The 70,005-nt window shown below is 33.6% G+C and overlaps 5 protein-coding genes across 7 annotated transcripts; 1 reads left to right on the forward strand and 4 right to left on the reverse strand.

The window, feature by feature from the left end:
• Window positions 1-7,999: 7,999 nt before the first annotated feature.
• Window positions 8,000-13,468, reverse strand: LOC122594113 (probable linoleate 9S-lipoxygenase 5). 2 transcript variants are annotated; one of them, XM_043766589.1, is made up of 9 exons: window positions 13,258-13,468; window positions 11,255-11,526; window positions 10,914-11,151; window positions 10,266-10,607; window positions 10,080-10,165; window positions 9,819-9,926; window positions 9,426-9,730; window positions 9,070-9,333; window positions 8,000-8,753 (listed from the first exon to the last, which is right to left on the reverse strand). In XM_043766589.1, the coding sequence occupies exons 1-9, from the start codon at window positions 13,466-13,468 to the stop codon at window positions 8,000-8,002; spliced, it is 2,580 nt and encodes an 859-aa protein (XP_043622524.1). The 2 variants fall into 2 exon arrangements, with proteins under 2 accessions (XP_043622524.1, XP_043622523.1); XM_043766588.1 differs by having other exon boundaries at window positions 11,255-11,541.
• A 2,067-nt stretch (window positions 13,469-15,535) lies between these two features.
• LOC122594112 (DNA (cytosine-5)-methyltransferase 1B-like) lies at window positions 15,536-26,252 on the reverse strand. Of its 2 annotated transcripts, none has more exons than XM_043766587.1 (12): window positions 26,030-26,252; window positions 21,411-22,905; window positions 19,478-20,972; window positions 19,193-19,357; window positions 18,662-18,866; window positions 18,472-18,583; window positions 18,251-18,398; window positions 17,765-17,962; window positions 17,384-17,662; window positions 16,810-16,971; window positions 16,503-16,721; window positions 15,536-15,898 (listed from the first exon to the last, which is right to left on the reverse strand). In XM_043766587.1, the coding sequence occupies exons 2-12, from the start codon at window positions 22,901-22,903 to the stop codon at window positions 15,752-15,754; spliced, it is 4,623 nt and encodes a 1,540-aa protein (XP_043622522.1). In that variant the 5' UTR covers window positions 22,904-22,905; window positions 26,030-26,252; the 3' UTR covers window positions 15,536-15,751. The 2 variants fall into 2 exon arrangements, with proteins under 2 accessions (XP_043622522.1, XP_043622521.1); XM_043766586.1 differs by lacking the exon at window positions 26,030-26,252 and adding an exon at window positions 25,609-25,735.
• A 5,014-nt stretch (window positions 26,253-31,266) lies between these two features.
• On the forward strand, window positions 31,267-37,178 carry LOC122594181. The gene is made up of 12 exons (XM_043766651.1): window positions 31,267-31,438; window positions 31,622-31,768; window positions 31,844-32,029; window positions 33,566-33,648; window positions 33,730-33,928; window positions 34,164-34,285; window positions 34,623-34,689; window positions 34,797-34,847; window positions 35,269-35,321; window positions 35,625-35,835; window positions 35,944-36,114; window positions 36,826-37,178. The coding sequence occupies exons 1-12, from the start codon at window positions 31,358-31,360 to the stop codon at window positions 36,883-36,885; spliced, it is 1,431 nt and encodes a 476-aa protein (XP_043622586.1). The 5' UTR covers window positions 31,267-31,357; the 3' UTR covers window positions 36,886-37,178.
• Window positions 37,179-42,341: 5,163 nt separating this feature from the next.
• On the reverse strand, window positions 42,342-54,697 carry LOC122591004 (dynamin-2A-like). Its single transcript, XM_043763182.1, has 22 exons — window positions 54,443-54,697; window positions 52,766-52,816; window positions 52,414-52,534; window positions 52,195-52,284; window positions 52,052-52,113; window positions 51,829-51,943; window positions 50,948-51,290; window positions 49,822-49,969; window positions 49,065-49,166; window positions 48,864-48,983; window positions 48,014-48,097; window positions 47,769-47,896; window positions 47,483-47,567; window positions 47,246-47,363; window positions 46,689-46,765; window positions 46,011-46,067; window positions 45,000-45,138; window positions 44,743-44,894; window positions 43,959-44,072; window positions 43,798-43,865; window positions 43,223-43,395; window positions 42,342-42,801 (listed from the first exon to the last, which is right to left on the reverse strand). The coding sequence occupies exons 1-22, from the start codon at window positions 54,584-54,586 to the stop codon at window positions 42,563-42,565; spliced, it is 2,730 nt and encodes a 909-aa protein (XP_043619117.1). The 5' UTR covers window positions 54,587-54,697; the 3' UTR covers window positions 42,342-42,562.
• A 4,599-nt stretch (window positions 54,698-59,296) lies between these two features.
• On the reverse strand, window positions 59,297-65,558 carry LOC122594304 (chloride channel protein CLC-c-like). Its single transcript, XM_043766780.1, has 8 exons — window positions 65,433-65,558; window positions 64,997-65,220; window positions 63,970-64,170; window positions 63,719-63,896; window positions 62,764-63,026; window positions 62,014-62,283; window positions 60,385-61,513; window positions 59,297-59,711 (listed from the first exon to the last, which is right to left on the reverse strand). Exons 2-8 carry the CDS (start codon window positions 65,170-65,172, stop codon window positions 59,622-59,624), a joined length of 2,307 nt encoding a protein of 768 aa, XP_043622715.1. The 5' UTR covers window positions 65,173-65,220; window positions 65,433-65,558; the 3' UTR covers window positions 59,297-59,621.
• Between the last annotated feature and the right edge of the window lie 4,447 nt (window positions 65,559-70,005).

The following is a 70,005-nucleotide window of genomic DNA, read 5'->3' on the forward strand; positions in this document are numbered from 1 at the left end:
GTTCTCTTAAGTAGTACCTTTAGGGTGTAAATCAACTTTGACATCTTGTGAAAGAAAACAAGGGATAAGAGGATCATCATTAGTAAATTTAATAGCAAGTGTACTGAAAACTAACCAAACCCATCTAAGCTAAAGAGAATATATTTCTTCCAAGGTCCAAGTAGATAAGAACAAATTTCATTTCTTTTGGACCACCAATATAGAAGTGATAGTAATTAAACTCGGCCCACCAAATGCTAGCTGGTTTGTCAAACAGTATGCCAGTATGGTATTGCAAATTATATCATATATCCGAATGTGAATCTTGCGTCTAGTACTTCGACCATAACAAAAACTGTTTTCTAAGTTATTGATTGTTGCATTATTTTTAAAAGTTAATAGCAAGATTGTTTCATGTGGTTTGTACATTTTAACAATGAGATCTCTTTTTAAATATTGTTGCAATGGAAGTCTCTATTTTGAGAATGTTTTACAAGATTAGTCACTTTTTAACCGAACCGTTAGCAAGTATCGTCAAGTATTCACGTGGTCATCACGTACAGGGGCAATAACAGACGGTATTGCCCCTGTACATAATGACCACGTGCAGACTTGGCGACCCCCACTAATGGTTTTATTAAAAATGGATCAATCTTGCAAAAAATCACAAAATAGGGACCCTTATTGTAACGATATTTGAAAAGAGACCCTCATTTCTAAAGAGTTTAAACCAAAGGGATCGATTTTGCAATTAACTTTTCTTTTTAAAAAAGAAAATTACTCGTAATTCATATAAAAAGAAAACATGTTATGGTTTTGGGCCTAAGCATAATCTTGGGAATACAATGTAGTGTTAGATTAGATTTGGGTCACCATGTTAGCTAAAAGAGAAGCAATTCATGGACCCTCTATGTAGAAAGATGGTTTTCATTATACACCCAGATCGATGCTAGACGAATGACCTTTTCCGCACTGTGTTGAGTTATTAAGCTCTTAAGACTTTGAAGAAAACATGTAAAGCAAATAATATATTTAAAGGGAAGTTGATTAACATATATGGATATTGGATAATGTACCTAATCAATGCGAGTTTCAAAGCTCTGTTGAACAGAGAAGTATGGGTCACCTGATAGGTTATCTATAGACTTATCAGACATATGAAAAGTCTGATAGGCATCTCCTTAATTATACTACCATTTTTTTTCCTATTCTTTTACTATTCATCAGTTTTTTTCTTTCCTATAACTAGGGATGAGAAAAAAAACGTAGAACCCGGAACCGGCCCGAACCAACCCGCCCGAAGAGCTAACGGGTCGGGTCACGGATCAAGCTTTTGTTGCATTTTTGGGTCACGGGTTGCGCGGGTCAAGCCAAAAACCGAAAAAGAGGTGAAGGAAACCCGTGACCCGCCAGCGACCCGCCCGAACTCGAACCGATCCGAACTGAACCATCACGGGTCGGGTCACGGTCTCTATTTTCATGCACTTGCGGGTCGCGGGTCGACCCGGGTTTTCGCGGGTCGGGTCGGGCCATTTGCACATCCCTACCTATAACACTCCAAGAACAACCCCTTCGTAGGTCTCTCTTTATTAACACCCTACTTCTAACTCACTTCTTCCATTATTCATCAGTTTCTCTCTCTTCAAGACATCACAAGAACATCCCCTCCTTATAACTCCCACTTATTTCTCAATTCTTCCACTATTCATCTATATTTTATTATATGATTTTTTATTTTCACAAAATTAAAAAACAAATTAATTTAGAAAACTTTTATTAATAATAATAACAAACATTATACAATTTTAAACTATATATATATATGTATATATATATATATATATAAATTAAGGTTTAAAGTAAAATTTAAAACTGTAAACTTTATTTCGTAAAATGAACAAAAGTTGGGGGGGGGGGGGTAAAACAAAATTTGACATAAAGTCATCTTGATATATATATATATATATATATATATAAACACCACCGCACGCACACAGTTAAATTTTTTTACCGATTCTACGAAAAAGGGATGCACAAAAGCCAATACACGCTCGTTTAGCTGTGGAACAAACAACCCGGACGCAGCCCTGGACGCCACCCCTGCTAAATGCGTTTTCGAAGTTGGATGCGTTAGACGCCCTCTTCAAACTTCTATAAGGAGCGGCCTTATAACCCTTATTATTTCACTATTCATCCATCATTTTATTATTTCATTTTTCTTTTTCACAAAATTAAACAAACACATTTTATTATAATTAAAACACATTACATTACTTAAAAATAAAACATTACATCCTAGTCTTGTTCAATCGAGTGTGCGATGGTAGTGATGATTGTTGATTTTGGTTTTCATTTTGGTTTGAAAGGCTTTTGTCAATTCTCTTAGGCATTTTGGTGGATGAATTGTGGAGAGAAAGTATAGGTTTTGAGTAAGTAATTTGAAAATGGTGATGGTTTAAAAAGGAAAAAAAGAAAGAAAAAAACAAAGAGGAGAAGGAGCGGGGGTATCTTTTCAAACCCAACGGCTATATAAAAAAATGTTTTTTTTTAGTTTGCACCGTTCAAACGTGAGATGGGCCCCACACATACACGAAAACGTAGCGTCTAAAGTTAGGATAAACCCTTCGGATGCTCGCCTCGACACCGGCTGTGCTAAAAGTGTCCTCCGCCGGCTCGGCGTCGGACGCCACACATTTTCCCCTATAAGGACCATCTTAGAAATGTTATTTTACTCTAATCTATGAAATCACATGTAAATATGTATTATAATTTCCACTATCTTAATCATAAAAATAATGTATACAAGAGGTACATAAACTCTGATGCTATTTCAACTAAAACTTTTGATATGATATGTCAACTTTATATATATATATAGCTTTTGCTTTAAACTAGTCTTTCAAATTTGCACATATTATAGGTGTTACAAAGTTTCAAAAGGAACTTTAGAAGTAAATCCACTATAAGATTCATAGAATTCTACAATTATACATTCTGTTGTCACATCGATCCTTTAATTGTGGAAAGGGCATGTGGTAGGATCTCAAAGGGAACACAATGTAAGTGGTCGGCTTAGTGCCTTTGCTTTTACATACTTGAATGACGCAATGAAAATTTTTCTCTAGTAAAATCTAATATCTATCCAGTAAGATGCTAAAGATGCATGTTACTAAAAAATACAATTTTGTTGAAAGTCTCTTTTCGATCTGTAAAGCAAAAGAAGATATACGTGTCCCATTTTGGAATTTTTTTTAAGAATAGTAAGAAATAGTTCTAACTAGGTATTTCATACCGTCCGATGGACGGTTTTGGTCTTTGAAAGTTTATACGTTGAAGGGTCGGTGTTAAAAAAAACCATAAACTTTTTCAAAATAGAACAAATATTAAAAAATCAAGTTGCTAAGTGTGTTCGTTTTTCCTTTTAAGGACAATATTACAACGACATAATCATGTTTGTTTTTACTCTTAAAAATGACCAAAAGAACAAATGTTTTAAAAATTCCAAAAAACAAACGATAAACAAAAGTTACAACAAAACGTTGAAGGGAAAACTTTTCATGAAAAATAATCTAGTATTACAAAAGGAATTGCTGAAAAAACTGAAAAGTATAATGAAAACAAAAAAGTTTAAAGAAAAGATTATTAAACAAAGAGTTACAAAACGAATTTTTAAAAAAAAATGTTAAAAAAAATCCTCTAAAATAAAATCAAAATAGACTAAAATGTTTTAAAAAACCCCTCAAAATTCAAAATGAAACAAAAAAGTGCAACTAAGTGTGAAAAGAAAGTTACATAAAAGTAAGAACTTTATATATGTAAAAGAAAAAACAAAACCAAAAAAAAAATAATTCAAATGTTATTTTCAAATCCCAAAAAAAATAAATATGAGGAGGTAAAATGTAATATACTTAACCTCCAAAAAAAAAAAAAAAGGAAGAAGCAAGCTTCAAACCAGCAACCCATCCTATTAAAACCAACATCCCAACCATTTGAACCAGAGCAACTTTTGTGTTAAAATTGCTAAACCAAAAGTTATGTAAAAGTTTCATGTAAAAACAAAAGGTTACTGATAAAAAAAACAAAAGAGAAACATAAAAGAGAGCGATTTTCGAACCAGCAACCCCTCCAATTGAACATCCCAACCACTTTAATTAAAGGAGCTTTTGTTTTATAATTGCTAAACCAAATATTTATGTAAAAGTTTGATGTAGAGACAAAAAGTTACTATTCACATCTAATTGTTTTATTATAGTAAGTAATTTCCGTATTAGATTATATGTACATTCATCTGAATGTAAAATGTCATATGAGAAAAAAAAATTGTTAAAACCATGTAAAACTGAATATAACTTAGACATATTAATATGTGAATAGTACATGTAATTAAATTGATTCACATTTGAACGTATAATTTTTTATGTCATGAGAAAAGATCATTTGCGGACATCTTTATTAAAACGATAAAGAGAAAAATCTCAGTCACTCATTTCTCTTCTCTTCTATTTCATCTTTTTCTTCTTCTTTTTCTATTTTTCTTCAAAATTTTAAAGGACGGAGCCCGTCACCGATCACCCTTTTGACCTATAACTTTCTATTACCAATCTACTAGCTACCTCTCATTAAAACTTGTAAGGACAAATACAATATCGTATCAAATCGGGAAAAAAAAAAAATTCGAATGAGTTTTTATTTTAAAATTTTTTAAAAATTAAAATGAAAAAAAAATATAAAATCATTCCAAAAATAGAGAGATGAAGAAGAAATAAGTGGTTAAAATTTATCTTTTTTAAATGAAAAATGATATTCTTATTACGATAAATTTACCATACATTTATTTTATTAACTTATACAGTGTGTTCAGAGAGTTGTACTGTATGATAAATTTATCAAAATATATGATGCGGATGCCATTTTGAAATGGGTGTTTTCAAATTAAGTCATCCCATTAATTATTAGTGAGTTACACATTTGTATGTATGAATAAAACATGTCCCAAACATGTTTTGAATTTTGGACTCCGGCACAATTATGATATCATTGGGAGGCCCTTTCCACTAATAAACTCACACTCACTCACTATCGATGACGATAGATGTTGAATTATAGAGTATCAACAGTACCTTCATATATGGACCCTCAATCAGCTCCATGCAAAAAGATGAATTTTTTGTAACATGTGACACCCAAAGCTCTATCTATATATATGTTCATAAACATGTAACCAAGTTTGTTAAAGATATTGATTTTAAGATCTTAATATTTTACGATCTCAATAACTAAAACACGTGGATCCTGTACTGTATAGCATCTTTGGAATCATAGAATATGTATAAGATTTCAATTCACTCCGGCCGGATCATGCTTAATTAATTTGAAGTAATGAATTAAGAAACCAATGAGCATTTTGTTAATAAAATGGTACTAGTATTCTAGTAATTAAGCTGACATATTAATCGGTGAATAAGAGTAGAATTTGTTGGTTATTTTACATTTAAATCTACATGTTTGGTATTGTAGTAGTGTGTTGTGATAAGATATATGTAAACTTGTCACACAATTGAGTATATTATAATTAGTTGATTTAAATCTTGAAATATTCTTCACGCTTTTTAGTCTCAGCACCACTATTTATACAAACTAATTACGAGCTTGAAGTATAAATTGAAAATGTTTTCACACACTTAGAAATGTAATAACGTATTGCAGCTCACTCATTGCCACTTAACCTCGTTACTAGAGTGGAAAAGAGATTTAATTTTCAGAATATTCTTAGATATATGGTACGTAGGAAATTTTGAGGTTAAAAAAAATAAAGCTGGTTATATCCTTCAGCTTTGATGGTGCAATATTGCAATACTCTTTTTTAAGTGGCGTAATTTTATTAAAACTAGCAAGATAGAAAATTACAACGATATTAGGACTTTAGAACTAGAGGTGCACAAAAAAACCGATTAACCGAACTGATTCAAAAGTTAACCTATAACCGAAACCGGTTAGTAACCGATACCGTACAAATCGATTATAGGTTAGGAAAAACTGCCGGTTAATAATCGATTTGAACTTTCAAAAACAAAAACCGATTCTTAATCGGTTAATCGAAAATTGGTTAATTTTTTTGTAGATTAATTTATTATTTTTGAATATTTATACAACTACGGTATTACACCTCTATCTCCCAGTCTCCAATCCAAAACCGATCAAAAACAAAACCAAATTCAATCCCCAAAATCAACCCCCAAAATCATTCAGTGGGTTAAATGGTTAATCGATCGATCAGTAGCTTTACAATACATTAAATCGATCAATTCCCATTTTCCCAATTCAAATATTCAATCCCCAAATCCAGAAAAACCCTAATCCCCAAATCGATCGATCAGTAGCTTTACCCCCAAAATTAAATCGATCAATTCTCATTTTCCCAATTCAAATATTCAATCCCCAAATCCAAAAAAACCCTTATCCCCAAATCGATCGATCAGCAGGTTATCAATTGGACAGCAGTTTTGGACTTCTGGCTACTGTTAAACAATAAACACTCTGTTCTGTTCCTGGTACCTGTTTTTGGTTCTGTTCTGTTCTGTTTAGTTTTCTGTTCTGTTTCGTTTTTGGCTAATGTTTCTGGTTCTGTTCTGTTTGAATTCTGTTTGAATTCTGCTAATGTTTCTGGTAATTGTTTCTGCTTCGTTTTTGGCTAATGTTCTGTTTTGTTTGAATCCTGTTTGAATTCTGGTTAATTCTGGTTCTGTTTGGCTAATGTTTCGTTTGAATTCTGGTAATGTGGAATTTCGGTTAACTGGTCAGTTAATCAGAAGCAGTTAACCGGTTATTTAAAACCGAAATCGGTTCCACCAGTTAGAACATCCATACACAGTAACCGGTTATTAACCGGAACCGGTTAATTTTTAAAAAAAAAAAAAAACGAATACTGTTAATAAAATAATTAACCGAAACCGGTTAACTAGTTTTTACACCTCTATTTAGAACTTAGGAGTATTCCAAGCCCAATTAAACTGTCAAAGCCCATTAGAAGAGAAAATTCGGTCCGCCACTATGCAAGCCTTATTAGTGTCCACGAGAAACATTAGGAGACCTGGCCGACGAGAAATTTATTCAATTTAAGCTTAATGGATATAGCCCATTGCAGTGGGCTGGATAGGTTTAATCTAAATTAAATGTGAGCCCATTATAGTGGTCAAGATGATCCAAGTGGAACTGTGGAAGTCGCGGTGCCCAAAACATGGCAATAAACAAGTGTTCAGTAGATAAAATAACTGAATTTATAAATAATGTATGCTTTGATTTAGCCAATGCAGTATTTTTTTATTTTTTTTTTGTTAAGTTAGAAACAAACATTTTCAATTGACTTCATGGATTAGATACCTTTTATTTGGTATACAAACAGGCTCTAATGTTGCTACGAGCCTACGATATGTTGGTAGGTATGTCGTATGTGAGACTACATAGAAAATATAGGTATGGACAGAAAAATGAAGAAGAAAAGAAAAGAAACATTAACACATACATCCACAAATTTGGCATAAACACCCACTATAAGCGAGCATGCTCTTATACGGCAAGTATACTCGCTTTGACCAGAAAAGTCAAAGTATCATACGCGAAGTATTAATGTATACTTCCCGTATGGGGGGTGTTTGGGTGTTTATGTTGAATTGGGGTGTTCCTATAGCTGGATACAAAAAAAATGCAAAGTTAAGAAAACCAAGTCGTAGCAACATGCCTGTCCGAGTGACCTAGTTTGAACTTTGAAGGTTAAGAAACACAAAATCACATGGGCTGAGGGCTGACTCGTAAGAGCAAGAATCCAGAAAATATCAGCAAGGAACAACATATAGAAATGCTCATAAAATAGATCTTGAATAATTTCTTACATTACATTTATTGATTACAACACAGACTAAAAGAAAAAAAAACTTGTTACTTATTGATTCACACTAATGTGAAAATATACATAATACGGAGTAGTTACTTAACAGAAGTACAGAACTAGATAAATACCATTTTATATAGACACACTATTTGGTATACCTCTTCCAGTAAGTCCCTCTTCACTACTAGGGTAAAGTAAGGTGTATGGTATCTTTACAAGTCCAAGTCTATTTTTCAGCTTCTCATCATTGTTCAATTTCACAATTTTTTGCTCAATTTCCTTTAGCTTATTGCCAAATTTTTCAAATGCCAATAAAGGCTCTGCATCCATGGTCCACTTCGGGCACTCTCGTTGCCCGAGGTAGATCTCATCTGATGTATGCCTCGACAATATTTCTATTAAAGAAACACTAAGAAGTGACTGCAATTGTGGAGTAACAGTTTTCAAAAAAGCCTTTTGCTGATCCTCTTTTAGTTCATCATACTCTGGAGTATTTGGTTCGGGCATAAGCCTACGACTTAGTGTTGGACGATTTGGGGGGTAACCTGCATAAGGGTATTGACCAAAGTTGACTGCTGCATGAAGAGCAGAAGACACCCATATTATTATGGTGCAATTATCAATCACATCTTGAACAGAACTCATATCGGGCCACCATGGTTTGTTTTTCAAGTCACCGTGTCCTTTCTCTCGCACTTCCTTCCACCATGATTGGAGTTCATTGTCATTTTGGACCATCTCATCGTTTTTGTAGTAAAACTTACAGTAATCGTCAACCCATGACTTAATAGCTGACCAAATCTCAAGTCCATCTACACCGTATGGGTAATCTTCAATCGTTAAACGAAGGCCGTGAGGAGATTTAGAATCCTCAATAGCCATTCCCCTGTATAATAAGAGAAACTTTAGCAAATTATCATAATAAAAATATATTTTATGCAAAGGCCGGAGGTCCTTTTCTAATATTTAGATAGAACCTAGAAGCAACCTCTCTACCTAGAGTAAAGAAGGCTGTCTACATCTCAACTTCCCCATACACTGTCGAGATTATTGTGACCCAAAATCCGTGCTAGACAGCATTGGGTGTTACTTTTTTATGGTAATACTAATTTGACCACTATTCTTCTTGGAAGATAGGGTATATAATAACAATGTAATTAACTTCTTATTAAAACTTTAAAAGCCAAAAGATGCATATATACCTCAATATCAGGTCAGTCGGTAGAGCATGGTTGGGGAACACCCAATCCTTGTATATCTTGGAAGACATCTCAATTGAATATTTTCCGGGAAAAAAGGTCCTTTCTAAAATCCCTTTACTATTGATCAAGATATTTCTAGAAGTTGCGTTGATATTCATTGTATCACGAAAATGAGGGTGCAAAAGCTTGTTAATGGGATGCATCACACTTAGTTGCCTATTTGTTGCTATAATAAATGGCTCGATGACCGCATGTGTATTCAACCTACAAAAAAGTATGGATTGAATCTCATGGATTATGTCAAAGATGTAGAAAGAGCGGTTATTGTACAAAACATATGATTAATGAAAATATACCAGTGACTGATGAGTTGATGAACTCCAGAATCGTTCACGGCTACATATGTTTTAGCCAAATTCCAAAGTGTGGCTTCCACTCCATCTTTAGCTGGTATGAAGACTTTGCTAATGGCGCCATATTTTTCATCGTCTGGATGAGGCAAGCTCAACTCAATGGCTATTGGCTTTAAGGTTCCATCTTTTTGCAGAAAGAGCAATGTCCTTGTGGCATAGACTTTGGTTGAAGTTGCATTTATCCTCTTGACATATGGCATAATTGGATCATGATGATCCAATATAAACAACCTTTTTGATTTTATTGCCTGTATGACAATTTTGAACTATAATTAACGTCCCAGATTTACTTGCAAGTTATCTAAATGAGCAACTTGAGCGGAATTAGGAAGTTACCTCGTCGACTTTTAAACCATCTAGATGTTCCTTTATGTGATTTGATCTGATTGAGCTGTTTTGGTTACCATAAAGTTTTTCATCCAGCTTGCTAGTTGGAGGGAACTCCTAAAATAAATACAGTAAATATATAAAATCTCAATTAAAAACAAACATGGCTATTCTCTAATTGTTATTGGTAAGAAATCAAGTTACATAAGTTTACTTAAATGGTTAGGTAATTAGGTTTCCTTTTGGTAAACAAAAGAAGGTAATGCTTACTCTCAACAGTTGAATCGAAACAGGATTGACTCCAGCCAACATTTCTCTTGCAAATTCTTCGTCGGTGCTCCAAGCAGATAAATTAGCTGATTGAAACATTGTAAGATATGTGTTGGAACCAAGATAACAAAATATTGATTTTTATTATATATTGTGATATGTTACTTATATAGATATAGATGGTACCTTTGATGACTTCTGGAGTCGAGTATTTGAAAAGGCCCTCGCCGTCTGAGCGTAGAAGTTCTTTAAGTATTTGTATAGGAATGTTTTCTCGAATTTTGTCAAGCGACGGGCCTTCTGGAAGCTTAATTCCTCCGTGGTAAAGATCCAAGATATCTTCAAATGAGTCAAATTCATCTATGGTGTCATCAACTAGAGCTTTAAACTCAGGGAGCAGAAATTTAAGAATGGCTTCGAGTCCTTGACCGAGAAAATCAGACATCCTTAAGTGGCCAAACCGCTCATCTCTTGGAACATATATATTCAAACTCTCAATAAGATTAAGCCTGCTCTCAGTTTTTGGATCTATCAAAATTCAAAAAAATACTCTTGTTATAATATACTCCCTTTATTTCGGTTTAAATGTTCTAGTTTGACTTTTCAAGTCTTTTTCTTTTAACTTTAATTTGTTTATGTTATATAATACTTGATATAAAGTATACGAATAGATCGGGTTTAAATGAGTTTTTCGTTGATATAATTTTCATTTGACTAGTTTATAATTAATACAAACAAAAATATTTAGTAAAAAAAAAATAAAAAAACTTTAAGAGGATATTTAAAATGAAACAGAATCATAGACTAATCTAAACATGCTTCAGCCTAGCTAACCTGATTTGGTAGGTGGTCTGCCGGTTCTACCTCTACGAGGGTAGGGGTACTCAGAAGACCCTCCAATAACTGGGCGCACTTTCTCCTCGTCCTCCGGATCTCCCAAGTCGTTATACAATGCATAGTCGTAAACCCTGTCCCATTCGTTAAGCATCCCGGTCCCATTTCCTCTCATGGTTGCCATCTCTTCCTCTCGATAAGGAAGTAGTAGTTCAGGGGTCTCACCAGGAAGATACGCCTATAGATATATACCATCATTACATGACTCAAAGTTAACAACTACTCCATATAAATGGTATATATATACGACTAAACGTATACGAATGTCGTGTTAAGCGTACCTTATTAGCGAAGAATATACGATCGTAATCGTAGTTTTCTGCAGGGTAAACCCATGAGTTGCAAACAAAATGGACTTCCCCATGACCAGGCACATTTTCAAGAGTCAATGTCATTAGATAAAATTCACTATGGTGAAGATTTTGAACAAGAAATGCTCCGGGTAAGCCAATCTCCTCATCCCAATCAAATGTGACTTCGTATGCTGATTCCCCAGCAGTCACCGTAATGGTGCTAATCCAGTCTTCCAATATAGCTGCTTTTCCTAGCTTTCCTCTCAACCTTTTTTCTGCTACATGTATGAATCCATACGAAAAAATAAATACATATGTCTAAAATGTATGCCTATATATATATGTTTTACAATAACAAAAATCAATTTAAAAAATATAATGAAAGGGAAAGTAGATCGATTGGTCATATATCAAGTTTGTGGAAATATATTTTAGAGTTATATATCATTAGTTATAGGGATTAGTAGTAATGTAGATAAATTTACTTGAATTGTAATAGTATATATAAAACGTCAATCATGTGCATTGTATGTAACAAATTTTTAAATTTATGTATCTGAGTATATGTGAACAATTCTCAATCCAAAAGTGAGTATGGGGCTTTTATGCACCCAACTTGGGTGAAAAACCCCTCACATACCAATATTTTAATATTTTGAATAAATGTTTGGCCCTCCATGATTTTTATGGTTTAAAAAAAAATATGTGAGGAGTTTTTCACCCAACTTAGGTGCTTAACAGCCTCATATTCCCTTTCCCGCATATATATATATATACATATATATATATATATATAGTCAAATTTGCTATTAATAAAACTAAGATTTAATAAAGATTTTTTACTAGTTTTTTTTTTTAATAGCAAACATACTCCGTTATGCATAACGCGCAAGATGAATGTATTGGATTTTAAAACTACAAAAGATGAAAGTAGTATGCTTTCATATGCTAACAACTACGTACGTACGTAATCCGTTATTCACACTTGATAAGTACCCGGCAATAACAAAAGCATTATAATCTTTTAAACAAAAGCATGTAGTAGTTAGCATATATGAAAGCACACATTGGATCTTTAACTTGTAATTATATGCATCCACTTGCTCCGTACAATTGGCTACTTAATTAACTATTCGTTCACATATATGGGACATATATACTGTATTTCATTTGTCTGAGGTGAGGATTTGAAGTCAGATGTTTCTGGTCAAAGGTCACTATCATATACATATATAATCGTAATTAAGTCACCACATTTCGTGAGCTGTAAATTTTAACTGACAAGAAATAATACCCCGGCCGGTTTGTAAATTATATATGCCGGTTAAATGGTAATAATTTTAGCCGTTTATTCGTATATAAACTTATCTCACCATAGCATATGGTAATTTGGCAACGTTGTCTAACCCACGTTCATCTAATTAAGTAATCATATATGAGCAAATTTATATGCTTTGCGGAGTTGTTAAAAGTCTTTCAATTAAAAATGCAACAACCTTAAGCCTTAATTGGGAGGTAGTGGTATATATGCAGCGGTGGAGCTACAGAGTGGCCACAACGACAACCTACGTACTCACAGTAATGTTTATAAAACTCTATATTTCTGATACTGTTTCTATGTATTAGCAATTTAGTCGTGCAAAGTTAAACAAAACATAAATTCATGTTTGACCCCCTAGCTAGATAGCTTGATAGACTCAATTGGTTATGGGTTCAAGTTTTGTACTACAGATAAGTAATAAAGCTTGAATATGACTTGATCATTTGTTTAAATACAACATAATACAATATAATTATAATAGCCTATCCAAAGGTTGCTTTATACTCCTTTGCATGTACATATATAGTTACAGCTAAAATTATCTACATTTTTATGCATGGAAGCAATACTTACTTACTGTTCTTTTATTTATCAAATTTCTAACCAGATATATCATATATAACACATATATATTAAAGAAATTAATTGTTTGTTCGGAATAAAGTCAAACCTGAGGATTCATGTTCAGCGTGAATTGCACTAATGAATTGAATAGAGATATGTTTTCCAAACAACTCATGAGCTCCATCCAGAACCGATGCACCAAAGTCATTGAAATCGAGCACGTTCTTTTTCATCAAAACCACTTTTCCTTTCACCGTCGTAGTCTTCTTCCTCTCATCATTCTCTCCCAGTACCAAATTTGCAATCTTATTAAACATGTTTGGGTGTCGATTCTTTATCGAAATTCTCTCGTTTGCTATATACGCTATTGATCTTAATGTGCTTTTTTCTCTAGATTTCAAGAACTTATTAGCTTTGAAGCTTTTAGATGAATGTAGATATATATGGTATAAGCACTAGACTATAGGTTTGATATTTATAGGGCTTATTCAAGTTATATTACAAGGTAATTAAGATTCAATGGTTTCCTAGAAGTGCCCGTGTAATTCTTATCTTTTGATTTTTGTACCCAATAATAATATATACATATATATTTGCATGTGGTGATGTGAATTCATTTTGTCATGCATGCATGCTTTCTCATTTTGAATTAATATTAAATATGTCACGTGCAAGCTAGTTGACGTTAGAAATAGTAGTTAGTCTCATATAGATTAGATAATTAGTTAGGCATTGTTATATATATCCACCAATGCCGCCTTAACTATAATACTAGTATTAATGATCGAGGAGTGGTTAGTCACAATAATTCAGATTAATTAGTTATAACTTATTAGGGGTCAGGGGTTCGAATCCTGTCACATGCAAATGTGGTGAAGGAGCCTTAACAACGTTATATTCATCTATACTTGGGAGAACAAACCCTTTAACTTGGGCTTTGTTAGGATTCGAACCCAGCATGAGCGAACCAAATTTAGGGTATTAACCATTTATCCGTTTTGCCTTAGAAAAAAAAAAATTGGTTATCACTTATAAAGTTAGGTTTTTGTAGATATCGATCAGAGGCAAAGAAATTGACCATGTATAACCAAGTGGACATTACATGTGTTTTGAATTGTATTGGCTGTGTACGTACGAATATACTAGTAGCCGTTAAACTTGAATAGTTTCATGTACTACTTGGTATATATTTATATATGTATGTATTTACTTTATGACATAGTCTAGTCATATACAAGTAGCCTAATTTTGTAGGTATGTTGGATTTGGGTATTTTTTGTGAGAGAACGTGGCAAGAGGAAGTTATCATCTGTGTAAGTTGAATGACTAGCTACTTATTGTCTTATTAAATAGGAGTTGAACAAATAGAAAGTGGCTGCACAAATAGGACCAAAAGCTAGCCAACAATACAAGGAAAAAAGAGAGAAGGACCGTCACCTCTACTAAGTCTCCGTGTATTTATAGATTATTTAGATTATTCCTTTAAATGCATTTGCGAAATTTGAACATTTTTTCAACAGCGTATAAAGGCAAAAATTTGATGACCGATAATAAATTTATCAACTTCAATTCAAGTTTTGAGGGTGTAAAACCCTTTGTGCCCCTTAATAGTTACTGACATATGTCATCGTTCGTCAGTTTTTATTACATTAGGAAGATATCAACACTTTTAACTAACAAGTAAACTAACACATCATTGTCAATAATACATCGTCAATTTCTTTACCACTTTATTTTTTGTTAATTAAACAATAATATATAAAACATATATCTCACAAATAACACAAATATAAGGATTTGAATTATATGGCTCATCAACTCAAATATATAAAAATGATAAAGAACTTAAAAGAGTAAATTGTGGAGAACATCTAAACATAATAAATATAAATTTGAGAATTATTGTATGTGTTTAGAAACCTGTAGAATCAATTGGCATCAATTTTATTAAATTTACTCATTTTATAATTTATTTTTAGGAAAAATCCATAAATAGGTAACTTATTTACACAAATTTCCTATTAAAGGTAACCTATTTTGTTTTCGTCAAGTTAAAAGACCCTTACAAAGGGTATCTCATTAGTTTTTAACAGACAACACCCATTAAATGTCACATCACCGACAAGTTAGCCAAAGTCAATTGTCACATCAGCAAATCTGATGGCATGTCATCGGTGACGTGACTTAACAGGGGTCATCTGCCAAAAACTAACAAGATAACCTTTATTAGGAAATCTTTGAAAATAGAATCATTTAAATAGACAAGAACAAAATAAATTACCTCTTTATGTATTTTTCCCTTTATTTTTCTATCCTTTTCAAGTTCTATATATTTTTCTATAAGAGAGGAAGGCATGCATAATAATACTTTTACACGAGTAAAGTAGCTAAAGATGCTGGATTAAAATCAACATTTTTACCAGTTTTAATTTCTCCAATTGTTTACTATCCATGAAATTCAATTTAAAAAAAAAAAAAAAACTAACTCAGTTTAATATATATACATTCAACCATGGACATGTTCTGACTCATGGTTTTGATAGCTAAACACCAACACAAAGACCCAAATGGGATCCTAATAGACAAGGCTCAATAACACTTCACTCGACCGACTGTCTATGTTTTGCTTCTATTGCTTCTTTCAGTTTCCTCCCCAACGCATACGCCAATGGAGGAGGGACTGCATTTCCAATCTGCTTGTGTTTATGTTGGATGTTGCCAGAGAACTTATAGCCATCAGGGAAACCCTGTATACAAACAATAGATGATGAATTAAGCTGAAGAGAGTAATAATATTGCACCAACCTGGATTCAAAATGGCTAGATAGCATTTGTTATATGTAAAGCATTGAAAATATATTTTAAACAAAACTTGACCATAAGTCAACCTGTTATTGAAGGATATAATTACATAATCCAACAATAAAATTATTTGCGAATTCAAAATTACATGTATATTCATAATATACGCTGACATATTAGGCTCAACAAACTCGATATAAGCTCGAGCTCGGTTTCTAAGCTTGAGCCCAACCTCATATAAGCTCAACTCAAAGAAGCTCGAGCCACACTCGAAATGAAGGGGATTATTCAGGTTATGCTTTTCAAACAGATCAAGCAGGTAAGATGCAAAACATTAACAAAAACAGCTAAAGAGGTTGATAGTCCTACATATTGTACTTCCAGTGTATAAAACTTCATACTAATTTACGAAAAGTTATAATTCTGGACCAGAAAATGTTTCCATGTCAACTCAACCCACCCAAGAAGCCCTTTACACCACATCTCAGAAAATAAAACAAAGCAACTGCAACACATGGAGTAGTAACTTGCTTAGAGTTTCTTGTGTACCTGTGATCGAGCACATTCACGGACGGTTAGAATGCGATCTTGGTCAGGATGAAAGCACATCCCAACTTTACCCATCGGCTGTGGGTCAGTAATAGAAGTTGGAAAGTTCCCCTCCCAGTCAAGCCTTCCAAACAGACCCTTCCATTGGTTATGCCTTTTGGCTGTGTTTGGTAAACACCAGGGTATAAGATCCACCATTTGCCCAGTTGACAGTTTAACCTGCAACAATAAAATTCCATTTTCAAACATTGAGCCACAAACCCAACTGCCATTCTACTTAAAACAATCATATAAACATATTTAATACCTTTTCTTCAGGAAGGTCTCGCCAGTCAGCACCAGGGCGTTTGGGAATTCTTTGACACCTTATCACATTCAACTCATTCATCTCCTTTGATATATGATCCATTAGACAAGGTGCATCTCCCCGGATTCTCTTTTGAAACCACGAGATAGGCTCATTTTGGTACTGAAATTTAACATGATGAGTAAGATACAACAGAAGGGAGGGGGTACATAAACAAAAAATGATAGTGCTTGAATGGAGTAGCTATTTCAAGACATTTGGTTAATTACCCAAGAATGGGTCACTTCAAGACCTTCAGGTTATATTCTATCCCAAACAGATTAAATAACAGATACAGAATGGAAACAGGGAATAAGGCAAACAGGTCAAAAGTCAACATAAGTTTAAAGTTACCTGATATAACCCTCGCAAATCATTTTTATTGAAGACAATCTCATTTCTGTTGTAAAAATATGATTCTTTTAATCACCCCAAGCATAACTCTAACAGACTCATCCAAAACCCAAAGTCACAATTCCCATTCTACAGAAGTAAAATAGAAAAAGAATGAGCAGCTAAATATTGGTAAAATTACCTCCATGCTTGTGGCAGAAGCCCCATTTTTAACAGGAGGGAGGTCACCAATGGTGTCTCTAACAGTTATTGCACGGAATGGTGCACCAGTTGCAGTACTTCTGACAGCAGCAAATTGTTTGTTACCATTCAGCGTGACTTTAAGTTCTGGACTGGCAAAAACATGCATTGGCTCAGGCCACTCGGGAAGTACTTCGTCAGGAGAGGCTGCCCAGATGAAAGCCCGTTTGCGTGATTGGGACACACCAAAAGCTCCAGCCTCCAGTATTCCAAACCTCACCTATGATTAGTATTAACAAAATGCATTATTTGTATGAATACCAACAAAGTCAATGTTTCTTTCTTAACTCATAAAAATCATATTTAGAACAAAATCATGTACCTGATAACCCATTGCAAGCAGCGAAGCAAGAGCTAAACGAAATGTCTGCCCTTTGTTGAAGGATACAAAGTTCCTAACATTTTCAAGCAGAAAATATTTGGGACGGAAGTACTCGGCAAAAGATAAAAATGCCAATATCATTTCGCATTGAACCTTGCTCCAAGTGCTTGTATTGAACCTATTCATACCCGAAAAACCCTGCAGATAAGGAAAAAGAAAACCTCAAATTCAGACAACATCAGCAGAACAAAAACCATGCAGTTCAGTAGAAGTGACAATTCCCACCTATCTAATTCCGAATGGGTGGTTGGTTAAATCAACAATGGGTCGGGAAAAAAAAAAGCAGGAAAGGAACAGCTTAACTCGACAAAAAATTCATTTATAAAAAATAAACAAAAAGGTTTTTCAAGTCAACCAGGCTCAACCTTTCCATGTCATGTTGTAATCAAAACATGAGCTCAAAGATGCTTGTCTTCAAATTAGTACCTGGCATGGAGGGCCACCATTGATGAACTCAACTTGTCCAGGTCGAGGAAGATTTTTAAGCACTTCATCCTCGAGCTTTGCAGCCATTTCTTCTGCCTCAGAAGTTGAAATACAGTCATCAGCGTCCCCACATGCTGTCATGATAGCCCTATAGTTCAGACAATTATTAGAAATGTATATATGTAAAATGATGGGAATCCTTCAAGAGTAAAATGTAGAACCTTAGTGTGACATTGCAATTCTGAACAAATGTCAATGCCTCAGGATGATTAAGTCTAAAAGCATCCCCGGCAGGTTCTTCATATTCAATTGCCCATTTGGTTACTGATGCCCCTGTAAATAAACACACTAACAAGTTAGTAAGGTTCGTAAAAAGCAAGTAAGATAGGACAGAGAGCAAACAGTAGTTACCAGCTTTTTGTAAGCCCTCAGATAAACCACCGCAACCAGCAAAAATATCTAATGTGGCTAAATAAATCTTTGAAGCAGAAGTTTCTTGGTTGTCAATCATATCCATATCATCTTCTCCTTCTTTAGACTTCCCTTTATTCTTTCTAATTGCTGCATCATTAATCAATTTTTCCTTTGGGGGACTAAGCTTAATATGAACAGGCAGCTGTGGAAATAAACTATCATTAATGACAAATGATATCACAAGTAAACTTGAAAGGTCGTTGAACATTTTAAAATGTGTTCTGCATAGAGGTAACCCATTTGCTGATAAATCAGTCAATTTAGGATTTTGTTTTATCTATCACAGCTCAAAATGGGTCAAGTCACCCAAAGTGCATTTAAAAGCATGGAAATATTATAATTTTTGTATATACTCTGACACACTAGTTATTATGATAGAATGAGGACAGATAGTGTTGTAGGTTAACCCATCACTCAACCAGCCCATTGTGTTGGTTCTGATTTCTCAAAATGGTATAGTGAAACTACCTGCTTGAGAGATCCCTTATCTGGATCATAGAGACGTTCACAGAAGAAGGCATGATCTACAATATAAGTGCCGGTCGGCAAAGAAAGGTCTTTCTTCCTTTTAACTTCACACTTTCCTTCTAATGCTGCTACTGACAACTTATGCACTTCTTCACTGTAAAATACCTGAAAATATAATTACAACTCAATATCAGTAAAATAAACTACATCATCAAAATCCAAACATAAAGAAACAGAATGAACTGAGGGATGCTACAAGGATAGACCTGTGCATTTAAACCTTACCTCTTGAATGTCGGACCTGTAGGCTTTGTCCTCAGACAAATCCTCTGGTCTATAAAATCTTCTAACTTGGACCATTACAGATCCCGGATCGACACGTTTTGAGTTTACAGGGAATTCAATCTGCATCAGCTGGCAAACGACATACGCTTTAAGGCCTACATTCCTCCCACTCTTATAAGTTCCATTACACCTCTCATCTGAGTCAAAATGATGAGGACCAACATACAGAAAATCATTAATATGGTACTCAATTGACTTGTACGTAAACCCTGTCTTTAATTCGTTCACTTCAAAAACCTCTTTTCTATTTTCATCGTCCATCATTTTACAAGAATGACAAGTCCCATTTCCCTGTCCCATCTTATCAGTTTCAAGAGAAAAGAAAGCACCTCTTTCAGGCCAATATAAGCTCTTACAGTAAAACTCCACAGGCAAACCTTTATTTTTCCCGTCTTCAGCCTTTGCGCTATCCATCTTATCAAAGCTAGCATTAGCCTTTCGATGCTCATGACCCCATGGCAGTGTTCTAATTTGCACCACCACAGTTTGTAGAACATCATCAAGTTCAAGATCCATGCAATCATTAGTTAAAAACACTTCCCTTTCATTTGCTATATTCCCAAGAACAGTTTCACAACCTCTTAACATCAATCGTCCATGAGCAAATTTTTTGGAATCAGAGTCTTCAAACAAGTATTCTACATAATAGATAGAATCTTCAACCATTACTGAACCACCTAAAGCAACCACCTCTCCCCGAACAACAGCCTCTTTGTAAAGAGCATTCCCATCAGACATCTTTCCAACCGGTTTCCCAACCCAACTGATGTCAGTTTTTGAGCCTCGTGGTTTCTTTTCCTTTGATGCAGAAGAAGGTTTCTCAGGTTCCACTACAGGAGGAGTGTTTTCTTCTTCAGGTTCTTCACAATCTTCCTGCTCATTTTCTTCTGCTTCATCTTCCTCTTCATCTTTCTTCACATCAAGAGCATCACCTTCTTTTATCTCTTCGTTTGAGTAATTTGAGTAAAACTCTCCCCAAATCCTATTAATAAACCGTGTTGTTGTAGCAGGCATTGCTTTCCGTTTTGAGACTACAGGTCCCATCGCTGCTCTTGGGTTCATATTTTCTGTTTTTGTCAAGATTGCTTTTTTCTTCACTAACCATTTGGTATGATGTCTTTCCTCCATTTTAGACTCCAGACCAGATACAAAAGCACACCTCCTGATTGTATCATCAGGAAACTCTGCAAATTGTTGCAAAATAATTTGTCCATGAACCACCACATACCTCTCTACAATTACAGGGTTTGAAGATATGTGAGCAGGGTTACTCTTGTCAAAATCTGACACTCTCTTAATGACTTCAACAAATGATAACTTTGATGCACGGGTTTGCTCCTTTAGCAAAGTGATAATGGCAATAGCAAGTCTGGCTGTCTTTAGAACTGTATTATACCACGGGGCATATTGCTTTGACGGCCTTCCAAGTCTATACCTGAAACACCAGTAAAAAACATATGCATGTTCAAAAGCAGAGTCAGACAAACAATAAGACACTATAGATTAGAAATAAAGATAAAATAGGTAGATCAGGCAAACCAAGTAACATTTAAATGGTTCCAGATAAAAAGGATAATTTTGAGACAGTGCAGGTCCATCCAAAACCCAAACTTGTTGACTTTGTAATAATAATTTGTCAGTCAAATATGATAAAACATTTTCTATAAAATTTAACTGATTTTGGACCAGGTTGAGGCGTTGAGCTATTATATTAGTTTTACCCGCTTGACCTGTTAGAAATAAAACACATCCCAAATCCTCCCATTAATAAGTAAATGAGTCGGAATCAACACATCCACCCTACTTGAAAGAGAAGGCTAAGCATGCATATATAGTACATGTACGGTGAACAAAATTTGGACTTAGAACTCACCAGGCCATATCTGTTCGAATTGAAATGAAAACCATTGATGATCCAAATTCAATCATCCATTCCTTTATAGCGCTGAGATAAATAGGGATACCATCTTCATTGTGAGCACCAGAAGAGCCTGAACCGCTACCAGTTTCATTGTCTAAGCAAAATCCACTTCCATCATCAGCAGTCATTATCCCTGACCCAAACACTGTAACATCAATGTCAACACATGGCTTCATAGGTAGAAGCTCAAGTGAAATCAACCTTGAGTCACAATTATAGAGTGACCAATTGTGAAGCATGCTTCTTGGAAGCTGATCATAGCCAACCTCATTGAAGTCATCAAAGATTATGTACTCATCTGTTTCCTCAGTTGTAGTTTTATAATATGCAGGGAGTGGATAGTCATTTGCTATTTCATCTTCATTTATCTGAATGTATAGCTTGCTTGATGAAGGAGCATGTCTTTGCCTTTTCTTCTGTCTCATTGATTGCCAATTTTCATGTTCTTGTAAAACTCGAGCCAACTTCATGTCTTCATCTTCATCAGCAACAGCCACGGATCCATTTGATTGTTTGACTTTATTTCCATCTCCAATTTTCAAAGGTGCATTCATGGATCCTTCATATGGAACATTTACTCGGTCCTCGCTTTTCTTGCTTTCATCTCTCAGTGCAGCAAGCACGTCTAATTCAACAAAGGGTTTATCAATGTTGTTGGGTGCATCATCCAGCCCGACAAGTTGCTCATAAATGAACCCACCCCATGAAATGATCAAATCCCGTATAGACGCACCATGGGGAAAATTCTTACTTCCACTCATTGAACGAACAAGTGCAGCAAGTAACTCATCCAGGCTTAAATCTGGGTTTCCCCCAGATGATTTAGACAACCGTTTGTAGACTTCAACACATGCATGGGCTTTTTCATAAAAAAGACCGAATAGTTTCTTGTAGGTTGCTGCAGGCTTAACACAGTCATAATCAGCAAGTTCTGTGGAGACCCAAATGACCGGAGAGCCGTCTTCATAACCAGATATTGACCAGTCTTCTATTCGCCCAAACCCTTCACATCGAACTCCCTTTTCCTTTTCTTTCTCGGATGTTTTTTCCAGTGGCAATATCAGGCCTGAGATGAATATATCATCCACTTCTAGCATTTCAAAGGGTTGTGGATTCCCATTTGCATCATGAAAGATAAAATCTGATAATCTTCTATTGGGTCGTGGGTCATCTGGGCCAGGTATCAAACTTAAAGCTGCTATTTCTTCTTCCACCACTTGGACCTTTTTGTTTTCAATTGTGTCAGACTTATCTGACAGACGAACTGGCTTGCTCTTGAAATTAGTACACGAGGCAGCTCTTTTTGGCATTTTCCTAGAAGCAACAACATTGTCGCTGCTGCCAGATCTACCTCGCTTTTGACTAGGTTTAGTAGCTGCCTTGACATCCACTGTAACATCAGACACCTCAGCTGTTGCTTTTGCTTGTTTTCCTTTTTTCTTCATTTCTGCAATCCAAACAATAAGCTCCAAAAGTTAAACAGAAAGAGCTACAAAGAGGTATATTCAAATAGATGATACATAATTTAGATGAGACAATAAAAAGCAGTTTCACTATGTAAAGCCGTTGAATTTTACCTAAGTTAAGTACATTGTTGCCCACGGCATTCTACATGCAAGGAATGCAGATTGCCCCATGACAAAACACATATATCGTTTTTAATATAGAGGCATTAACAAATAGATCAATCTTCATGTTTTAGTCAATGAAAACTAGTGTTATCATTCAAGTAATCAAAAACTTGAATAAGTGTCTAAGTTTTTCTTGTTTCATGAATTTAAAGTGTTAATTTAATCCAACAAGATACAACTCTTGTTTACTTCTTACTACTTTCCTTAACTATGTTTTTATAAAAAGATAAAGATAAAGAAATAAAACAAAATAAGCCAAAACAAAGCAGATTTGATAAAACCAACAAAATAATAAAACCCCTTACGGTATTTCCCAGTTAAGAATCATCATCAAACCACTTCACCGTCAAAATTTAACCAAGCTACCATCATCATTGTTTCGCTAGCCCTCAACTCACTAACACCAAACTCAGCATTATATTTGTCGCAATCACAACAGAAATAACAATAGAAAACATCATCTGTGAAAGCCCCTATGCCAAAACATGAGCGGGGTTTGTCAAACTCATGCCTCCAACAACGCTGATTAAACCTGTAGTAGTCTAACTCAATAACTTGGGCAACAGATTGACCCAGATCGTGATATGGTCAAGTAGTTTCACACTACACTTATTCCACAATTACTAACATCTATTTGTGAAATGAAATCCACCACATTCCCACAATTACTAACATATTTATACGTGCATCTTAAAGTTGTAACTAAAAGTAAAAGTTTGAATAACACTAACGTAAAATATATAATCTTTTAATGACTTTTAAAAAATGATAAATGTGACTAAATTGATAGGCATACAAGCATGCCTAAAAATCTAATGTTCACCCATAACAAATCAAAGGTGAAGATTAAGAGAGAGAATGAGTGGAACCCATACGTCATCTATTGAACCCTTTAGCATGTTTTTACTTTTTAGGCCTATATATATTAGGAATTTATATCATTACTCAATGACACAAGTTTAATCTACTGAATAGACAACTATATTGGTTACCAAAACTAGCATCACCCTATTCATCCATCATTCCTGTTTATGATTTAATCTATAACTTCTACAAGATCTACTTCATTTTGGGCAAATCAAGCTTGACTTGACAAAATTGACACAAAAAAACAGCGATATACGTTCTACCAACTTCATGTTGTCGTTTGTTTCGTACAATAATTCATTTACAACTAATTACTAGAAAGAAGTAAGAAGTACAAATGCAGTTAACAAAGATGCTGAACAGAACAAAATCTTCATACCACATACAAGTATTAGCCATATAATCTTAAACATCTACAACTCAAAACTTACAAAAGTAACACATAATCCTCAATGTAAATGTCCATTCATAAAAAAAGAAAAATGACCATGTAGACAAAATGCAAACAAACCAATATTAACTGCATGTTATTTGTTGTCAACGGGTAGACTAACGTAAGATCCATAGCGCATTTAATAACAACAGACAAATAGGAATTAAAAAAAAAACACGTGATAACTCCTGCCAGTATTTTAAGTCAACACCAACCTTACGCAAACTAACTACATAACCCTAACAGCCAGAATTACACATATTCTGGATTACCACTAAATCTCCACACTGATACACCATAACATAAAAATCTAGTCCAACTCGACAGCTATAACGCATTTCCAATACTTATGGAAATACTATAAGGGAACAATTACTTAATATTTGAAATGCCCGTATACGCATAGCTTGACCATACATCTTTAGGATACATATATCTTATTGCATTTTAAAGATCTAAAGCACACTTTAAAAATATTTATTTTGAACACATTTTGCAAGACACAAAAAACATCCACTCCCAAAAAATGGTGTATGATATTGCTTATTTTATTTTATACAAAACAAACAGATCAACAATAAGAAACACTCTTTGAAAAACTTTGTACATGCTTATGTAAGTGATTATCTGCTTTTTTTTCTTTTTTTTTTTGAAAAACGAGTGAGTAGTTAGCATTCAGACACCAAAGTGACATTCAATTGGGCAGTATATACCATCCAAAAACAGATTCTCTATAAGTAATAACTTCTTAAAAAGATCAAATAACATTAACTCTAAGCATTCAAACTAAAATTTAACGAATTATTTCATAATAATCTAATCTTTTAATACAATAAATAATATCCAACCATAAATCTACATTCACATTAAAAAAATTCAAAAACGATGATATCAGAAACCGTTAAATCTAAACAAATAATCCAAAATACATCCCTGATTTAGCTTAGATTTTAAATTTAACTCACCAATAATATTTGCTTGAATCAAAAGCTAAATTAATTTGAACAAAATTTATAATAAAATAAATATAAAAAAAAAACCCTCAGTCAAACTTTCTCTCTCTATATCTCATAATTTCACTCTATCTATATCTATATACGCATATATAATCATTACACAAATAAAATAAATAAATAAATAATGCATGCCATAAGTAATTAAGCAAAATATATACATATATATATATATATATTAGAACTAATAATAATGATAATCTGACCTGATGGTTTGATTTTAACAGGAACACCTTCTTCAGATTCTAATTTACTCGCAGTTCCCATTTTCTAAATATCTTTACAAAATTTTTATTTTTTTATAATAAATTGATTTATTTTATTATTATTTTCTTTTTTACTAAATAATTGTAAAATGAAATTGAAAGGTGTAAATGAATTGCATGTGTGTTTTATTTATATAGATATATAGATAGATATGAGAATTGAAAGGAAAAAAAGCGGGTTTTTCAAAACATTATATATAATTCATGGCGGGAAATATCAATAAAAAAATTTTGGGGGAAAAAGTCCCGCCAAACGTTCACAAAAAAAAAAATTATAAAACCCTAGGAAGCGAAGTATTATTTTGACTTTCTATTAGTCAAACTGAACGTGTGATAAGATTAAATGTTTGAGTGAAATTACCGGGGTGCCCTTGTTGACAGTATCGTCGGGTAAAACAACTGCAAACCGTACGTCCAGAGGTGGGGTGGAGAGACCTGCTTGCCTGGCTTCCTTTGTTCTGCACAGGTTTATTTTTTTTAATATTTATTCTTTTGTTTGGATTTGTGATTTTTTTTAATCTTTGATGTAAAGTTAGAATGGTGTGTAATGCTTTTGACTGACTTTTTAACTGTGGTTACTCATGTTTGGTTTTGGTTTTTCTTCTGTGTGAGAAATCGGTACCCCGATACATAGATTTCAATTTAATCTTGGTTTTGATACTCTTGAATGGGATGGGGACATGGGGTTAGACCTAGGGATGGCATGGGGCGAGTATTGTCGGATCCCCATCTCCGGTTCCGCTTGTAATCTCCATCCCCGTCGGGGATATAATTTACATCCTCGTATCTGTCTTCATCGGGTATCGGGTATACTTTTTGTGAATAAAAATAAATTTATCGTAACATAAGATAAATAGTAGAACATGTAGTTCGACCTTTGCTTTTTATATAGAAACTAATGTTTATGTAAAATAAATGATAAATAAAATATAGCCTATAAAAAGTATCAAACAAAAAACTCTAAACCTAAAAAAAGTTCTAACATTTATAAAAACTAAAAGTAATTCTAATAAATATATATAGTAATTTTGGGTTCGGGTATGGTAATCGGGGATTTACGGTTTCTCATCCCCGTCTCCATCCCCATTGGGGAATAGAATAACATCTCCATATCCGTCTCATACCCAGTCAATTCAAGGATTCACCGGTCAAATCGGGTTCAGGTATCGAATTCCCTATCAGGTATGAGTATTTTTGTCATCCTTAGTTATACCTACACTAAAAACCTGGTTATTAAAAATATATTTATTTCAATTTTTTTATAAGAATAAGAAGAAAAACCCCTCACATACCTTTTGTTAAACCATACAAATCATGGGAACCAAGCATTTATTCAAAATATTGATATGTGAGTGGGTTTTTCAACCAAGTTGGGTGCATAAGAGCCTCATACTCACTTTTCTTATATATATATATATATATATATATATATATATATATATATATATATGACTCATACATTAAAAGGTATTAGATTGTCCTTAGGATTTAGCTCAACTGGACATTTAATGTCCCTTATGTCTTTTAACCAAATGTTGGACACGGGTTTGAAACCTTTGAAAGGCATATTGGGAAGTCATTGCCAATGGGGTGGGGCATGGGGGTTTTCTCTAGCATTTAGTTGGTTTCCTCTAGAACAATAGTGGGACTTTCACTGCCAGTCCTGCCTTCGGATTGATTATGCTAGTGACGTAGTCGATTTTTACCGGACGATGAAGAGACATGCCGCTAAGTCCAACCACATTGTCGTTAAAAAAAAATGTTAGATTATATTAACTTTATAACTTCATTCCATATTGTAACTATGTTAAGGTTAACTTGCTCAAAAGGTCTATCATACCCAGCCCTATCAACATTCGTCCAAAATCTGATCCTTTATGGAAATCGGCATTTTCGAACCATTTGTAGGCAAAATCAAGAAAAACATTCTTCTAAACGGATTTAGCCAACACATAGACCTTTTCAAAAACATAAGATTCATCATCTATCTCGTTCATATGTATTTACTATGATTTTTACAACATGACTGAAATTCCAGACTTTCAAAACCCTTGGTTTTTTAACAAGTTGACCCTCAAACCAAAACCTAGAACCACCTATACTTGCAGATCGTTTTTACACATAAAAGAGACCATTTGATGATACAAAACCAAGACTTACTCAATCATAGAATTTACATTACAAATGGTTTACCAAACGACCCAAAAACGATAGTTTTCAATTATCAAATCGTTTATTCAAGACTAGACCCAAATCCAGATTATATCATCAATTCAAGACCTTTAATTGACACTATGATGAAATAGAAACACTACCTTTAACCTGGACTTGATGAAGGTAACAAGTTAATCACCAAAACAACACCGCTTTGACCACCGGAAAGCTCTAGATGACAAAGGAGCATTAGGGAGAGTTTATGGCTGCTTAATCACGTGATTAGGGGGGAAAAATAAGGGTGTTAATCCTCTAGCCATTAGTTTGAAATTTCCACAGTTAAGCCCCTGAAGTTCTAATCCTTTTACTTATGGCCTAATTATGACGTTTAATCACTATGTTACCACATACTAGATACACTTTCACATATATAACACATTTGACACATATTAATATACTTTAATACATATCGTAATCAATTAATAATAGCATTCAATCACCTGAAGTGATAACGAAGCATGTTGACCGACACCACAAATCAACAAAGACGAAATAAAGATTTAGGATGTTACATAAATTAACCAAGGTATGTTATGAAGTAATCTTCTAGGGAGTTTTTCTAACACATAAACTTGTGTTGATTACTACACGTGTATAAATTGGGAAAAACTCTTATAAATTAATTAAAAATCCATCAAATGTGTTTTTATATAGTTTTGCCAACTTATATAAATTTTTTCATATATAAACCAAATTAAATGAAACAAAACATTTTCTCAAATTTTTTTTTTTGAAAGGTGAATTTCGTTGGAAATTTCGTGTCGTGATTCGACAGCGGGAGGTCTAGCATACGTTGACTTAACCGGGTCTCCACTAGAGAGCTCTCTCGAAGTAAAAATGTTTATTTACCCGATTTGGGGGGGGGGGGGGTACTAATCCACTTGAAAGCACAACCATTAATGAAAATAAACTCCGCCTCTTCAGACTTGAACCTGAGTATACCCAAGTCAAACCCTCACAAAGGAAATTCATATGTCCTCCCCACATATTGAACACAAAATCTCTTAAATGAATGATGATTTTTCAACAATTGAACTAATACTCAAAGACTAATTTCTCAACATAAGTTAAGAAAACTCTGGAATACAATGAATCTATAATCCAAATCATCATCCAACCTTCGTTTGATCATTAGCTTTGGGGTCTCTAACCTGAGTTGATACGCTAAGACTCTAAAAAAAAAGAGTACAATGTAGATTATGATTTATAGGTTTCCTCTATTACAAATAAGTGTTATGAATATATAGTATCGACAAAAGAAAAAAAAATGTCAATCAAATCAAAAACTCATGCAAGAGTGCTCATTGAAAAAAGTGTAATATCCCAAAATTAAATATACGATGTTATGAATATATAGTTAGTATGTTTATAAATGATGACGAATACTTATAAAAGTATAAAAAAATTCAAATGTTGTAATAACAATAGGACTGAAACTTTAACGTACATGTTTGTAAAAATCGACCTAAGGGCTCAGTCGAAATCCCATTTCCATTTGCATTTTACAAGAAGAAAGAAAAATACACCTGATAAACTTGAGTTGTAATCTAAAAATTAGATATTGTAATAATAATCAGTACCTGATTGCTATAAATAATTATTGTCGGTGGACTATTCGTTGTGGTGATTTTGATTGATATAAATTAGAGAATAAGGAAAAGTGATTGTTTACTACTAATCATCATTTTTATTGGTTGATTGAGGCATTTATTATATTTCTTGTAAATATACATTTTTTCAGCTCCATACAATATACGATCAGTAACAGATGATGACATAAATGTTTGGTTGAAAATCCAAGTATCGTTTCAACTTTGCGCCTAGCTGATATCTTTCATATAACGTCTTTCATCTATTTTCCTCATCCTCTTATTTTACTAATTTTTAACCATTCACTTTTTAATCACTTTTCTTCATCTATTTATTTAATTTTTTTCCTTTATAAACGCTTTAATAAAATATATATAATCAATGACAGATGATAATATGAATGTTTATTTGAGAATCTAAGTAGTGTTTTAAATATGCTCCCGGAGATAATGAGGCTTATTTATTAGAAAAAGCCTATAATAAAACCTTTTATATATGCTCCCTAGTTTAAAGAGATAATGAGGTTTATTTATTAGAAAAAGCCCATAATAAAACCTTTAATCCAAAATTATAAATAATCTTGATTCATTTGTAAAAAGTAAAAACAAAATACTCATAGTATAATATATATTAAAATAAAATAAAGTTCTTATGCCCTCCTAAATATAACAAGAGATTTTGATCCATAACTTCAAAGAAAGAATGTGATTTGTGGAACAATCTTTTAAACTATTGGTCATTCGAGGAAGGGTTATTTAAAAACCTACAAATAAAAAAGAACTTAAGAACTATTTTGGACTATACATTCTTTCTTTTTTTTTTCTCTCTTTACTTAAATAATAAAATTCACCCAAATCATTCAAAATGTTTTATCTCGCAAACCATAAATCGTTAGACGAAACAAAAAGCATGAGTAGTCTTAAAATTTCGTCCTCTTTCATTAGAGATCCAATTCGATATACTTTTGATGACTGTTTAATTTTTGTTTTTTTCTCTCTTGTACTTGTGTACCTACACATGTGTAGGATTATTGTTTTCACATGTAAATTAGTAAATGAACATATGTACATAACAATGAAGGTTAATGGCAGAGCCGTCAATCCATGGCTCCGCCATGGTGCAAGGGCGGAGCCTGTCAGTCCATGGCGGAGCCATAGCGGCTAAGGGCGGAGCCCGTTAGGTAGATCACCCATCACCGGTCACCCCCTATGACCTATCACCCTCTATGACCTATCACCCTCAATGACCTATCACGCCCACCAGCTTTGGTTTATGAATATTCTTAAGGGAGAAGCTCGCTTCGAATCATAATTTTTGTTCAACCTACACATGTGTAAGTACCAAAAAGAAAACGAAAATTAAAAAGTCTTAAAAAGTATATCGAATTTGATCTCTAATGAAAGAAAAAAATATATTAAGACTACCCATGTTTTTTGTTTCGTATAACGATTTACGGTTTGTGAGATAAAACATTTTGAATGGTTTGGATGACTTTTATTATTTAATTGAAGAGAGAGAAAGAATGTGTGGTTCAGAATGGTTCTTGAGTTTTTTTTTATGAGTTCTCAAAATAACTCGTTCTATTCGTTTATGATTTAATAGACTTAATAAAAAAAGGCTTAATAAAAAAAATTTAATTAAATAAGTCAAAATTGTGTTTTTTTTTTTTGGCTACATCAACTTAATCTATTTTATCTTTGTGTGCTATCAATTGGTCGATCTGCTTCATTGCACTATAAAATTTGGGTATCGTTCTACCATACATTGGTGTCGCAACATAGCCCACACAACATAACTGTCTCCGGCTTCTCTTTTAAACAAAAAACAAAAACAAAATAAATAAAAAAACACACCCAAAACAAATAATCAACTTATTTACTGGGCCATGGCAATGGCCATGGCAGCTGCTACCGTCGTTGGTCCTTCTCCATTTCTTCTGGGTCACATCCATTTCAACCTTCTTTCTGTAACCCATATCAATCTTTAATCTTTTATATACGATTTCATTTTTATACTGCTAGCTTACACTCTACTATGCAGTTGGATCATATTATATATATATATATATATATAGATATAGGTTATTGTATTATGTATGTCTACATGGTTTTGTTTTATTGGTGACTTTATCTGTAAATTTCGATATTAGGGAGGCTCTTCGTGTAGAAAAGATTTTCATATTCCCAATCACAAATGTAGAATAAAGGCACTCTTTTGGGAATCTAAGAAGGCCGTCGAACCTCCCGAAATGTATTCGTCGTTAGACAACTTCACATTAACTAATATTAATGCCAAGGTATGATGTTTTGTATCATAAGCTTGTGTTTTCTGTATTGCTTTTGATGCTGTTATTATCTTTTTTGGAATTTAGGAAGATTCAGCAGACACCGAGAGAATAGCTAAAGTAGTGTCGGTTTCTGTAGTTTCATCGATTTTGGAAGTTCCATCTAGTGAATGGGATGCGTGCAGTCTCGATGCTACTGGTCCAGAACAGTTTAATCCTTTTCTTTCTCATGGGTTTCTTTCGAGCTTAGAGGAGTCTCGTTCTGCAGTAAAGGTTACAAATTTTGCCTCTAGTGATAAGACGTCAGGATCTTACGTATTATAATGTTTATCTTTTTTTCGTATTACATCTGTTGTGCATTTATCCTCTTCATCGTGTCATCTAACAGTTATCACCACTACTACTGAGACCCGTAAGTGAATAGATATTAGCAGTAAAGGTTACAAATTTTGCCTTTAGTGATTAGGTTAATGTCGGCATCTTACATATTGTACTGTTTATCTTGTTTTCGTATTACATTTATGGTGCTAGTCTTCTCTTTATCATGTCATGTAAGTATGTAACACACTACTACCAAGACCCGTAAGTGAATAGATATTAGCAGTTATTATCTTTCCATTTTCTTACCCCTAAATTTAATGTGAACCCTGTATGTAGTTATTAGTTGACTCAATGGCATTGATGTAAGCTTGTATGTCTCTACATACTTTTTGGTTTGAGTTCCATGGTGATTGTAATTTAGAGGGATAGGGAAGTAACTCTTCAGTACTAAACTACCAAAGTCAATTTTGCAGCAATTTGGTGGTTTCAACAGCTGTTTTTTTTTTTTTAGTTTTGGTGGTTGCCGTTATAATCCGTTTCATTTTCTTAATGACATCCTTCCCACTTATCATTTGTATGCGGACTTCAAAACATTGAAGTTTTGAAATTGATGTTAACAATGTTCAACTATAATTGCACTAGGTAACAATCGCTCATCATGCTTGGTCTTCTGCTTCTGCCTTTACACAATCTATTACTTCCACCACTTCACAATTCATTGCAAGCTGCAGCTGTCACCAGCACAGACACCTTGCTCATCCCAACACGATTCATTTTATACTCCCATTAATATTTGCTCTCCATTCTCCCATCACGTAATGTTCAACAAGACAACAATATTGCATTATTATTGGCTATACCAAGCATTTATCTCCAATTAACTACTGATTTACATCTTTGTGCAACGGTTTCTTTTGTAAATCCTATCCTAAGATAAATATACACAAGTTGCTGGTCTTCCTTGTTCATAGAAAGTCTAAAATAGCAGTTTTCATACCTGGTTGTATATTATTTAGAAAAGTAAAATAGAAAAGGAGTTTAGGATGGCTAACACTATCTAGAATCCCTCTAGTATTCAACTTCTTATCTGATCATAGAGCTAGAATAGACAGGTTTGGTTGTTTACTCTCTGAAACCCATATCCTTGCTTATCTGTTAGTTTCTAATTCTTATTTTCCTCCTCAATTTGATATTATGGTGCCAGTATAGACTGGAAATCTGTTAGCGTCCAGTTATGGCTCGAAACAACAATCTTTTACAACGCGTCAGGTTTATTAACAAAATTGCATTTCTATTTTCATCTAGCTAACAAATCAAAGCCTTTGATTACTTTGGACGGGTGTCAAAATCATATATGACAGGGTTACATGAAGAATTAATAATTCATTTTATCCAAGATTGCTAGCTTGCTAGCTTTGTATAACCACTCAATCTTGATAGTTTTTGGCAAATCTGAAGCGCCAACTCATATCTTCTGTGCTGGTTCAGGAAACAGGATGGCTTCCAAGGCACATTGTTGCACATGACGAAGATAAAACTGTCCTAGGCGTGATCCCACTTTATCTTAAAAGGTTATCGCATGCCTTCTCTTTCATGGTCTATATAGGCATGCATATATGCAGTTAGCTCACTGTTCTTCTTTTTGATTGTAGTCATTCATATGGAGAATATGTTTTTGACCATTCATGGGCTGATGCCTACTACCGTTATGGTTCAAGGTATTATCCAAAGTTGCAATGCTGTGTACCTTTTACTCCAGTACCTGGCCCAAGGATCTTAGTGCGCAATACTTCATACAAAGATCAAGTCTTTGACATTTTAGTATCTGCTATGAAGGATTTAGCCATTAAGGTATTATCTCTAAACTTGGAGCTAGCATTTTAGTATCCTCTAGACTTGGCAATTACAGTACACACCATTAGTTTCTTAAGTAAATGCTGCAAATCAATTTGACTAGTGTTGGGATGTCACCGATACCGGGATATGAGAAGGTTCCTTTTGGATCTTAATAATAGGTGAACTTCCATAAGTAATTGTTAAACCTGTCATTGCATGGTCCCATAATTAGTTTCTTGCACTTTGACAGTTTCAGGTTTCATCATTGCACATAACATTTTCCTCTGAACATGAATGGAATGCACTGAAAGACAAAGGATTTCTGCAGAGGACTGGCATGCAGTATCACTGGAAAAACCGCAACTACAAAAAGTATCTAAAGAGAATATTTTATTATGCTTTAGTTTTATCCATCTTAAAATAATCACCAGTCTCTACTTTTCTATCTCCAAACCCCCAAAAAACAAAGCGATCATGTTTTTAAATGAAGTATCTTTTCTTCCATCGTCAATCTGATCTGAATAAAAAAATTGTTGAATGTTGATATGCGTTAATATGTTTATTCGGTTTTGAACGTGTAACCATTTTAAAAGTTATGCATATTTTGTCGTATGTTAATCACAGCTGTCAGTACTCTTTTATAGTTTTATCATGAATAAATTCCTGATATGTTCCTTCTTTTTTATGCTGCGTTTCTTCACATCAACAGTTTTGATGATTTCTTGATGGACATGAAGCAGAGTAAAAGAAAAAATATTCGACAAGAGCGCAAAAAGGTACGCTTGTTTAGTGTGCTTTATTTATCACTGGGCAACATTATATGGATGTTCTTTAGGCTTACCACTTGGAATTGAGGCTGTTTATAAATTTCATCCTTTTGCAGATATCTGCTCAAAATCTGACAATGAAACGGCTGCGAGGTTATGAAATAAAGGTATAGTGTTATTGATTCTTCCATTTATGTCTGTTTCTCTTTCCATTTATGTATACACACACACACACACATACACACACATTCACATATCTAGATATGTGCCGAACAAATCCACCTAAGACAAGATATACATTCACATATCTAGATATGTGCCGAACTAATCCAGTAAAAGGTTTGTACTTTGTAGTTACACTAAAAAAATGGTCAAGTTTATTTGGAATATTAACAGCTGTTATATGTGGGGATTTTCCAGACTATAATTTATATTTCTCTTCAAAGCACTCAAATGATATCAAATAAAAGTGACTAATAACATGTTGCTATTAATCTTTAGCATCCAGACATAACTTCTTCAAATTAAAAGTAATGCATCTCAATTGCTTTTTAATTGCTTCATCTTTGTCCATTTCAATACCGACAGGCCAAGCACTGGGATACATTTTATACATTTTACAGGAACACTACAGACAACAAGTTCGGTGCAGATAAACTCATCCTTTAAATACTGGTTTGTATTCATATATCCGATTCGTCCCGTAGAGGAGCCCATCTATAAGTATTCCAACCCTCAAAGAGTCGTATTTCACTATTTAGCATTTAGATGATTTGGATTTCTTTTATAAGATAAAGAGCAATTTTGCTCATTATTTTGTATAAAAATATAAATCTGGACCCTCGTTGTTTAGGGACGGATGGAGTATCTATTTATACGTAAGTTGGCGAGTTAACTCATACTGGTGATTATTAATTCCGAAAGCGTCTCTTGCACTTGTATAGGTGGGGTACTGCTTATCTAACAAGAGAGTTTTTTCATATCATGGGGTCAAAGATGGGGGATAACGTAATGTTAATTGCTGCCGAGGAAGCGGATGAACTGGTAGCCGGAGCTCTTAACCTTATTGGTGGAGATACAATATATGGGCGGCTGTGGGGATGTTTACCACGAGTATATTATCCAAGTTTGCATTTTGAAGCATGCTATTACCAGGTTCCGAAGTACCCTTTAAAAGAGATTTTTAAGTTACACAACCATGATTACTTGCATGTATCTAGTATGACTAGAGTTTATTTACAATTTTTAAGTTCCTATATATAGGCAATAGAAGCTGCTATTGAGCTGAATCTTGAGAAAGTAGAGGCAGGAGCTCAAGGCGAACACAAAATTCAGCGGGGCTATCTGCCTGTTACGACTTACAGTTGCCATTATTTACTAGATGAAGGTTTTAGGCAAGTCATTGGCAACTTCTTGTCCCGAGAAACAGACCAGGTAACACTGTAACCCACATAACTCATTTCTCACAATTACCTTTTGTTTGGGCATGAGTGAATGCTTTACAAAGCGAAATGGGTAACACCTAAAGCAATGCGTGAAATTGGATGGGTCCGAATGGGTCTTTTTGATGCGTAATTGTTTTTTGGGGTAAACGGGATGAAACCCTGGGAAAGTTTTATTAGTTACAAATAAAAATACAATAGGCATAACAAAAGGCAATTGCCATACCTATTGAGCCCAAATTGTCTACCTAAGAAATGTTTTGAGAAACAAAAAAATTGAAATTACACGCTTTCTACCCGTAAAACAAAAGACCAACATAACAATAAAAAGCCCCAGGCACATGGAATTACATAAATGCAAACAAACTTAAAATAACAAGCATTGGGCTTCACATGCTTTCTAGGCTCCACAAAAGTCTTTCAATGTAAAAACCTCCAAGTATTATCAAAACTGCCATGAAAGATGCGTGATTTTTGTTGCTACTTGAGATTGATGTTTCACTATTAGATTGTGTAATTAGTTAATCTAACTGATTAGGGGTGTCTTGGCAGCTAATGAGCTCCAATTAGTTTGTGCATAATTTTTGTTTATTTATTTCTTTATTCATTTTTATTATTTTAAACACATTTATTTCAACCTTACTGATACTATTACATTTACCGTGTTTAACAATGGGTTTTGTGGGTTCTGTTATTTAAACAGGTCAAACTTGTGACAGAACTCATCAAGGATTCTGGTCCTTTCAAAGACGGGATACTGTAAGGTATGAAACATAAACGTATTAGGAGATTATTAATGGTGGGATGGACTTGTTGATCCAGAAATAGGACAAATAGCAGAAATTTAAAGGTCAAATAGTTAAATGGACTTCATTCCTGGTACAGCTGCAATAATGTATATAGTTCCTTATGGTGCTGCATTTGTACATAGCCAATGAAGTGTATAGTATTGGAGGTAATGGTGTGAACTTACTTGAGATTTGCACATTATTATCGCTACCTTAAATATTGTAACACGTCATTTTCTGATAATAATTTTTAGTCTAAATTTACTCATTTGTCCTGTTTTATTTCTGATTATTTTTGCTACTTTAACATTGTTAAGAAAACGATGTTAAAACATTCTGAATGATTATGTGTAATGATATTTCCATCAAAACATTCATCAGGGACGTGCACTTGATGTATAGTTCTATGTAATTAGTGCTTTGACCCTTAGGCTATGTTTTTGACCATATAAAGAGCATTTTTACAGTATGCTCAATGTTTGTACACCGAACCGGGGTCCTAGAACGGAGAGGATGAGGGGTTTTAGGTTGTGTATCGGCGATTCCCTTATTGGTAAGCTGGGTATATGTGTGTTGTATGTGTGTTGAAGATTATGTAAATTCTGTGTATTGTGTCCCCTTTTATAGGGTGAATGTATTGTGTCCTCCAAGTAGGATTTTTCCCTATTGGAATAGATTTGTTGCCGCTTTGACGAGATTCGTATCTATCTTCTGCGTAACCAATTTTCTTAGAGATAAGTATAAATCTCGTTATTGATAGAATGCATATCCTTTCCTTAATTATCGGCTCCATAGTAGTCTGCGTGTAGGCTCCGTAATGAGGCTTCGTGGGTAACACCAACAAGCCCCCCAGTTTAATACAAGGAGCTGCGAAGATCGTTGTATTAAACTCGAAAAGCTTACATAACAATTGCTTGCTAGAGTGTCATGTTGTCTATATAACTCCTAACCCTTGTCTCTGACGCCTCAACAACTTCGTATGTTAAGCCTGTCACGAAGGTTGACCAAGCCTTGTTATTTAAGCCATTACAAAGTTTGGTCAGCTGTCGAGATGCGAGCGAGCAAAGGTTTCAGAAATTATATTGTAGTCTTTGTAATATTTTGTGAAGTCAAGGGGGCTGCTTGTGAAAATTTTCCAACCGTTGATCCAAAGTAGCAAGTCTCTTGAAATAGCGGAGTTGAATATGTAAGTTTGTGGTAGGTTTGCAATTAGTGGGCGCGTGTCTCGAGGGTTCAAATCTACCACCGATCAATATTACCCCAAAAATTCATTTCATTTTCTTCCTTTCATAATTCCAAAAATCTGCCTTTTTTTCTTCCTTTCTCTTTCTTGCTACACCGATTCGATAGTAGAAGAACGTCGTCGTCGGTTGTTTGTAATACTCTATTCCTTAAAACCCTAATTTAATCTTTCTTCCAAATGCCAAGGGTATCCATAATACTTTTGCTTTAGTAGAAAATGATATTTTAGATGACTTTGTTGCTAAATTCTTTCCCGGTCTCCATCTGTTATTTCGATTGCCTAATCGGAATCCGTGTTTTTAGAAGAACGTCGTCGCCGGTTGTTTCTATCAAGGTAATACTCTTTTCAAACCCTAATTTAATCTTTCTTCCAAATGCCAAGGGGTATCCATAATACTTAATCTTTAGTAGAAAATGATATTTTAGATGACTTTGTTGCTAAATTCTTTCCCGGTCGCCGTCTGTCATTTCGATTGCCTAATCGGAATCAGACAATGATGGATCCTCCTACCGGCTATGTAGGTATGTGCATTAAGATGTTTACACATGCAGTTTTAGATACCCATTCTCTAAATTCTTTCTTGATGTCTTGAGATACTACGACTGTCACATATCCATGATGCATCCGCTCGGTTTTGCTCGTATTATGGCATTTGAAATTGTGTGTCGAGCCCATGGTAGTATTCCCACTGTGTCACTATTTAGGAGATTGTGTAACGTATGCACTGATGGGGATTGGGTAACAATAGCGAATAGGCCAAAGGTAGATTTTATTCTTAAAGTTGGGTTGATATCCATGATTGGAGGGATGGGTTTGTATATATGCAAAGTAGTTTGATTCTTGACGACTGTCACTCTTTGGTTGATCAGGGAAACCTTGTGATTCGTAAAAAAAGGGTGGTTTGCTGATGGTATTCCTCGTAAGAAATTTGGCAATATACTTGGGGTGTTGCTTAGGGAGGGTATGACTGTGTATTTGTATCCAAAGGGAATTTTAATGAAGGCTAAGGTTGTAGATAGTATTGCTGAGGACGAGGAAGAGTTTGATGGTAGGTGTTTTTATGTTTTTCTTGTATTGAGGTTAAAATTTGTTATTTCTACCTTTCTGGTAGAAATAGAGATGTTATTACTAAAGAGATAGCGCTGATAGACAGGTTAATAAGCGAAAATGGGAATGATGGTAAGAAGACATCTAATTAATGAATTGAATGTGTTGGATCACCACAATAATTGTGACTTAAAGCAAAAGGCTAAGATTAGATGGAGCGTCGAAGGTGACGAAAATTCGAAGTACTTTCATGCTATCACTAACAAGAAAAGACAAGTCAGTTCCATCAAAGGGGTTAAGGAAAATGGCGAATGGATTTGTGAGCCAGCCAAAATCAAACATTGCTTTCTTGACCACTTTGCTAAAAAATTTATGGTTTTGCAGGTATGAAATTTGTGGTAGATGAAACATTATTTAAAACTCTTGATGTTTCTCAGGTTATTGATCTTGAAATTGAATTCTCAATGGAGGAAATTAAAAGTGCTGTTTAGAGTTGTGGTGGGGATAAAGCACCAGGTCCTGATGGACCTTTCACCTTTGTCAAAAAATATTGGGATGTTCTTAAGTCAGATATATATAACATGGTTCTTGAGTTCCATCGTAACACCAATATCCCAATAGGTTGTAACTCTTCCTTGATTACATTGATCCCCAAAGTAAGTAACCCTATAACCGTGTCTGATTTCCGTTCCATCAGCCTCATTGGTATTTAGTACAAAATTATTACAAAACTAATGGCTAATGGGTTGTGCAAAGTGATTAATCGTGTGGTTAGTCCAGAACAGACTGCGTTTATTAAAGGTAGACAAATACTAGATGGTCCCCTGCTTCCGAATGAAATCATTGATTGGTATAAGAAGAAAAGGAAGCATCTCATGTTGCTTAAGATAGACTTCGCTAAAGCATATGACTCGGTGTCGTGGGACTATCTATTCACCATTCTTAGAGTTATGAAATTTGGTAACAGGGGGATTCAATGGATTAAAACATGTCTTTCTTCGGCTAGATCATCTATTCTGGTGAATGGTAGCCCAACTGACAAATTCCCTATTCAAAGGGGACTTCGCCAAGGCGATCCCATAGCTCCGTTTTTGTTTATCATCACGATGGAAGGTGATGTGGCGATCGACAAGTTGGTAAGAGATGGATTTTTTAAATGTGCTAACATCAACAACTCTTTGGTGTCTCATTTTTTTTATGCAGATGATGTCATGTTGGTTGGCGAATGGTTTAAAGAAAATTTGGAGGTTGTAGTGAACGCTTTCAGATTTTTCTTCCTTATTTCTGGCTTAAAAATAAATTTGGAAAAATCGGCTATAACTGGAGTTCGTGTTGGAAAAGATGAAATTGACAAAATGGCACAAAATGTGGGATGCAAAGTTGAATTTCTACCGTTCAAATATCTTGTTGTTACTATTGGAGGAAGCCCTTCCAGGATTAATACTGTCAATCTGTCATCTCCAAATTTCAGAAAAAATTGTCGAAATGGAAGACTAATCTTTTATCAGTTGGAGGTAGATCAACTCTCATCACTTCAGTATTAGGATCTATTAGGATTTACTTTTTATCTATATTTAGAATGCCCAAGAAAGTTAACAAATTGCTAGAAGCTCTTAGATCCTCCTTTTTTTGGGGTAGTACGAAAGAGAAAAAGAAAATTGCTTGGGTCAAATGGACCGCGATTTCTAATTTTGTGCGTTGTCTTTTATAATGAGTTTGGTTAAATGTATTTGATTGAAGTCATAAATGTAGTGCTCTAAAGCTTGGAAATGAGTTTAGAAAGATTGTAAGTTGAGTCAAATGTCAAAAGTTGGTTTTGGATGTCAGGTGCAAATATGTGGCGCATATACTATGTATGTTGCGCATATAGATAAACATGGGTTTATGCGGCGCATTTTCAAACACATCAAAATTTCTGATCTTTTTGACATCGCGATATGCGGCACATATTTAAAGTGTGCGGCGCATATCTGGAAAAAAAAAATATTTTTCCATTTGAGTTGTCGTTTCAGTTTTTGGTTGTATATCGGTGATTCCCTTATTGGTAAAGCATAGTCTTTTGTACGCCGAGTATATGTGTATTGAAGATGATGTAAATTCTGTGTATTGTGTCCCCTAGGTCAATGTATTATGTCCTCTAAGTAGGACTTTTCCCTTATTGGAATAGATTTGTTGCCGCTTTGAGGATATTCGTAGCTATCTTCCGCATAACCAACTGTCGTAGAGATAAGTATAAATCTCGTTATTGATAGAATGCGTATCTTTTCCATAATTATCGGCTCTGAAATAGTCTGTGTGTAGACTCTGTAGTGAGGCTGGGTGAGTAACACCAACACTCAATCTGAGTGGATATGAAAGCATTTTGACATTTATGCTACGAGTTTTGGAATTTAAGCGGGCCTTTGGATATGTATATTCTGAAACTAAATTATGGCCTCTGCAAATACAATAGTTATGATATAAAGACTGAATACAAAGACGAGCACTAAGAAAACACAAAGATCAAATATAATAAAGAGGCAAACTATGTAGAAGATTTGTGACATTAAGTATATGATATTGGACGAAAACTTTTAACATTTTTATTTTTTGGAACATCAGAAAACTTTTAACTCTTCTTCGAAGCTATTAGAGATTAAATGATGTAAGGTCAAAAGTAAAAATGTAGAAGAGTACAAGCACACTGCACACCACCCATATGTTAATATTCTATGTCAGTTTTTAATCTCTATTTTTTTCTTTCTTTTTTCAGTTTCTATATGATTTTGCTGATGATCAAATTCTGATCAAGGATTTGTCTTCTCGCTAAATGTATTGTTCAAGCTCAAAGCTAATATTAGGCACAGAATGGGATCGAGACCATTATCCATGATGGCTGTAGTGCAGATCTCAATGTTTTCGGACTTGAAACCCTACTTGCGGCACATGATAGGAACATGCTTTATTGCAAATTGACACACTTTGACAGGACAATTTAACTCAGTAAACCAAGTCATGTACACAAATAAGCTTCCAGAGTATATAATTCAGCATCAATGAGTTCATACAAATGATACAAACTGAACAAGTATACAAAACAGACTTGATTTCCAGGCTTCAAAACTTTTAGAAAAATATAAGTCCATTCCATGTACCAGGAAATTAACGCTAAAGAAAAGAAAAAACATCACCCAGCATGGACTGAAGTACATATAAGTTGAACCATATCAATATCTATCTACAATAAATGTGTTCTAGAAAACATGACATAATGCCACTTGAACACGTACACAAGAGCTCAGTATATGTAAATCGGGGATGAAGACATACACCCATCCCAACAAGAATGCATGAATCGATCAAACTTGCTGCTTAACTATGGCCTAAAACCTATAACCAGAACCAGAGCCAGGTGGTGCTGGAGGCAACCGGTTAGGTGTGCGGCGGCCGGTGGAGTTTGATCTAGTGCCTGCGCCATCATCGCCGTTTTCGATGGGGTCACCAGACCTGCGGCTATGGCCGTTAGATCCGAATCTAGAGTCAAGGGATGACGGGCCATTTGCAGCAGAATCAAAAGCAGATCTCCAGTCACCTCCAGAGGCTCCACTACTTCTTGGACTTTCTGTTGACGTCATCGAGATAAGATTGTTCGATTAAGAGAAACTTTGGTGCTGATGTATACTTTTAATGTTTTATTATAGTTTAAAAGTAGCAACTTCAACCCATTTATTAATGCTTTTATAAATGAACCGAGTCTAACTTTTTTTTCTCTAACGATTCAAACTGTTCGAAAGATGAGGGTCAAAAGGGGTTGTTCAAATACTTAGTGTTTCTTGAATCAGTTCATTTAAATGGCCACTTGTAATTACACTAATTATTCATGAAAAATAAACTACATTTCCACGAACAAAAAGAGGTCTCGAGGAAAACCCAACCAGAACTGACCAGTAGTGAAACTACTGTTCGCCATAATCCTGCCCAGTTAAAATTGCTACCTCTGGCTTTCATGTAAAATGAAGATCAAAGTTTCACAGAACTATTACCTGCCGGACTATCGTTTGCGGTGCCCGTGGCTGCAGCTGCTCTATTATCATGTATACTGAGTTGCCTGGTGAGTTTTGAGAGGAGGGAGGATTGCTTTTGTACTTTTTCTCTTTTACGTTTAACATTACCATCCTCTTGAAGCAGTTCCTCAATCCTTGCAGTACTTTGGGAGCTTTTGAACAAGGATATGAAAGTAAGCAACAAAGAACACGAATGTATTATACAAATAGATCCAGACCATGTTTATTAGGGGTGACCGTATAAGCAAGTCAAGGTGGGTTGGGAGCAGATGAGAACAGATAAATTGTGAATTTCAACTCATTTCACCCACATCTACTACAGAGAAATTCGATGTAACCATTCACATGTAACTTCAGTACTCATTTACATGACTACGTTTTTTACGGAGTCTTTCAATTAAATGGTAATTCTTATTATCCAATTTGTTAACATTTGATAATGATAAAACACAGTATAGAATCTGAATTTAGGTCATAGAATCCATCAAGGAAAAAAACAGTGTATTTAATTGGATCAATTTACTTGGCAAGAAGGATAAGTTATTGCAGCTAACCTTACAGAGCTGTAGAGTTTATTCAGCATATCTTCTTTAGCCTTTTCTACTTGGCATAAAACCACTGCCTACATAACAAGAGCGAATACAGAAAAGCTAGAATAACAATTGTACGTATGGAGGAACATAAGCGTAGACTAGAACGTGAAAATATATAACACCTTTGGAACATTGGCAGCAAGACTATTCAGAACTGCTTCTACATAACCACGTACTTCCTGAGCCATCCAACGAAGTTCTTCCTCTGGATCTACAGGCTTTCTTGCCATCGTATCCTAAAAGTAGTAAGCAGTTCGTCAAGACTAACTCACGCACACACACAGCTGAACACAACTACAAAATTACTCATGACTTACATTAGTTTTATCTGTGAGGAGGTGGGAAAATGGCAGGATGACAATAGATGGAGAAGGGGTGGCAAGATAGGTGGGTCTCGTAGCAAGTCAAAATGGGCTTGGGTCATAATAGCCAACTTTTTGAGTAGTACAAAACGGGTTCATTCAGGTGGTTCACCCGTAACACAATTTATTGAAGCTTTCTAGATTTCTTAAATCATGTTGTTAGCATGTAAACATGATCACAACAATTATATTTATACACTAGTTATCTAAATTTCGGGTACATACATTTAAGGGAATTTAAAGTTTACACTTCAAATAATACCCTTTGGGTGACTTTAAGCCTTTTTCTTTTAGCTAATGTTCTTTTTTTAGTTCTACCAGTTTGATCCTTCAGATACGATACATAACCCAAATATATCCATTTATATGTAAAAGGTTTGAGATTGCCACCTCTACTAAAAACAAAACAAAAATCAACTATAATATGAAGAGTTGGAAGAGATAAATGGGAGCCAAAGAGCAAATGCCATATATAGCTTTTAACTAATATATTGCAAGCATCCTGATGCATGTTTACTATAAGTGACAATACGAAATAGCTCACCAGAGAACCATCTGAATGAGTGTGGCGAATAGGAGGACCATCTGCCTTCAATTTCACTTCTCCCCCTTTAACACCCATTACAGCCCTTATTTTGTTTAGCCATTCCGCCTTATCTACAGGACTCTCGGCCTTTAAGAGAACAGCGCTATGAGCTGTAGAAGCACTTAAATGTTTAGGTCTGCAGTGGCATGCATCTTAGAGGAAATATGTCTATATAGTAGACCTGAACAGAACAATATTTTCAAACAAAGTACTACCTTTTAAAACAGTCTTGTACGCAACTTTACTCGTAATTTTAAAGACCAGACTAGCTGGTTTTTCTTCCACCTTTGCCTTCTTATCTTTCGAACTTTTGGACGGGGGTTCTTCCTCTTCAACTTCTTCTATGGCACATTCCTAATGATACATTCAGTGATTTAAAAGTTAAGTAAAACAGTTGAGAATACTCTCCCACAGAAATATATATATATATACACATATATTTAAGACGTAAATTACAATAAAAAAGGTACAGATAATAAGTGATGTTGAATTTTTGAATATAACAATAAAACGCTGCAAAACTTAGGTGTTGACAATTTTGCACTTTGGACACTTCTCTTTTGCAAGTTTCAGTCTCTCTTATTTTCAACTCTAGTCACGATTGCACCATTCTTCCTGGTGGACTCTTAGAACATTATGTACTAAATAATAACACAATCTATAGGGAAATATTGGGTAGTATTAATCCTTGATGGCAATTATTTAGCTCATCATCTAATAAATAATAGCATGTCTCATTCTGCATGTCACACTGCATATCCGCCAAAGCAGAAGTTGGCTACAAAAACGCACCATATGGCGTTTTTCAAAGCAGAAAGGGATAACAAAATGAATATAAACGATTGCAAAACCATTAGCTAGTACTTTATCATCAAATGACATTATTTCCGATATACAAACAATTATAACCACTAGATTTACATAGAGACTGTAAAAAAGAGATGTCAATTTGCTTGTCCAGAACAGACATTGCAGGCTGAATAAAAATAGGATTACAAACAAATCTGAACAGTTTCTAAAAAAAAAACAATACTGTACAATATAAGCAAAAATAGAATAAAATGAGAAGCATGTGTTCTCATATGAAGATCTCAAGATTAAACTAAATTTTGGGCAAGTTGAGCTAGGGAATCGATATAATAAATAAATGATAGGCATCAATTTGCAGAGATACTTCAAGATTAGCATTACTGAGTGAGAGAGAGAGAGAGAGAGAGAGACCGTACCTCCAAAGTAATGACGCCACGGAAATTCCTCTCTTCCTGTTTTTTAGTGTATCCAAGCTGCAGGAAAACAATTTATATGTTAGATTTCACAAACTAGAAAGTTATAAAATAGCAATGTGACAAACAACCATCAAATTTAAAGGATCGAACACATAGAAGATGAACCAATCATCAATAGATGGATTGGTATATGGTGGAGCCTAAGACTGTGAGTTCTTGGGTTCAAGTCCTGGTGTGAGCAAAATGCTCCTAGGAATAGAGACAGGGGTTTTCCCAGTATGGGTTTCCTCTGGAATTGGAGTTGGGTATATGAAGAGGCATGCCGCTGAGCCCAAATTTGCCATTCAAAAAAAAAAACACACATAGAAGATGTCCAAAAAAATAATGGCAACAAAAACATAATTCAGGATACAAATTGATCTGCTTTACCTAAGTATTACAACAAATTTAATACAAATCAGATTTGACGAGTGAATTTTACAACCCTGATTTACCAAACGTAATTCACCGACAGATATGGAACTATAACGATTAGATAATCTATTAGCATTAACAACACAATCCATGTATTGTATACCAAAATGGCAACCTAAAACAGGAACTACTAATTTGTTAAATATACAAAGAATATATAAAATAGAAACAGCTATTAAATATATCAAAGTTCTTGCCATGTACCTTCCCAGTTTTCTCATTTAAAACAAACCATCTTCGACTCCATCCATTAGTTTTTGCACTTTTCTTCAGCAAGAATCCTGCATGAAGAGAACAGATATTATAGATACAATACATATTCCTCAATAAAAAAAAAAACAATATCAATATGCAGCACAACTTAAATATGGACCCTAAGGTACCATCCATTGGAAACTTAAATAAAGCATGCACTGTCATGTAGAAAACAAGATATATCGCTTATATCATGAATCAGTAAACACACACACATATATATAGATATATAAATTCTGAAAACCAATTCCGATGATAAACAAACTTGTAATTACCTACACGACAGAAAAATAAATGAAACAAGTGCATGCCACTCACATGCCACATCACAAATCACATATGGATAACTAAAACTATATTATCATCATTCTAGCCACTATAGTCTTTGCAAAACACAATATATAAATATACATCAAGCAATGACGATTGCTCCAGATATGAAATGATTATATAAACATATAAAATGGTAAAACAAGTAAAACTGAGGAACATGTCAGAAAGTAAACCTGCTGTTATCTCCCCTTCAGGTCCTGCAGTCTTTAAAGTAGGTCCCTCTTGCACATCTTTATCTTGCTTGGTATCCTTCAGTGATTTTGAGTTCCCACCAGTTTGGGGACTTGCTGCCTAAATTAAGAACAAATTTAAAAAAAATAGCATATGGGAAAAAAATCACTAACGAAATCAGAAAAGGGAGAAGCATGAACTGATACATGCAAAATGCAATAAAATCAAGTATGATTTACCCTATTTAACAAGGATTGCTCTGCATCAATAGCCTTTTTGGAAGATTTATTTTTAATTTCTTCCTCTCTTCTCTGCCGGTCCATCCTGATACAAAAGAAAAGGATAAGTGCGCAAATAAAGAAAACTAAAGTGTTCCGTTTGCGCAGATCCATAATGGTGATCAGACAGGAAAACAAGGTTAACCCATATTATTTCATGCAAATTTCACACCATCATAAGAAAACAGTTTGGAGGAAAACAATAAATACATGCAAAAAGACTAAATCTGACCATATGAAATGTTACCTTCTCTGCACTAAACGTATAAAATGTTGTGGTGGAACAAACACACGTTCCATATCCACGAGTGCAGTCACCATGGTCTTCGCATCACTTTTAAACGACTCCAGAGCAGTAGTTGCAATCGATACCACCTAATTCAAACAAAAACACGTAGGTTAAAAAAATAGCTAAAACCAAAAAGAGCGAAATAGTGTCATAAATACTAAATGGGAAGGCTGTTCTGTGTCGCAAATACTGGATATGAGTACCTCTCTTTTGAATGGAGGATATCTGCCGAGTCCTGGTGTGGCGTTAGCTGATGCTGAAACTATGTCAGCAAGTACGCGATGGACCTGTAGTCATCAAAACATAACTTAACTTTCTAGTTCTTGTAAATTTTAGAGATACTAAGGTACTAACAAACAACGTACTCCAATACTGACAATATGTCAGAATGCAATATGACATACCCATATGTATAAATCAAAATACAAACAACTCGGTTTTAGCAGTGACTAGCCTGAACAATATTGAATCGAAGGAACCCTAGGTGCTTAAATGGCACCAACATGGAACAATATGCATAGACAGGACAAGCCAGGACACGTGGAATTTTCCCATGAAAACACAAATTATTAGAGATGATGAATCAGCAAGCAAATAAACTATAGGACTCGCTCAAAAACTGATCTCTAAAATCAAGTCATAGCTTACAGCTTGACTGACAGCACCAACTTCCTATCGTTGACTCCTCCCTCCATCCCAAAATAAGTCTCCATTTGAAAAAAGCAGTCTTAGAAGATAACCAATTATTGCATGGTATGGTTACAATGATAACAAGATTACAATATTGCCCCACAAAAAATATATTATTGAAAAGTTGTACCAACGGTAAAATGTTAAAGTTAACTTTCCATTTTTGGAAGTGGACACTTATCTTGGGACAACCAAAAATGGAAAGGTGGACACTTACTTTGGGACGGAGAGAGCATATGGATTACGGAATCATGCCAATAACGGAAAACAAATTTTAAAAAGAGTAGAGCAAGTGAGCAACTAGATCTCATTTGTTAAGAAACATTAAAAATCCAAAGGCTGACAAATTATGTGCATTATTACCTCATCAACACAGAGACGTGATGGCTCCTTTGCCAGTTCCAACACACCTTTTATCAAAGACCGCAATCCTTTCTCTGGAGATATGAGATAAGGCTGATAACCATCTGCTTCAAGAACAATCTGATGCCAGTTCCACAGTCATCATAGAGATATATGAGTGAACCAAACTTCACAAAAACATACTAAAGAGAGAAAACTTACCCTTTTGACATTTTGCAGGTCAAAATGTCTGTCAAGAGGAAGCGTTTTGATCCTATTAGGGAAGTTGCCCTCAAAACTTGCAACAACTTTCCAGCCACTACCCTGAAAAGGATGAATGCAGGTTATAACTTCATGGAAAGCTACTTTTTCAATTTGTAACATAACATCCAAGTTCTGTAGCCTGTGGGCAGTGGGCACCCATTATCCTCCAGTATATAAATGGCATACCACTGCACAGAACCAAGGCTTACAGTAGCACAGCTCTACCAGAACTTGGTATAATTGGTGCTCTAATGGGTCATTCAGGATGCATGAAGAAGTAATTTTGTTTCATGTTTAAAATAAGTTGGATTATCTATCATGAACCCTTTTAAAATCCAAGCTATTATCAAAGACCAGGTATAATATATATCAATAGGTCGCAAAATCTTCTTTCAAAGTTCTAATTAGTGTAGTCTCACACTAAGTAATTAGGTAGCTTTGTAGTTCTTGTTCACCACATTATTTGGCCTTATATCCTACAAAAACTAGAACCAAGCTTGCAAAACAGTAGGATGTAGTCATTTCCTAGCTTGAATATGTGAATTTGATATTTAGATATCACTGGTAGCAAACGCAGGGACATCACTATTATTGATGGTATGTATACTCGTAAGTCATGATGTATAACAGTTGAGCACTTGAGCAGGTAATGTATCTTGCTATACTAAGCAATTAACCCTATGCATAAGTCTAATAGTGCATTGGGTTTTCTCACCTCTCCAGTCATAATATGTTGAAGAAATTTGTCCTCAAACTCACGGCAAAGCTCCAAAGCCAGGGCTCTTGTGCCTTCAGAGCTGGTGACCATCGATTCCCCAAGCCTTACCAACTCGTCTTGCACAATTTGTGACTTACCCTGAAGCCTGCGTAAAAAAACCCATCAAAACTGCCTTAAGCTAATTTTCATATAGAACGATACATAAAGATAATAAGCAGCTTTTGTTAGAGTGATAAATCCATGCAATTTATCATGAAAGGCTAAAAAACAACCATAAATATGAGGGTGTCATACATAAACACAATAATCTTTATTATTTCAAATATTAATCTGCTCAAAATGTCCAAAGGATATATGAAAAGAATCCATTCAAACTAACTTAGAAACAAAAAGACAAAAAGTAGTTGATTTAATCAAACAAAGATAGCTGGCTAGCTGGATGTCATACATAAACACAATAACCTTTATTATTTCAAATATTAATCTGCTCAAAATGTCCAAAGGATATATGAAAAGAATCCATTCAAACTAACTTAGAAACAAAAAGTAGCTGATTTAATCAAACAAAGATAGCTGGCTAGCTGAATACACTTTTTGATAGAAAACTAGATTATATAATTAGATATCATACTTGATAGATTCATAAAGTATGTTAACAGTATATAACAAAAGAATAAACTCAATAGGGTGAAACAAAAATGTTATATAGCCAAGAACCCATGTTAAAAACAAGAAGAATCCCAATAAGAAAATACAACAGAATGTGAAAGATGGAAAACTGAAGCAGCAAAATTTCCTTTCGACGATAATATACTTGGTTAAACTCTATTTCATCAGGTCAACCGTTCACGTAAATACGGTGGTTCAACATACAGGTTCCTTAAAGGGATTTCAAATCAACTAATAAAAGTAGAGTCTGTTTTCGACAAACGTGTAAAACAACAATTAGTCTTCGTTAAAAAGATACACCATCTGAACACACACACACACACACATATATATATGTATATATATATATATATATATCAATTTCACGAGTGAGATCCAGTGGCAACTACTCACATATGTCATATTTAAGATAGACAGAGAACAATATAGTTAAACAACCAATATTCAATCATACCCAGATAAAAGACTTGGAACCCTAACTTTCATCCTGCTACGAATTTGATGAGCAAGAGTCTCCACCAGGGCTAATCTACCAAGCTTGCTCTGAGGGGCTCCCGTCAATATGGATTTTAAGCTTTCACTTTCAGCTCGCCAAGCAGTTTCCAATGAGTTATTGGACCCAACATTTCCGGATTGTGCCGAGGCAATGGAAACTGACTGCCCGATTAAGGCAACCCACGGTATATCGGCTGCACTCCGTGGTCCTTGACCCAGCAGAAGTGCCTGAACAGCAGCAAGAACTTTGGGATCTGAAGAAGCTTGGTCTATTTTACTGATTACACCTATAGTTCTTGTTGCTGAAGCGGCAGAAAACAAATATTACAAGTTAAATATTGGAGGTAGCTGAAAACAAAACTAAAAGTAATGCCGAACCAGTATATAAGGTTTTGTTTGGTAGGCTGTAAAGAAATTATGAAGGAACGAAAGTAATGAGGTAGTGGAATAAGCAGGGTATCTGAATAGATCGTTATTCCAATATCAATACTTCATACTAGAGCCACTTATTAAAACTTAATAACCTGTTTAATTAAAAGATTTGAAGAAAATTGGATAGATTGTAATACTGATAACTACATAAACATAACTGATTTACATTATCATATTTCTTGTTAATCATCAATGATATAAAACGAAACCCTGTCCATGGAGTGAAAATTAGCGAAATAGAAGGAGCCACATTCATTAAAAATGGGTCCATTCCATTTCATCGGGTTACAAAAACAGCTTTTACCATTCAAATGAAATGGCATTCCATTCTTTCTGAGATTTCAGCATACCAAACGCTACCTATGAATGAAACTAGCACGGTAAGATACATGACTATAGCAAACCTACATTCTCCATCATATTCCTTTGCAATTCTGAGAGCTTTTGCAGAGGCAACTTCTGGTGCCTGGGCAGCGGGTATTACAACCAGCAGAATAGCATCATTGTGTTGAGCATACTCACTCTGGAACAACATAATCAGGTTACCACGTCTCTCCAAAAAAACAAACAGAAACTTTGTAGGGAATAAATAAATGACATAGTCAGAATAACTAAATTCACTGCCACTCACCAAAGAGTCATCAAGATTTCCCTTTTCAACTCCAGGCAAATCAACCAATTTCAAAGGAGGAGCTGTAGACCATGTAATATGTTTAAGGAACCAAGTCTTTAAATGTTAGGTTACTCTAGAAAATGAATATATCTAATACTTACCTGTACTTGTTTTAAGCTTCAGATATATTTCATCCCTACTCTTGCTTGAAATCTTACTAAGCCTATCCTGTAATGAATGGCGGAGAGCACCTGTGACCAGACACCAAAAAACATTTAAATTCAATAACATCAAAATGAAACTCACTTTCAAGATATAACAAACTTGATATGTGTTTGTGTAAATGTTAAATAGCCTTAAGTATGACATGAGGGACTCACTTGCGGACACAGGTTGAGATTTACTGTCAATCTGCAGGACAATCGATTTGCTGCTTAGGTTTTCATCCCTCTTTAAATCGATGCATATAGGCGCACGAGTTGCACCACCTTCACCAGTTGGCTATGATTCAGTAAATGCCAAAAAGAAGGTTAGGATTATCAGAAAAATGCTCACACTTCCACAAATCCAAATTGTTTAAATTGAGAATACTCAATTGAGCACATCTATAGTTTAGTGTACGCTACCTACTGATGATCCATATCTTGCTAATTTATTTGTGTTGTTCTCATACTAGTTCTTTAAATATATAAACTGAATACTGAGATCTAGATTGAAGAATAAAAGTCATACCAAAGCAGGATGTCCAATCAAGCTGTTCAAAACTGCTGATTTACCTGCACTCTAAACAAATGGTTGCCCAGGATTAGAAAATAGCTATCATGCACTATTTCAATATTATAGAACTCAATGTTGAAATAATCAAAACAAAAGGCAGAAAACAAAACAATTAAACTCATTTTCCGTGAAATGAAAAACAGAACAAAGATAAGATACTATTGGGATTAAGAGCAATAAGGCAGAAAGTGGAGGTTAAAATATCTTCAAGACCCTAATGGGGGTGAAGGAAGATAGTCAATGGGATATAATCTTGCCATCAACTTTATGTAAGCACTTGAGTAGCACTCCAAACCAGAACTAGGCTTTCAGGTAAAGGGTAATCATAATGTGAAACATACTGTAATAAAGATTCATTGGTGCATCTATTTGACAAGATACTTAATTTACAAACAGATTTCCTATAACTTGTAGTCGTCACTGGTAGTTAACAGGTCATGAACAGAATACATATGATGCAACAATCTTGTCATGACGAAAGAATATAAATGCAGAAAAACAATATCACAATTCACAAAAAAATGACAATCCAAAATTTTTTCAAGACATTGACTATGCCAAGTAAATGTAACAGCTTTCACCTAGAAACCACTCAAACAAAGTAAAACACTCATTTGTCAACAGATCTACACCTTTCGCTAAAAAAAGCAAGAAATCAACCTAACGAACAAATTTGTCCACAACGTTGAGTTGTACCTTTACTCCTTCGATTCTCCTAAAACTATAACCAGACACCCTCTTCCTCCATCTTACATACAAACACCAAATGCTACATAAACAGCACCCTCTCTCTCTCTCTCTCTCTCTCTCTCTCTCTCCTTTCAGCTATCCGCACTGCATTGCGCAGGTAGTCAGGTACAAGACTAGTTTTAATAAAAAGATCTAGTCTTTCAATCCACATGTTTTCTTAAATCAAACAAGCATTGAAGATGGAGTCCCCAACCTTCGATTAAACCTTTCAGTGCATATAAACCACTTCGTTATTCCAGATCCACGAGTTATATATATGTGTGTGTGTGTGTGTTGAGTTTTTGCCAATCCCAACCGAGTCGCCAGACCAGCACGCTCTCATTACAGGATAGGTAAATCAACCTCACCAATCATTACCAAATGTGTTTAGCTCCAAAAAGAATTGAACTCAGGATATCCCTAACTCACCCTGTCCCCTTATGATTAAAACAAACATAACTTAAAAACAGAAAAACTACCTGAAACTATCCGCCACTACGTTCCGCGCTACGTCACATCGTATACTAATACTAATGATAATAGAAAGATCTGGTCTATCTTAACATACAAAAATAACATAACCTTGATCATTGTACTTTAAAAACTATCTAAAATTCCTAGGCACCAAATCCATATTCTAAAACAATATATATAATCTCAATTATATAAATATATACATATAAATACATGTATCTAATAATTTTGTAATCAGATTCAATAAAACCAACACTAAAACCCTAAACAAAAACAAAAAACCTCAACTTACATTACACTAATTTCCATCAAATCACTAATTACATCAACAGATCCACAAATCAAATCAAATCAACTAATCAGATCATAAAGTAAAAAAAAAAAACTGAAATTGAAAATAAATAAATAAAAAAAAGGAGAAAAACTTACTGTATTTCCAAGAGCAACAACATTAAGAAATGTAGAAGGACGTTTATTAGACGACGTCGTTTCATCAACATCTTCATCATTAAGCAGCGCCGCAGCTTGCCGCATCGAATCAGCTAGCTGTGCTAATTCTTCAATCGCGTCCATTTTCTGATCCAAATATTAGATTCAAAAGTAGATCGACTTTGTAAGTCTGTATCTGTGTATGTGTGTTTTTTTTTACAGTTTTTTTTTAATTTGTAGATTTGAAATTGAATGTTTGTTTGAAATTTTCTTAAAATTTAAAAAAGTGAATTTTTTGTTGTGTGTAGGGAGAGAGAGAGAGAGAGAAAATGAGGATGATGACAGGGAGAGAGAGAGAGATGCGATCTTTCCTTCACCACTATATAGACATGCAACAAATAAAAAAGGTTTGTGGATTATTTCTTTTTTTTACTACTGTATGGAATTTTTAGGGTTTTTTTACTGTAACATAAACCTCTACGATGTGTTACCCCCGAGATTATAGGAGATGTGGATAAAAAGATAGGGAATTTGTTCGGTTTACGCGAGATATCTACTAAGTTGTAAAAAAAAATATATCTTTGCATACTTTATAAAAACAAAATATAAATTTACAAGTATATATATCACACGATCACATATATAATCAACAGTAAAAATATAATTAAAAAATATAATAAAAGGTAAAAAATAGAACCTATATTATATTAACTTACAGAATTGTGTGCCTCACATTTCATCTCTAAAACAATACAATAATCAATTCACATCACACAAACAATCAAAATCAAAAACATTGAACATGTTACAAATAATTTCTAGCTTTACATTTTTTAAAAAGTACACCATTTACTTATAAACTTAATAAACTACAATTAGTTTATTGGTATCTACATAAACATTCTTATAATAATATTATGATAATGAATGAAAAAAAAAAAACTTATTTCTATTTACATGTCATATATTTCATAATTAATAAATAAATAGAATCATTACGACCTTATCAATACATCGTATAAGTATTTGAACCAAAAATCCGTAAAAATGACATTGGATGTCAGGTTTTCAGTGTTCTATATATATTCTTATTGTTATTGTTAGTATTATATTTATTTATATAAGAAAAACTATACCATATAAAATATAATAATAATTCCATTGATTGATACAAATTAATACTAGATAATTTATCGAGTTTTTTTCCAAATTAGTGTAATGGAAAATTTTATTTACCAAACTAGTATGCTTTCAAAAATATTTACCAAATTAGTATAGTTTTAAAAATATTTAATATTATAGGTTAAAGTTATTTTATTATTATATTTATTAAATGTAAAAATTTCTCCACACTTTTATTTCTAAATATTTTTACACAAATAAAAGCGTGATTTTTTTTTTAGTTTGTTCACACTAACTAAAAGTGTGGACAAATGCAACATTGTTTGTAATGTTGATTAAAAGATAATCAAGTTTACTTTCATGTAAATCCTATTTATTAATTTTATGCACATTTCTTTTATTTTATAGGAATTATATATAATTCTGCTTGACTATATTAAAAGACATATAACTTATATTACGAAGAGAGGGTCGTTTAAAAAAAAACATTTGTTAATGTACGGTTTAACTTTTAGATGGTTCTCTTTTGAGCCATAAAAATACACCTATGTATACGTTTGGCTCAAAAGAGAACCATCCAAAAGTTAAGAGCCATGCCAGAATGATAAACAAATTACAAACTAATTGTTACAAACATAGGTAGCATGTGAGGTGGTTCAATCAAACAAGAGATAGAAAGAACAGGGAGAACACGTAGAGGTGGTTTAATTGGTGAAAGTTAAGTTTGTAAAAATTTGTTTGTGAAAGGTTTGTAAACCTAGAATTACTCATTTTTTATTACAAATGTTGTTCGTTTCACAAACGAACATTTCAACCAAATAATGTTAACACTAATAAGAATATACGTATGCATAGGTGAATCATGAATGACTTACATTAAGAAATGTTAATCGCTAATAAGAATATACGTATGCATAGATGTATTTGTTGTTACAAATGTTCGTTTCACAAATGACATTCAACCAACTTATTAGACTCAAGCGCCCTCTATAGTTACGAATTTGTATGGAAAAAAAATTACGATTGGGGATTTTTTAATTCTTTAATTTAATAAATAAATCAATATAATAATATTAAATTAGATATTAACCTATAATGATAAATATTTTTGAAGTTATACTAATTTTGGTAAATAAGTTTGCCCACCACACTAATCTGAGAAAAAAAACTTAACATAATTTTGAAACTATACTGATTTGGTAAATATTTTTGAAAGTATACTAGTTTGGTAAATAAAATTTTTCATTACACTACTTTTGGAAAAATTAATCCTTTTCCTTTACCTACAAGTCAAAACATACAAAATTATTATAAGTATATAACATTTTATACAAAACATCATTTACATTTAGCCCATTTCAATAAGCCCAATATGGGTTAAAACTTTTGGTCTAAAAAATAAGACGTTTCCATTAATCGGCCGAATACATTTATGGTTTTAATTTAATAATGATTCATATTTATTAAAAAAGATATATACTATATAATAATAATAATAATTAATATATATATATATATATATATATATATATATATATATGGCACATGTATGGACACCGGTTACAATCACCCGCATGCTCACTTCACCTTTTTTCCCAAATCAGAAAAAATATCAATCAATTATCAAATTAGGGCGAGAATCCAAGTAAAAAAAGGTGGACTAAGCGAGCGATCTTTGCAAGCAAATGTACAACAATTACAATCAAAATCAAAGAACACAACCCAAAAGAAAAAGGTGATATCATACAAAAACAGTCAAAGATATTTATAAAATTCATCATTTTTTAAGTACATATATTTTTCATATGATTAGCTATAATGTTGCATGCCAAATTGTTAAAAAAATCACTTTTAGGGAGGTTTACAAAGTTCTTTTATTTTTACTCATTACAAATCAACAGATGTTATGCATGGGAAGGAACCTATCTTACATCATACGACATCAGAAGATTAAGAAGATAATGTCCCATTGAATCGTTGAAAATCCATTTCGAAACAATCAATAACAAAGAATACAAGGTTGACATTACAACACAAAAAGTTCAATGAAAAAGGAAAAGGTGCCAATATATAAAACCAGTTCATATTACAATCGTATCGATTACATATGTATAAATCGTTCATTAATTGTAATATTAGATGACCTTAATTAATGTTTTCAAATAGATAATAACAAATAAGAATTGTTTCTGCAAACTATTATAAACCAATGCAATTTTCATTTATATGAATAATTATTAGGGAAGTCAACGCATTTTAAATGAAAGAATTCAACTGATTTAGGTTTGTCACACTTAAAATCGACAGACCCAAACTTTCTCTCATACTTAAGAATCCGAAGACGAAGAAGACAACATACCGATAAACATCCTTTTCATGAAACAAAACAAAAGGGACATTACCCTATCAATAAAACCTAAAGAGTCAGAGTCAAGTGATCAAGGTACGACTATACATATTACATAATCTATATCTATGACTAGACCAGGGTTCTATAACTATGCATTTATGTCTACAACAATATTGAGAAAGATAATAAGTATGAATGAAACTTGATTCTGTAGCGCTTCCTTTATTAGGGTAATGTAAGTGCGTATGTGTTCCTATGATATACCAATGCAACTTTGGTTTATGTATATTATTAAGATAGTTAATACATTATAATGAATCAAATGATAGTAATCTTGTAGTTAATATATGTATCTGGTTTCGTTGAAGACCTCGGGTGTGTCAACGCCTAAAAAACAAAAAACGAACATTCTTACACACGTTAATACGCTATTAAACAAAATAGCTAAAACAGAAGAACCTTAAACTTCATATTTAATCCTAGGATTTGAACAGTTATATTTAATGACCTTTTGTTCATATGTTTGTAGTTATCAAACACATTAACAACCATGCAGGACATGGAACAGAAAATGGCATGGAACAAACAACGGAGAGTGATACAGACGAAGTCATGGATATTAATATCGATGAGGTCCAACCAGAACATGGGACAAATGAAGATAATAACGACGAGACACAACAAACCAATTCTTCATATGATTGGATACTGGCACTGAACAACATCCTATAAAAAGAAGTTACCTTTTGAGGTCCCGAAAATTCAAAGTTCGAAAATTGAGACCCGGTGAAAAAGGAGAATCGAAATTCAACCCGATTATTATGATTTAATATGGACCAGACGATTGGAGTTAACAAATGAAGCAATTGTCTATGATTAATATAACCATCATTCAATTTTGTTTAAAGTGCCACGAATGCATTTAATATTACTAACTTTTATTAATATTCCTGACTTGGATAGATAATCATCTAAAATTATCTGAAAGGCGTTTGTCGTTGTATTTTCAAACTTTTACATTTTCAAAACTATGCTTAAAAAAAACACATCCTCATGTGCTTTTTCAAAACTTTGTTTCCTCTATATAAAAACACCAATTATTATATTTTGAATCAAATATTTTGTGTTACTCAACCTTATATAACATATACCACCATTAATGCAGATAATAATACATTAGTGACATCCTTAATGTATCAAAACCTAAATACACTAAATCATTTGATTAAACTAATACAAACTACTATTCTAATTCTACAGTTTCTAACCTCAAAATCATATATTTCATAGAGAGAGGATTTCTTCAAGTTGGCTATCATGAGTCAAATCTTGACCCTTGGATTAAAATCAAGGATCAAGATTCCTTTAATTTCATTTGTATATGCATAAAATGATAAAAGATTCATATCGTATGACTTGAAAAATAGTTCACTAGTCAAAACATCGATATTTTGTTTCTTTATTCTTTCTATATATTATAAATTATTTCCTATTACATTTGTATCTAAAAAACTTTAAAACTAAACATAAAAATTCCATCTATGTTGATTGTATTTCACAATCATTAATAAAAGTTATGAGGTCAGTTGAATCATATACTAAAATATTTAAAGAATATGTTTGCATGATTCATCACTCAATGAGATGATATAACTTTACCCCTAGATTGTGGTATGATGATCATGGTGTGATCCGCGCCTTGTCCATCTATTTGTGTTGGTCAATGCCCGGGTAGAGTCCCAAAATGTGCTCGGACATGAAGTCATGGCGCGTCAAGATACCGACAATTGGTGGTCTCTGCAACAAAAAATAGAAAAACTCGATGTCAATGACATAATTTGAAACCCATACGTTTACCTTTGAAAAAAATGAAAAACTTAAAATTAATCAAAAAAATGTTTTGAAAAAATGTGGGTGTCAAATGGTTAAAAAGTCACCCACGATCTCAGACTTATTATTGAAAAAGCTAGTTTGTTGTGGAAATAATATAATTTTGGAATCATACTTGTCACATAAATTATTGTATTAAAAAACTTACAGTTTGGAATTTTGGATTAAAGTGACAAAAAAGCCGTCCATCATGTTGGTCTCAATTCCTTCTCTCTTACCCTTTACCCAACCCACCCATTTTGACAGCTCCAATATATACAGGTTGTTCGAAAGTCAATATGGACCAAGAAAATAGAAGGCCCGAGCCAAAAACCTGCTATAATTTGGTCCTCTTCTTGGTTAAAGCCTTTAGTAAACCAGTTCTCAATTCAGGATATTCTAAAAATCAATTCCTGGTTTACGCCAGTTGGAACCCGAACCAGTTCTTTGTATATAAAGTTATCTTTCTAAAAGATAAGCACATTATTCTCAAATTATGATCATAAAAATGGTTCTGTTTGCTGTCTAGTTCAGCAGCAAACCGGTTCTGGGATGATATTGGACCGCTAACTATATACGTTGTATGAGAGAATGGGCTTACTCCAGGAGTCTTTGGTACCACACACAGGTGCCTAAGTCCAAGCTCCCTGAAAGCCACAGCAGCTTTTGCTAGAGACATTGTCTCTACAACAGTGTACGGTGATGTATTAGTAATCGGATGCAGGTCAACATACATATCCATCTCTTCCGGCTTTACATCCAAATCTTCTAACTTTGGGCCCTTTCCTAAACCAGCTTTAGCAAAATCATTCGCATGGTACCTTCTTAACATTTCGGTTCCAGTCAAGCGTCTATCTTTAGTAAACATCTTTCCTTTAAGTAAAACAATCAAATGAGACCTCAAAACAACCCCACAAAGTTCCGGGGCTTCCAAAAAAGGGGGCTCATCAATGACAGGAAAACCGTTATGTGAAGTTAGCCTTAGAGAATGTACTATGTTACTAACTTTTTCAACGCCAGAAAATGAAATCAACGGTCCAGAAACAACATCACCTGCAACCAACTGTCTCATGTATGGTTCAGCATGGGCTTCAAGAAAAGGTAACCCCTTCATTTTCACTATTTGGTCATAAACACCCTTATTAAAGTTATCAGCCACTGATTTTGAGATAAGCAGAACAAGCATCACTAACGGAAGAATTATGAGATTATTTGTGAGTTCAAGAAGTATGATACAAAGTGAGACAGTCATCCTCATCGTACCACCTAAAAAAGAGGCGGCCCCAAGGAGAGCAAAAAGGCCTATATTAAGATTTGAGACGGAAACAAGTAGTGTGCCAACAAAACGACCATAAGACGCTCCAGCAAGAATAACGGGAATGAAGAGTCCAGAAGGAATTGCAATGCCATAAGTTATGATACCGAGGGAATACATGACCATAAAGAAAACAAGAAGGGTAGTTATGCGGAATTCATTTTCATTTATGGAACTAAATAAGCTGCGAATGGCGTCATCATTAGTGTTGAGTATAAGGGAGGCAAGATCGTTATAGTGACCAGGTGGACATTGGAAGTGTTTGTAGTTCCCTGAACGCCCTTCTGTTGGGCATTGTACCTGTAAGCCAGTGGGGCATGGGACACAATTTGAGAGCCAGGGAATACCATAAGCACAACAAGAGGTTAGAAGCGAAATGATAACAACCAAAAATACCCTAAAATTAGGACCTTTCCTGCAAAAAATCAAGAAGTATAATGTTAACAAACTAACCAAAGGGAAATTATAATTGTTTAATTATAAGGCGTTTGGATGCACATTATGGAAAACCTACTATCTAATCTAATAAACATTATGGAAAACCTATTATCTAATTTGAAAGAGATTAGTACTCCATATAAAGGAAAAGTGAATTAGCAGTTTTATTATAACCTAAGATACCAGTTTAGTTGCAGACATATCAGACAGACTATCAAAATTTGATTATATAACTTCTAAATTAATTGAATAATCATATACGAAAACTCCAGTTACCCAAAACAATATTGATTATGTGATTACAGTCCACAGTAATCGGATAATCAGTTTCGAAACGCAAATTGGACTCTGGTGAAATTATTGTCTAACAGTTTGCATCAGTTTTGGTAGTTCGTAGGTTTCATTGATAATTTATGATAATTAGTATTTGAGATCACATATTCTAACTTAGAAGGACGAAACATAAGAATGACTTACTCATTGATAATGCTATAAGTACGGAGGACCTTGTCCACGAGAAAATTGTATAAACTTCCTAAGATTCCTCCACCAACTCCAAGTAATGTAACGGCCAAAAGGTCCACCATATTATAGTCCGGTATTGTGCTGTTGATATCAAACATGATGAGACCACCTTCCCCAAATAGTCCACAGTTTCCACTTCTACAATATTCAATGAGAGATCTCAACACCACAGCTACAACCGCAGTGGTGAAAAAGGTTCTCCATAGAAGCGCACTCCGCCACCTACAAGTTGTTGAATATGGCATAACATACATCACACAAGATATAAATGTAGAGGTGGACACTTAGACCCATTTACCCGTAAATTGATTTGAATGGTGTTTTACTTCAAATCGCTTAAGTTAAAATTCTTAGATATTAAGAAAACGGGTTAAGAGTTGCCCAAAGTTCAATTTTAACGCATACAGCCACATAAATAGCTTTATTCAAAGACTCGAATTACTATTGTGATGATATCGCCTTCATAATCATAAAAAATGCGTTAAGTATACATAATAGTTACAAAAAGGTGACAGTTTCTAAAGGTCAAATCCAGCCCAACATGACCCATTGTAAAATATGACTCATTTCACATATTCATGCAGAATCCGTTTTGATCTTTTAACTTTCTCACCCTTTCTGACCATCTTGATTTAATAGTTTTACTTATATAAATCAAAATCTATGAATAAATAGGTTTATGAGAAAGAGATTGAGAGAGACCAAGAGGCTGCTTCTTCAAGAGCAAAAAGGACACCACCAACTGGGGCACGGAAGGCGGCTGCAACACCAGCTGCAGCTCCACAGGTGATTAGATCCCTTCGGTCCCTGTCATTTTTAAAGTATCTAAGCCAATTCCATGTCAAATGGTACTTGCGTGAACCTCCTTGACCAAGTAAATTCGCTATGCAAGCCCCAGTGTGCACCATAGGTCCTTCCTTCCCCACGACAAATCCAGCAGCACAACCAAGTATGGATCCAAAGATCTATTCAATTTTATCACCATAGCATAATATGTTTGAGACTTCACATTAGAGAAAAGAAAGTACACTTACATATAGATGGGTCATGTTGGGTTATATTATATCTCAAATGGGTCATGTAGTCAAGCTAGAGAGATTTAACTAAACATGAGACACTGATGGGCTGAACAGGACTAACAAGTCGAAAGGCGTACAAGACATATTCAAATGCATAAAACCTCATAAGTCACTTCTTATATTCTAAGGTCTTTGTAACCATATATAATACTTTGATTATTTATAAAACTCAAATAATGGATGTAAAATGTATATAAGTCGGCCTAACTCAACTTAACCCATTTTGACCCACACTAAATGATTTCCCATTACTCAACCCGCTCGATCAACCCATTTTTCCACCTCTACTTAAAAACTCCGACTAGCATACTGATAACGCTTAGAAAGGTTAATCAATATTCTTTGTACCTCACAAAGCAGCCAGAAGCTTTCAAATCTGGCATGCTGAGATACATTAGAAGTATACTGTTACTGAGCCCACCAAGATGAAAATAAGTTTAGTTACCTAAAAGACTACCGAGATTTCCATTTTCATCATAAGGTAACATAATTGGCAATATAATAAGTTTTCGCAAAGCACTGACTTTTTATATATGCGATGGGTGGAAATAGAGAGAGCATTAGCACGTGATGCATACCTTTACGAAGAGTGTACTTGGAGCGAGAATAGAATGTGCATCTATTCCATTGAGATAAGCTTTAACTTCAGGTATACCAGACCCCGCTGCTGCAGGGGCAACATAAGCACAAAGAACTCCAGCACAGAACGCAAGAAGCAGGTTAATGCCAGCAAATGTAGCAAATGCCAAGTAATAGCTGCAATTAGACAAGAAACTCTCACGGTTGTGCATGTATCTAACTAGAGTTATAAATATTCCAACAGGCTTACCTTTGCTGAAGCATAAGCTGGCTAGTGAGAAGAAACTTGAAACCGGCAATATTCTCTACTGCAAGATTATTAAAAAAGCCCACAAGCCCTGTGATTATTCCTATACATAAGGCTAGTGTCCACTTCAACACAACATACTGAAATATCTGCACCTTCTTTCTAGACCTCCAGTCCTGCTTAAAAAGATCGTTTTCAAGAATCCTGCAAAAGTGTGAACTACAGTGAATATCCCAGAAAAGTAGAAAATATGTCAAGTATACTTTTCCGATAGAATGTGTCTATAAAAACAAAAGTAACAGGATTAAACAGTCAAACTAACTAAACTCAACAGAACTATTTTACAAAACCTTCGACGTATTGCAACTTTTCATGTGTAAGAATAGCCGAGTAGCAAACATAGAGCAAATTGACTAGTTCTATATTGGCTAAGGTGGGTTCATCAAACTTTCTAAATAAACCTTTTTTATTCAGATGGACTTCTAAAACTGGAATTCTAGCAAGCAATCAATGAACAAAAAGACAAAAAAATAAAAATAATAATAATAATACTTATTTAAGAAACTTTTAAAAATATCTAATACCCAATTGGTAAAGTATTTTATATTCATTCATAGTTAAGGAATATGATCAATTAAACAAATATACCTAAGACGAGTACCAAAGTGAGGTTACTATTAAATCAAACAAAAGTAGAAACCTCTTCTGTCTTACAACTTCACTTTCACATTAAGTGAATTTGCCCACTTTTTATTCATATATCTCAAAAATAAAGTAACAAATCAAATATATTCACTCGAACCATTTCGTCATCCAAATTAACAACCGTAATCAGACATCATGAACATTTAACTAGTAGACAAACGATGAAAAATCAATATATGGTTCGTGATCTAAAGCATATGCAACAAACTTTTGTGCACTGATCCATTAATTCTTGTAAGAAACAGAACATAACACATTAAACAGACAAGAGCATCAAAAAACGAATAAACAAAAAAACAAATAAAGATAGAAAAGATGATTTTACTCGTAATCAAGGGACTCGATAGGACAAACATTAGAACCAACAATGGCGATCTGGGACGACGTATTAACTCTGTTTTTCGAAAGAAGAGGTTGTCTATTCATCATTCTTTCTTCATAACCTGATCCATTTCTCTCCATTTTTCCTCCATCACATTCTATATCAACATTTGTCTCCATTTCTCTTTCTTTTCCTTTTTCTCTCTATGTAAATGTATACATACAGTCCTATATATGCATACAACACAACAAACCAAAATGTAAAATTTTATAAGAAATCTTGGATCATTTAATAATGTCTCAACCAGATTATTACTTACAGACCCTCTATATGTATAATATGTATTATATCAACTTTTTGATCATGATCATGATCATGGTCATGGTCATTTTACAATAAAAATGTTATTATATAATAATGTGTATATATATAGACTGACCTCTGGTAATGAAATGTTAATGTGTTTGAGATGAAATAGGATCATGGAAATGAATTTATATGTGACATACAAACACACACACACAAATACATATAAAAACAAAGACTAAATCTTGTTTCTGACAGTTTGATTGATATATAGGAAAGTAGTTAAATGTTGAATATATATCTATATCTATGAAAGAAATAGAAAAAGCTGACACTTGTATGACATTGTTATTGAGTAGGAACCACAAAATCATATGAAAAGTAAGTAAGAGAGAGAGAAATAAAGAAAGATCTAGATGATTAAGAATTCTAAAGGTTGCTTCATATATGGAGAATATAAAGTTTACTTTCATTTAAGGTTTTTTGTTTTTGCAATTATAGTATGACATTTTATATTGAGAAAAATACTAGCATGGTACCCGCGCAAATGCAACGGCATGACCACAATGCGATGGTGACGGGCGGCGATGGTGACGGGCGACTGTGGCGACTGACGGTGGTGTCGACGAGTAGTGTGGGCTATTATGTAAATTTAATTAATACAATGGTTAGTATAGTTATTTTAAAGGTTGAGGGACTAATGGTGTTTTTGTTTCATTTAGAGTGAGGTTGTATCGTATTTATGAAGTATTGTTTTAATGGAGGGCAATTCTGACATTTTTCCCCCTGTAACTTTCAACAGGGGGTCTATTCTTTTTAATAAGAAGTATAGATATATAGTTAGTATAATGTTATAAACTATTTAGACATCTATCGATTACAAAGATAGTTTCATGGTAAGACACTCTTAAAAAAAATCTCTAAGTTCAAATAAGGATTCAGATTTTTTTAAAGTATTTTTGTTTAACATTTGAGACTCCACAATGATATCCAATTGAAAAAATATGTAAAACTCAAACTACGCATGTTTGAAATGAATCTCAGTACTCTCAAAAACCTCCCTAATAATCCACTCATACAAATGTAGGAAGTGAGATTCAAACCTTGGTGGATTTCCTCAAGATCTAAGACCTTACCACGATGGGCCATCAACCCATTGGCTGATCCTCTAAAGTTAATATCAACTTTACTAACAAAGTTGATGATTTGACCATTGAATTAAAATCAATGGTTAAGATTCAAAGATTATTATTGAATATTAGCCTTTTATTTTAATCCAATAATAAAAATAAATAAATTTATTAGTGGTGGCTCGAAATATAATACATAAACACATAAGTTACAGTTTAGACAAGATATATATGAGTTAAAAGGATACATAAACATACTAACGTGCATCAACGAAGAAGCATTGGAGGAGTAAAATAAGAGGTGTGTAGATTTATCGGATCATGCATTTTTAATTTAAAAATGCATTAATATTTGGTTTTGATATACTTTTTAAGTTTTAACAGGTATTGTCATAGTTGTCCTTGTACATTTTTCCTCACACACACACACAAAAAAAACACATTTACCTATTAGGATTTAGTTAAGGAAAATAATTGATATCTAAAAGTATACCTAATAAGGAAGGATTGACACGTGGCAAATCTAATGGTAAAAATCATGAAAGAGAATATGTGGAACCATGTGTCAAAATTTAAATATATTAGGTATACTTTTAAACACATTATTAGGCATATTTATCATTATCCTTTAATTAAACCAAACTTTTAAAACTCCTTATCACAATGCCACCTTAAAAATGGTCAGAATGTCCAAATGATAATGTAAATTGATTATAGTTACCCACTTGTTTAGAAAGAAAAATTCAAGAATCATGACTAATCATACACAAACAATTATTTTGTATGGAATTTTAATACAATTAGTTAGAGGAACTACTACTAAATCTCCATATTTAACGCTACATTTACGTTTATCCTTGTCATAATTTCTAAAAATAAGTATCCTAGATTGGATTAGATTAGATTGAAAGCAAGATTCACGTTGCTAGTCGCTATCCACTTCTATTTCTTACAGTCAGGTTGACCTCGTGATAAATAAGCAAAAAGCCACATTTAATTCCCAACTGTATTTCTCATGCTATTTACAACAAACCCAAATTTATAGAAATATATTAAACAATTCAGATTCATCTCGATCTATATGTTCTTTTTGAAACCACTAAGATAACTGAAAGTGGTTAATTATGCCCTCATCTCTAAATACATGATACATCTATTCAAGGTTTCAATCCTCACTTCTTGTAAGATTGTATGTTCTTTTTTAAGTTTAAGTAACATTATACAACTTTTCTACCTTCAGTAGAAATAAGGATATTTATATTTTAACTTCTCTCATACATGATTATAATCGACGATATTAGGACCTAAAATATGTGAAAAACAGTATTTGATGTTACTTATATCTTTTTGAGAATTTAAATGAATTTGATAGATTACATGGTTAAAATGAATCAACCTTTAAGTATATTTTTTTTAGTTACTTGCAAGATTGGTCCATGTGGTTTGTACATTTTAGCAAGAGGGTCCTTTTTCGAGAATCGTTGCAATGGGGTCCATATTTTGAGAGTTTTTTTTTGCAAAATTGGTCCAATTTGACGTATCCGTTAAAGTTGGTCGTCAAGTGTGCACATGTGGGGGTATTTATGTACTTTTCACCCCACAGGGACCCCATTGCTAAAAAGGAAAAACCACAGGGACCCATCTTGCAATTAACACCTTAATTTTATTTTTTTTTGATTTAATTCAAAAGATTGTAACGTACAATTATCTGCTCGTTAAATCTCTAATATTAAATTTATGTACACTTTAAAATTTTAATAATGGAGATATACCTTATATAAATATTTTTATTTTTAAAAACTGATTTATATGTAAACTTTTGTTATTATATAAGCTTAAATAAATAAAAGATTTTATGTTAGTAATTTGATATTTATTAAATAGAAAAAAGCAAATTTGTTCAAATGATATAAATGTAATATATGATATTTTAATATATGGCATTTTAGTTATCTACTATCGTGTCAAATACACAAAAAATCGACAACATTTTATGAAAAATAAAATAAGTTATTAAATAAATACAAATAAAAAAAACCTATAAATTCTAATTTACAAATATAAGAAAAAACAAACTAGCAATTTGATATTTGCCTTAAAAAAACAAAATCTTTGATACATTCTTAGAATGTAGATATAAGTTATTATGTGAATTAGAGTTTAATCATCAATTGAAGTATTTACAAGTTTTAGAATTTTAAGTGAAAATATATTTTTAGTAGTTTAACTATAAATAATCATGAAAAGCTAAAAAGTGTTAAAAATTATATTTAAGTTAATTATTTAATAAGATTTTTTTTTTATGGGAAAGTTAAAGAGTATTAATTAGTGATGGATTTTAAAAATTGTAAGTTACTTAAACTTTTTTCACAACTATTAATATAATTAATAATAAAAGTTTTTTAGTTCCATATTTTTTATTTATAACTTTAATTATGATACATGTAAATTTATTTTTTAAGTTAACTAAGATTTTTAAATTGTTAAGAAGTTGTTAGACCAATAGTCTTTTATTATATATAAAGAAGCGTTAGTTGCAAGATTGGTCCATATGGTTTATCCATTTTAGCAACGGGGGTCCTTGTGAGGTGGAAAGTACATAAATACCCCACACATGTTGCACATGTGACGACCACCTCTAACAGATCCGTCGAAATTGGACCAATTTTACAAAAAAAATCTCAAAATAAGGACCCCATAGCAACGATTATTGAAAAGAGACCCCCTTTGCTAAAATGTACAAACCACAAGGACCAATATCGCAATTAACTCTCTTTCTTTTCTTTTTTTAACTAGAAAATCGCATCTATGTTGTAATAATGTTGGATGATTCCTAAAGATAAATTTAATTTTTATGTATCAAATTTAAAAATAAAAAAATAAACGTCAATCAACTTTATACTACTTTAGAGTTTCGAACAAAACCTGAGTATGTAAAAAATTATGTTTGCTACATATATGTTAGTAAAATATTAGAAATTGAAATAATTAACTTAAATAGATATAGAAAATAATATAAACATATTTGTCAAATTCATACGATCACAAATCGATGTATATATAATCCTAATATATCATATTATATAGAAAAATTGCTCACGAGTCAATAAATTAATTTTTCCAACTCGAGTCAAAAACAATGAATCGACAACTATAAATATAATACAATATCATATAATTTTTTTCATTATGTTTTATTTTCATTTTGCTTGTCATATACATATATATTTCTCCAATTAGATCTCTTAATTACTCTAAAAACTATGGAGCCAAACCATATTTTCACACCCACATTTATTGAATTTGATTTTGGTATCATTTTCGTGGTAGGGTTTTAATCAAAGTAGAGTTTTATGTTTTAGATCCATGTTGATGTCTCACTTATTATGATCTTATCTATATCTTTAATGAAAAGAATATTAATTTACTTATTAAAAATTACAATATTGTAAGTATTTTGATCAACTATTTTTATTCTTAAAATATTTCACAATAATTAAAACACAAATTAAGTACATCCGTGTTAAATAATGTGAAGTTAACAGTGAAATTGGTTCTCGACCACCATTACCCCTA

Source organism: Erigeron canadensis, chromosome 3 (assembly GCF_010389155.1).
Source record: "Erigeron canadensis isolate Cc75 chromosome 3, C_canadensis_v1, whole genome shotgun sequence".
Lineage (NCBI taxonomy): Eukaryota > Viridiplantae > Streptophyta > Magnoliopsida > Asterales > Asteraceae > Erigeron > Erigeron canadensis.

Coding starts and splice junctions, on each gene's coding strand:
- LOC122591004 (XM_043763182.1), bottom strand. CDS start 54,586: ATGGACGCGATTGAAGAATTAGCACAGCTAGCTGATTCGATGCGGCAA. Junction 47,568..47,768: donor ATACGTTTAGTGCAGAGAAG/GTAACATTTCAT, acceptor CTTTTGTATCAG/GATGGACCGGCAGAGAAGAG. Junction 47,364..47,482: donor AGCAATCCTTGTTAAATAGG/GTAAATCATACT, acceptor TTCTTAATTTAG/GCAGCAAGTCCCCAAACTGG.
- LOC122594112 (XM_043766586.1), bottom strand. CDS start 25,669: ATGGGAACTGCGAGTAAATTAGAATCTGAAGAAGGTGTTCCTGTTAAA. Junction 20,973..21,410: donor ATTCGAACAGATATGGCCTG/GTGAGTTCTAAG, acceptor CTGGTGTTTCAG/GTATAGACTTGGAAGGCCGT. Junction 18,584..18,661: donor TGAGGGCTTACAAAAAGCTG/GTAACTACTGTT, acceptor GTTTATTTACAG/GGGCATCAGTAACCAAATGG.
- LOC122594113 (XM_043766588.1), bottom strand. CDS start 13,468: ATGTTTAATAAGATTGCAAATTTGGTACTGGGAGAGAATGATGAGAGG. Junction 11,542..13,257: donor CGCTGAACATGAATCCTCAG/GTTTGACTTTAT, acceptor TACATGTAGCAG/AAAAAAGGTTGAGAGGAAAG. Junction 9,927..10,079: donor TTTCGATTCAACTGTTGAGA/GTAAGCATTACC, acceptor TATTTATTTTAG/GAGTTCCCTCCAACTAGCAA.
- LOC122594304 (XM_043766780.1), bottom strand. CDS start 65,172: ATGGAGACAAATGTTGATATAGAATGTGATGGAGGAAAAATGGAGAGA. Junction 63,897..63,969: donor CAGCTTATGCTTCAGCAAAG/GTAAGCCTGTTG, acceptor GTCTAATTGCAG/CTATTACTTGGCATTTGCTA. Junction 62,284..62,763: donor CTTGAAGAAGCAGCCTCTTG/GTCTCTCTCAAT, acceptor AACAACTTGTAG/GTGGCGGAGTGCGCTTCTAT.
- LOC122594181 (XM_043766651.1), top strand. CDS start 31,358: ATGGCAATGGCCATGGCAGCTGCTACCGTCGTTGGTCCTTCTCCATTT. Junction 31,439..31,621: donor TCCATTTCAACCTTCTTTCT/GTAACCCATATC, acceptor TTTCGATATTAG/GGAGGCTCTTCGTGTAGAAA. Junction 34,286..34,622: donor AAAAACCGCAACTACAAAAA/GTATCTAAAGAG, acceptor TCACATCAACAG/TTTTGATGATTTCTTGATGG.